This window comes from Mchenga conophoros, linkage group LG7, assembly GCF_057382185.1.
Source record: "Mchenga conophoros isolate Kocher_MC1m ecotype Shallow Benthic linkage group LG7, M_conophoros_male_GT1.1, whole genome shotgun sequence".
NCBI lineage: Eukaryota > Metazoa > Chordata > Actinopteri > Cichliformes > Cichlidae > Mchenga > Mchenga conophoros.
Genome location: NC_140532.1, coordinates 28,489,589 through 28,557,829, shown reverse-complemented (window position 1 = coordinate 28,557,829; position 68,241 = coordinate 28,489,589). Strand labels below are relative to the sequence as shown.

The 68,241-nt window shown below is 44.8% G+C and overlaps 3 protein-coding genes, 1 long non-coding RNA gene and 1 pseudogene across 7 annotated transcripts in view; 4 read left to right on the top strand and 1 right to left on the bottom strand.

The window, feature by feature from the left end:
• Positions 1-25,705: 25,705 nt before the first annotated feature.
• On the top strand, positions 25,706-28,730 carry LOC146570323 (E3 SUMO-protein ligase KIAA1586-like; annotated as a pseudogene).
• An 8,292-nt stretch (positions 28,731-37,022) lies between these two features.
• actr1b (actin related protein 1B) lies at positions 37,023-43,379 on the bottom strand. Its single transcript, XM_085283306.1, has 11 exons — positions 43,174-43,379; positions 41,498-41,562; positions 41,334-41,409; positions 40,534-40,659; positions 40,310-40,434; positions 38,838-39,054; positions 38,680-38,772; positions 38,424-38,598; positions 38,289-38,350; positions 37,947-37,987; positions 37,023-37,856 (listed from the first exon to the last, which is right to left on the bottom strand). Exons 1-11 carry the CDS (start codon positions 43,219-43,221, stop codon positions 37,754-37,756), a joined length of 1,131 nt encoding a protein of 376 aa, XP_085139432.1. The 5' UTR covers positions 43,222-43,379; the 3' UTR covers positions 37,023-37,753.
• A 481-nt stretch (positions 43,380-43,860) lies between these two features.
• LOC146570321 (E3 ubiquitin-protein ligase MARCHF5-like) lies at positions 43,861-48,329 on the top strand. Of its 2 annotated transcripts, none has more exons than XM_085283304.1 (7): positions 43,861-43,961; positions 45,974-46,043; positions 46,450-46,649; positions 46,835-46,965; positions 47,033-47,204; positions 47,617-47,783; positions 47,899-48,329. In XM_085283304.1, exons 2-7 carry the CDS (start codon positions 46,006-46,008, stop codon positions 48,040-48,042), a joined length of 852 nt encoding a protein of 283 aa, XP_085139430.1. In that variant the 5' UTR covers positions 43,861-43,961; positions 45,974-46,005; the 3' UTR covers positions 48,043-48,329. The 2 variants fall into 2 exon arrangements, with proteins under 2 accessions (XP_085139430.1, XP_085139431.1); XM_085283305.1 differs by lacking the exon at positions 43,861-43,961 and adding an exon at positions 45,670-45,732.
• Positions 48,330-48,785: 456 nt separating this feature from the next.
• LOC146570320 (BTB/POZ domain-containing protein KCTD9-like) lies at positions 48,786-55,826 on the top strand. 3 transcript variants are annotated; one of them, XM_085283302.1, is made up of 12 exons: positions 48,792-49,287; positions 49,419-49,540; positions 49,846-49,889; positions 51,063-51,156; positions 51,528-51,586; positions 51,656-51,784; positions 51,858-51,925; positions 52,012-52,107; positions 52,376-52,525; positions 52,857-52,962; positions 53,065-53,198; positions 54,695-55,826. In XM_085283302.1, exons 1-12 carry the CDS (start codon positions 49,240-49,242, stop codon positions 54,809-54,811), a joined length of 1,167 nt encoding a protein of 388 aa, XP_085139428.1. In that variant the 5' UTR covers positions 48,792-49,239; the 3' UTR covers positions 54,812-55,826. The 3 variants fall into 3 exon arrangements, with proteins under 3 accessions (XP_085139426.1, XP_085139427.1, XP_085139428.1); XM_085283300.1 differs by having other exon boundaries at positions 48,786-49,287; positions 52,857-53,198; XM_085283301.1 differs by having other exon boundaries at positions 48,790-49,287; positions 51,528-51,784.
• A 10,588-nt stretch (positions 55,827-66,414) lies between these two features.
• LOC146570319 (uncharacterized) overlaps positions 66,415-68,241 on the top strand; it is a 3,841-nt gene continuing 2,014 nt past the window's right edge. The window contains exons 1-2 of the long non-coding RNA XR_014893199.1: positions 66,415-66,703; positions 67,492-67,594. This is a non-coding gene — a long non-coding RNA (uncharacterized LOC146570319). The remainder of the gene's footprint in view (positions 66,704-67,491; positions 67,595-68,241) is intronic.

Sequence of the window (68,241 nt, the reverse complement as noted above, 5' to 3'; positions counted from 1 at the left end):
GCTTTGCACGGATGGTGGAGTCAGGAGCATCTCTGAGCTCTGCAGTCTGTGAGTGCTCCCACTGAGAGCTTCAGATTAATGAAAGAGAAGAAGAATAGGACCTCCCACTGATGTCTGTGTGAAGATCAGGAGGAATTTCTCTGTGAAAATAAAAAGGATGTTTTTCTGCAGAGAGCACAGAGAGAAAACCAGGCTCCACCTCCACGAGGGGAGAAAGACTCTAAACTGATGGAGCATTGCACAGAGAGTGTCAGAGAGCAGGAGAAATGCAGGACAGGTAAGGGTTAGGGTTAGACACACAGATCGTCCAGCACGCTAACAGGTGCAGAGACTGAGCAACTGTATGAGAACCCTGCTTCACAGGCTAAATATCCAGTCATTTGTGTTGCTACTCATCTCTCTGATATGGTTTTGCATAATCCCCCCACCCCCATTGTTTCCTGTCTTTGTTTCCCTCGCCTGCCCTCAATGGATTGCAGGTGTTAAACGAAGTGGCGGTGGATTTCCCACCTGAGTCCTGGCCTAGAGGCAGCAGCTGTCCAGTACATTCATTAAATACAAAGAATAAGAAGCACAGTGGCTAACGCATGTTGGCATTTCCGGCGACTGCAGGTACACCATCAGTGTTTTCATAAAAAGCCTGTTATTCTTGGCTCATGTAAACCCAAATCAGGTACCAGCGTGAGAAACTCGACTCACAGCGACACCAGACAGGACTGCTGCTTGGCTTCGCTCTGACTGGCTCAGAGGCCTTTACTGTTATAAAGAGTTTGAAAGTCTCTGGAAAAAAACGAGCAGGGGTCAGAGTGTTCCTCCGCTTCTCCAGGGCACTAATGAGTCGTTGTTTGACTTCTGACCTTCAGCATCAATCAGCATCCAAATCTTGAACCAAAAACAAGGACAGAGTCCAAACTGTGCACCACAATTACTTTCACATTGCTCAGCCTGCCCTTCTTCTTGTTCCTCCACCCTAAATCTTTCCTCTGCTGAGAGGAACGATTCATTTTTCTTCTGTCCACACCATTTTGACTGGATATCATCCATCAGCTCCATGAAAGCTGCCCTTTTTTCTGTGGTGTTGCTCAGTAATCCAAACTGAAGTTCAGTCAAACTCAGACTTCTGTGCTTGAGGGTCCTTAAACTTCCCTGTGGTCACATCCACCCTACTTCACCTCCTCCCCCTCTGTTTTGCACCTGAAAGCTCTTCAGACATGTGATCGGGGCCCGGAGCAGTGGTTCTGTGGTCCATTCTGTGATATTCTCATGCCAGAACACACACGTTCTGGTGAATTGTTTAAAGGACAGCACTTCATTTTAAAGGAGTGGTAGGAAAATCAAACTGAGTCATCAAAGATTCATCACAGCTATGACAAACAAAGCAGTAAGTAATGTGAGGTGTGTGATAATTAAACTGGAGCCAAGCGGCCAGGGGTCTGCAGTGAGCTGGGATCTGTGTGGCTGTTGGAATGATGTCAGCTGGGCAGTGAGTTCAGGACACTTACGCTGAACTGGGGGAGGAACAAGGGTTAAAAACACTCTGATGTGCATCAGAAAGCAGAGTGATTGCACCAGGTCGGTGGGCCGGCTCACAGTTGTTAAAGTCCCGCTGCCCTCACAAGTTTGTTAAAGCTGCTGATTGTGATGCACAGGAGGGAAATCAGCCTACCGCCTTCTGACATGAGGAGGAAATAGCATTTACTTTCTCTGAAGGGGCAGGACTTATGTCTGTACATGGAGGGGAGCTGATGAAACAGCCTCGTCTGGACTCCACATTGTTAATTATTTACCTCCTGCTGTGGTAATACAGCTGAACTCCCTCCTCCTGTAGTTTCTACTCTACCCTGATGCTTTTCAGAGAATATCTGAGTTCATTCAGCTTGAACCAACCAACCAACAAATCAATCACCCAACCAAACATCCCATCAATCAACCGACCAACGGATCAACTGACCAACCGATTGATCGATCAATCAATCAATCACATTTGGTTGGTTTTGGTTTTTACACACATACAGCTCTGGTGACATCAGGGCCCATGAGTCATGTGTGGAGTAATATCACCTCCACAAACATGTATGTAGAGTCCGGGAGCTGCTGTGACATCACCACAACCTCACCTCAGAGAAGGATGAGCAGAACATGAAGAGGTGGAACTGCTGTGTGAGCTCAGCTTGAAGAAACATGTATATGTGTCCCTGAGATCTCCTGAAGATGAATCCTTCAGTGTTTCACACCAAGCATAGAGTAATTGAGGTTTCAGGTTTGTGAGAGCTCCTCACCCAAAAACTCCCAGCATGAAGAAGCTGTGTGATGACTGCAGGGTGCACACACACCCACACACACACACACACACACACACACACACACACACACACACACATCCACAGAGTGTATCTCACTGACTATATCTCGCCGAAAACCTACCAACTCAGACCTCAGCAGGACCACTGCTGCCTCACACCTCGTGAATGGTTGAAGGTGATAAAAATCCTCTGATCATGGAGGCTCGTCACAGAAACACCTGCTGCAGGTGAAAGAAATCTGCTGCTAACATGAACTTATGAAAGATTTGAATTTAAACAAAACTACAGTCTCATCTGCTACTGTGGTAACGCAGGAAATATGGGAGCGAGCTGCTGGTCATTCTCTGGAAGGAAAGGATTACCTGCACATTCATGCCATTTGTTGTATATCTTATTTGAAAAAACAGCTGTTCTTAAGCACATGGTCCTGCTGACCCACACGCTGCCACAACATCTGCATAACATCCTCGTCTAGCTGTGCAGACACTTCCAGCTGCTCACGACTGCCATTCAGGCAGCTTTCCTCTGCACTCAGGCAAGCTAACAGTGCAAAATGTTTTGGATGGAGAAGCAGTGACGAAGGTCTGAGGGAGAAGCAGGAGGAGTTTGGACTTTAGAAAACATCCAGGCAGCATCTGCAGGACAGACAGCTGAGATTTCAACTGCCTGATCATGTGACCTCTACTGAATACACCCATATCTTTGACCACCAGCAGTCTCTCAGGGGTCACATGGTGGTGCTGGAGGTGCTGTGATTGGTCAGTGAGACTGGACAGGTGCGACACAGTCCAGATAAAACGAGAAGTGGTGTTAAAGGTCTGAGAGTCAAGGACAAAAATACCTCAAAGCAGTGAGTGAGCGTCACGTTTAATGTAAGAGCCACAAGTGCAAAATTTATGATGTTATATTCAGTGTTGGGAAGGTTACTTTTAAAATGTATTCCTCTACAGATTACAGAATACAGGGCCCAAAATGTATTTTGCAATGTATTCCATTAAGTTACTCAATGAGAGTAACGTATTCTGAATACTTTGGATTACTAGATATATATTTTCATGCTTTTTACAACTGTAATAACAAATGTACTATTGTTGTGTGATTTATTACTATTACTGAAGGTTACTCGCTATACCAATACCAACTAGATTTTTAAATCTTAATATAAAATGAGTAACAGTAGTATCATGGTCCTGAGTCTGTGGACTCAGTGGTTTTGGTATTATGTCACTAGCAGGGACCACTTCCTTAGTGATGATGGGCAATGAGGGATGAGGAAGTGTGAATAGTGCTGCGGTTTGGGGAAAGCCTTGAAGGGGACTGGCGATGGTGAGTTTATTTTGAAATAGTATATAGGCGTGGGGCTGCCCGATTGACTGGTTTTGCTTCGTTTGAGGATGAAAATGAGGCAGTCTTTGGAGACTGGGTGGATGTCACTAAAGCACAGGTGAAGAGTCGAATGGAACTTCAAAGATGAGGAGGTGAATTCGGAACAGCGTAAGAAGCCAAAGAAGGCGAGTAGGAACATGGGTTTGAGTGTGCGTGCCAGGAAGTAGTTGCTATACTTCAGCCGGAGGGTAGAAATGCAGCGATGTAGAAGATCTGAAGTTAGGGGTAAGCGGTGTAGGGTCGTGGCAGGTGACTAACGCTGGAAACCTTTGGTGAGTGGTGATATCTGGGATGACGTAATGGTTAAGCATGGTGAACCTGTGAGCAGTTTGATAAAGAAGTTGATGCCACTGAGGGATGGAATGAACGGAACATGTTCCAAACTGTCCAATATGAGGACAATGTGCTTGCTGCAAGGCTATTTATAATCGCTTCTTGGGAGATGCTGATAAGTTCTGCGATGCTGGGGTTTAGGTCTCGAACGTTGTAGCTGAAAATGGAGGAACTGGAGTCGGAGCTGCCTCTGCGTAGGGCGCCAAGGCTATGAATGTCTTCGGCCATAATAGCCCCCAAAGCCGACAGAAGGGGCGGCATCTATGAAGAGCTGAACGCCGTCGGGGTGGGACAGCTGATCGTTGTAGAAGAAGGTGATGCCATTCCAGTTAGTGAGCAGAAGTTGGCAGAAACGCAGTTCGGCCCTGGAAGAGCTATCCAGCATGGCGGAGTTAAGGAGTGACGGTTTGGGTGCAGCGAGTGAAAGCAAGTGAGAGATAAGTTTAAGTGTCCCAACAGGGAGAGCAGCTGTCGTTTGGCGCAAGTGGTGCAAAATGTTTTGGATGGAGAATTGAGCTTTTCGATGGGCAGGGAGGCCTGGAAACGTTCAGTGTCAAGGGTTATCCCGAGGAACTCCAGGGATGTTGAAGGTCCCTCCGTTTTCTCTTCCGACAAAGGGACGCCGAGTTCGGAGAAGACTGCCCTCGGGGTTGATAATCTGTGAGCTGGTGGTGACGTGGGAGGGGGGGATTACTAGGAAGTCATCAAGGAGGTGAACCATCTATTTTTTTCTCTCTTTCTTCTTTTCTCTCTCTTTTATCTCACTCTCTCTTTTCTTTTTCTTTTTTTTGTTCTTCTTCTTTCTTTCTTTCTCTTGTTTTGTTTTGGTTCTTTGACTGCAGGTTTTTGCGAGTGCAAGAAACCGATGGCTGGGCGACGATCCCTCGGTGGAAGCTTTGTGAGAAACCTTTTACTAAGAAGTTGATAAAGTCTGAGTTAGGGTGATTTTTTTTTTTTTCATATAAGGCATCTTCTAGTGCCGGAATGTGGATGGGTGTGGAGGCTGACAGAGCTCGTCATGGCATGGTGGGGTTGTGGGGGCATGCGGGGTGGGAATGGCCGCCGCCGCAAAAGGAGCAGCAGTGAAGATAGCGGCATTGAGACAAGGAACAGCCGGAGTCGTTTAAGTTATTGCAAATGGTACAAATGTATTATTGCTGTGTGATTTATTACTATTACTGAAGGTTACTCGCTATAGCAATACCAACTAGATTTTTAAATCTTAATATAAAATGAGTAACAGTAGTTTCATGGTCCTGAGTCTGTGGACTCAGTGGTTTTGGTTTTCATTATTATTTCACTAGCAGGGACCACTTCCTTAGTGATGATGGGCAATGAGGGATGAGGAAGTGTGAATAGTGCTGCGGTTTGGGGAAGGCCTTGAAGGGGACTGGCGACGGCTCTCGGGCCGGGCAGAACCCCATGTACTAACGGGTTAGGGTGATTTTTTTTTTTTTCATTTAAGGCGTCTTCTAGTGCCGGAATTTGGATGGGTGTGGAGGCTGACAGAGCTCGTCATAGCTTGGTGGGGTTGTGGAGGCAGGCAGGGTGGGAATGGCCACCGCCGCAAAAGGAGCAGCAGTGGTAGATGATACGTAAAAGCTAATTTTGCCAAAGTGCTTAAGATACTTTTTTTAAATGAGCTTTTTTTTCTTCTTCTTAAAGAAATCTACTACCTCATGTGTAATTTTTTATGTCATGTGTCATTTTCATTGCAAATATTAATCACAGTTAAATTAAGAGGGGATGGTAAAAACAGTGAACTTCAGAGCTGTGATGTCATCAAGTACACTGCCATTCCAATTGTAGAACAATCGCGGTGGATTCTCCGGACTCTCGTCTGAACTTACGAAGTCGGGACCTGCGAGAATGGGCTCGCGTACTTGAGCATTGAGAAATGCTCTAACAGTCTGCACTCTAACATCAGCTAACATCAGCTAACAAAGTTAGTTCTGTGGTGAGTAGCCTTCATTAATAGTAATAAAAATCACACAGCAATAGTACATCAAAGATACTGAAGTTTCATCCATCTCATTCTTCTTATGAAGTGGTGTCGGAATTTGGTGTCGGAAGACATGCATTCTTGACTAAGACTGCATTTAATCATCAAAACTGGAAAAGGCATAGAGAGGGAGAGAGCCTAACATATGAAACATGAAATGACCACCGTGTATTCTATTTATTTCATCAAAGTAACTGTATTCTGATTACCACCCATTTAAAAAGTAACTGTAACAGATTACAGTTACTCAGATTTTGTATGTTAAATACTTAACGCCGGTACATGTTTCTCGTTCCTCCCCAACACTGTTTATATTAAAGGTTATGAAAGAACGCAGAGACATCCTAACAGGATTTATAAAAACTGCGAGGACCTGAAGCTCTTTGATCAGTCCAGCCTGTCAGGTGAAGCAGGTGAGTTGCAGGCATGAGAGTTAAATATAGCATGATTCTTGAGGCGGCTGCTGTTGTGATTTGGCACTGTAAAAGTGGGTATAAGTGTATAAGTGAGTGGGTTTGTCCACTCAGACTGTGAACATTAAACTGATCTAAGTTCAGTTTCTAACAGAGCTGAACCGAGTGTTTCAGGCCTGAAAGTTTCATGTGGAGATCTGCTGGACTGATGAAGCTGTGAGGCTCAGGCAAAGGGAGGTTGCCAGGTGGATGGACGGGTGGAGAACAACTAACTGAATGAAACCAGCAGGTTTCCATGAACTGTGCAGTTAGTTAACAGTGAAGCTATGATGCAGCATTGACTCCTGCTCAGGATCAGGAGAATAAAATATGTCTCTGGCTGTTGTGAACTCAGATAGTAAAGTTTTGCAAATGATGGAGGAAACCTCGAAATGGCTGCAAGCATCCTCGTACAGAGCTCACACTGACAAATATTTATGATGCAGACTGCTGAGCTGATTATGAAACTTTTAATGAGGACTGATGGGACAGCTGCACTGAATCAGTCTGCAGATAAAATCGAGCAGCTTTAATAGAAACTTCAGAGATTTTTACCTGTAAACCAATTTCCTGTGCTGCCCTGTGTGCGCCCCAGGACTGCAGTGATCCGATGTAATAATCTCTCATTAGAAAAATAAATAGAAGCCTCCCGACGGCCTTAATCACGTCTACTTTGCTCTGCTGTTCCTCATTCACACTGATAATCAAATCCTTTTTGGTTGTTGTATCTGCTGATCAGTACTGACACTGATGTATGTAATAAATGTGCTCATATAATAAGCTGTTATTTCCTAATGCCACAGCGTGACACTGTGTGTCCCCAGCCTGTGAGTGATGCTCCCGTAGGCCTCCCCAGACCATGTGGTCATTCTGGAGGCAGCTGAGACATTAGAACTGAGGCCTCAGCAGGGTCGTAGAAACCAGCGACTGGTGTGTTTGTCCATGAATGAATGTGCTGTGACCCAAAACTCCAGTCACAGCCTACCACTTCAAAGCAAAGACATTCAGTCTTTAAGGTGGTACAGGTGAGAACTAACCTAAACCAAGAAAATTCCTTGGTGTGATAATACATCACAATATATCCTGGATTCCCCACATTACTTAAATTAAAGTCTCTGCCAATTCTCTACAAGGTTAAGGATTGCATAAATCAAACTTACATTATGCAACAAAAGAGCAATAAAGGATTATAAATAAAACCACTTCAAGAGAACCAACTAATCCACTTTTTATTAAATTGAATATTCTCAATATTCCCCAGGCCTGGCGAGCCTCTCATGGCCGGGCCTAAGTCCATGGCGCCCGACCTAGCACAGCCTGAAAAAGAGACATGGGCCCATCTTCTTGCAGGCCCACCACCCACAGGAGGCGGTGTAGGGAGTCAGGTGCATTGTGTGCCGGGCGGAGGCCAGGAGCGGAGGCCCTGGATGACTGATCCCCAGCTACCAAGATTGGCAATTGGGACATGGAATGTCACCTCTCTTTTGGGGAAGGAGCCTGAGTGAGCGTCTGGTTGAGAGGTACCAGCTAGATATAGTCAGGCTCACCTCAACGCACTTCTTGGGCTCTGGAGCCCTTCTCCTTGAGAGGGGCTGGACTCCCTTGCCCTTGGCGAGAGGCGACGAGAGGGTTTGTATCCTGCGCCTTCAGGTAGGGGTACATGTCCTGACGCGTATGCACTGAGTGGCAGTTCAGAATACTCAGCTTTCTTGGAGTCCCTGGGTGGGGTGCTGGAGGGTGCTCTGGGGACTCTGTTGTGCTACTGGGAGACTTCAATGCAATGACAGTGAGACCTGGAGGGGCGTTACTGGGAGGAATAGCCTCCCAGATCTGAACCCAAGCAGTGTTTTATTGTTGGACTTCTCTGCAAACCACAGTTTGGACATAACAAACACCATGTTCGAACATAAGAGTGTCCATAAGTGCACATGGCACCAGGATGCTCTAGGCCGCAGGTCGATTATCAATTTTGTAATTGTATCATGAGACCTAAGGATATGTTCTGGATGTTCAGGTAAAGAGAGGGACTGAGCTGTCAACTGATCACCACCTGGTGGTGAGTTTGATCAGTGGCAGGAGAGGACGCTGGAAAGACCTGGCGTGCCTAAATGTATACTAAGGGTGCACTGGGAACGCCTGGCAGAGGCCCAAGTCTGTGAGATCTTCAGTGAACACCTCCGGCAGAGCTTCAACAGCATTCCAAGGGAGACTAGGGACTTTGAGTTCAAATGTTCAGCTACTCCATTGCCAAAAACGCTGCACTGAGCTGTGGCCACAAGGTGGTTGGTGCCTGACGTGGTGGTAACCCCTGAGCCAAATGGTGAAAATCAGAGGTGAAGGGAGCCACCAGGCTGAAGGAGTCCTATCGGGCTTGGTTAGCCTGTGGGACCTCAGAGTCAGCTAACAGGTATCAACGGGCCAAGCGAAACATGGCGCAGGCAGTAGCTGAAGCAAAAACTCAGGTGTGGGAGGAGTTCGGAAAGGCCATGGAAAAAGACTTTTGGACTACCTCGAAGAGATTCTGGCAAACCGTCAGGCAACTCAGGAGGTGAAAGCGGTGCTCCACCTGCACTGTACACAGTGCAGGTGGAGCGCTGCTGACTTTGACTAAGAAAATTGTCAGGCGGTGGAAGGAATACTTCAAGGACCTCCTTAATCCCACTAGCACATCTTCCGTGGAGGAAGCAGAGTCTGGGGACAAGAGGGATGACCTCCCACTCTCCGTGGGGGGGAGGTCACTGAGGCAATTAAATAATTTCTTGGTGGCAGAGCCCCTGGGGTGTATGAGGTCTACCGTGAGTTCCTGAAGGCTCTGGATGTTGTAGGGCTGTCCTGGTTGACACACTTCTACAATGTTGCATGGAGATAATAATAATAATAATAATACAGGGAGTGCAGAATTATTAGGCAAATGAGTATTTTGTCCACATCATCTTCTTCATGCATGTTGTCTTACTCCAAGCTGTATAGGCTCGAAAGCCTACTACCAATTAAGCATATTAGGTGATGTGCATCTCTGTAATGAGAAGGGGTGTGGTCTAATGACATCAACACCCTATATCAGGTGTGCATAATTATTAGGCAACGTCCTTTCCTTTGGCAAAATGGGTCAAAAGAAGGACTTGACAGGCTCAGAAAAGTCAAAAATAGTGAGATATCTTGCAGAGGGATGCAGCAGTCTCAAAATTGCAAAGCTTCTGAAGCGTGATCATCGAACAATCAAGCGTTTCATTCAAAATAGTCAACAGGGTCGCAAGAAGCGTGTGGAAAAACCAAGGCGCAAAATAACTGCCCATGAACTGAGAAAAGTCAAGCGTGCAGCTGCCAAGATGCCACTTGACACCAGTTTGGCCATATTTCAGAGCTGCAACATCACTGGAGTGCCCAAAAGCACAAGGTGTGCAATACTCAGAGAAAGTATTGGTAAGAAAGGCTGAAAGACGACCACCACTGAACAAGACACACAAGCTGAAACGTCAAGACTGGGCCAAGAAATATCTCAAGACTGGTTTTTCTAAGGTTTTATGGACTGATGAAATGAGAGTGAGTCTTGATGGGCCAGATGGATGGGCCCGTGGCTGGATTGGTAAAGGGCAGAGAGCTCCAGTCCGACTCAGACGCCAGCAAGGTGGAGGTGGAGTACTGGTTTGGGCTGGTATCATCAAAGATGAGCTTGTGGGGCCTTTTCGAGTTGAGGATGGAGTCAAGCTCAACTCCCAGTCCTACTGCCAGTTTCTGGAAGACACCTTCTTCAAGCAGTGGTACAGGAAGAAGTCTGCATCCTTCAAGAAAAACATGATTTCCATGCAGGACAATGCTCCATCACACGCGTCCAAGTACTCCACAGCGTGGCTGGCAAGAAAGGGTATAAAAGAAGAAAAACTAATGACATGGCCTCCTTGTTCACCTGATCTGAACCCCATTGAGAACCTGTGGTCCATCATCAAATGTGAGATTTACAAGGAGGGAAAACAGTACACCTCTCTGAACAGTGTCTGGGAGGCTGTGGTTGCTGCTGCACGCAATGTTGATGGTGAACAGATCAAAACACTGACAGAATCCATGGATGGCAGGCTTTTGAGTGTCCTTGCAAAGAAAGGTGGCTATATTGGTCGCTGATTTGTTTTTGTTTTGTTTTTGAATGTCAGAAATGTATATTTATGAATGTGGAGATGTTATATTGGTTTCACTGGTAAAAATAAATAATTGAAATGGGTATATATTTGGTTTTTGTTAAGTTGCCTAATAATTATGCACAGTAATAGTCACCTGCACACACAGATATCCCCCTAAAATAGCTAAAACTAAAAACAAACTAAAAACTACTTCCAAAAACATTCAGCTTTGATATTAATGAGTTTTTTGGGTTCATTGAGAACATGGTTGTTGTTCAATAATAAAATTATTCCTCAAAAATACAACTTGCCTAATAATTCTGCATTCCCTGTAATAATAACTTTATTTATAAAGTTTACAAACAAAGTGCTGTACAACTAAAGAGATAAATAAAATAAAAGCGATACATAGCAATACAGGTAAAAGACACAATACAAGTTAAAAATAATAAAAATTTAAAAACTAAAAGCCATAGAATTAAGACATGTAAGATGGGGTGAACAAATGTGTCTTCAGCTTAGTTTTAAAAACCTCCACAGAGCATGCCTGCCTAATATCTTGAGGGAGGGTGTTCCACAGAAACGGGGCACGAAAAGAAAAAGCACGCTCTCCAATTGTCTTTTTTCTGGCTCTAGGAACCTTTAGAAGGCCAGAGTCCTGAGATCGAAGAGCACGGGATGGAACGTAAAGATGTAAAAGGTCGGAGAGGTATGAAGGTGCCAATCCGTTTAAAGCCTTGTAGATGAGCAGCAGGACCTTAAAATCTGCTCGAACCTGACAAGGTAGCCAATGAAGAGAGTTCAGTACAGGGCTAATGTGCTCAAATTTCCCAGTTCTTGTTAAAATGCGAGCAGCTGCATTTTGCACCATCTGTAGACCTCTAAAACCTTTCTTTGGTAGCCCAGAAAGAAGAGCATTACAATAATCAATACGTGAGGACACAAATGCATGGACAAGAACCTCTGCAGTGTCGCTTGACAAACCTTGTCTGATTCTGGCTATGTTCCTCAAATGATAAAAGGCGGTATTTGTTATCTCTTTTACATGAGATTCAAAGGAGAGCACCATGTCGAACCACACGCCCAAGTTTTTTACCTTGTTCCTGCAATTTATGACACTGTCATCAATTTTCAAGATGAAATTTTGGGACAAGTGCTGAAATCAATATTTAGGAGCAAGAAATTATCTGATAACCAGCCCTTAATTGCAGATAGACAAGATTCTAGTTTAAAGACTTCAGCACAATTTTCAATGGTTAAAGGAACATAAAGCTGCAGGTCATCAGCGTAACAATGAAAGGTTACATTAAAAGAACGTAGAAGAAGAGGCAGCAGGTACATAGAAAACAGCAATGGTCCAAGTACAGAGCCCTGAGGGACCCCATGCCTCACTGCACAAGTCTCGGAGAGATCATTTTTAAAACTAACAGGCTGAGACCTCCCAGACAGGTAAGATCTCAGCCATGATAAAACATTTCCTGTAATTCCAATAAAATGTTCAAGCCTATCTAATAAAATGCAGTGATCCACAGTGTCAAACGCAGCACTTAGATCCAGCAGTAATAAAACTGAAGTGCGATCATTGCCTGCATTTACCAGCAGATCATTTACATGTACCACTTTTACTAAAGCTGTTTCTGTGGAGTGATTTGGTCTAAAAGCAGACTGAAATGGTTCGAACAGATTGCTTGTTGACAAATGCTCAGTGAGCTGCTTAAAAACCCCTTTTTCAAAGACTTTAGATAAAAAAGACAGATGTGAGATGGGTCTATAGTTTGCGACCATGTCAACATCCAGTCCAGGCTTTTTCAAGATAGGCACTACCACAGCTGATTTAAAACATTCAGGGAAGACTCCAGTTGTCAATGAAGTATTTAAAAGAAACAGAATGTAGGGTCCTAATGCTGACCACAGTTCCTTTATAGCCCAGGCTGGTAGAGGATCCAAAGAACAGGTTGTACATCGAGCTGCTTTTACAACCTTAGTTAATCCAGACAGAGAAATAACCTTGAAGTCAGAGAACAGTTTATCAACACCAACAGGCAAAGCAGCCGAGTAGTCTAATGAACAGCTTGAGGATGTCATGGCCCTGGGTCATGTGACCCAGTATTCTGAGTTTCTTGGTGTTTTGTTATTCTTTTTAGTCTAGTTTCATTTTGGTTTATCTAGTTACATTCTGCCATGTTTCATGTCCAAGTTTTCTTTGTTTTTCAAGTTCATGTCATGTCTAATCTCCATGTTTTCTGTTTTACTTTGAAAGTCTGTATTCAATGTCAGTGTATTCAGTTTCACTTCTCCTGTCCCGTCATTAGGTTCATGTGTGTCAGCTGTGCTCCCATGTGTGGCCACTTCCCCTAATCATCCTTCATGTGTATTTAGTCTCTGTGTTTCATACAGTCTGTGTTGCGTCGTCTGTGTTCCCACCCTCCGTGGTTCCATGCCCAGTCTTTTGTATCCCCAGCCATAGCCTTACCATAGTTTGTTCCCAGTTTAGGTTCCTGTTTAGTTACTGCTCTTGTGCTGCCCTCATTCTTGTTTGTTTCTTTCATGATCATCAGCCACAATAAAAGGCTCGCTTTTGTTTAAGTTCACTCCCGTATCCTCACTTGTGTTCGCACCTGGGTCCACCACACACATCTCCGCACGGTCTGTCTCCACAAACCGTGACAGTACAACGCGAACCATGTCGGACCCAGTGACACATAGTAGAGACGTAATCCAGGCAGTGGAGTCGTTATGCTGCCAGTGGAGGCAAAGCTCTAGAGAGGAGGAGAGGGAGGAGTTACTTCACTCGTTGCGGGTAAGCGTCAAGGTTTTTCCCTGGTTATGGGAAGCGCTACCCCCTCTGATCTTGCTCCGAGATCAGAGGGGGCTACCTCCGCACCTCCGCACCATCCTCCAACCCCGTCCACGGGAGGCTGCGCGGCCCGGTGTGTGGGCTGCATCACCACAGCCCCGCAGCCGCGCAGCCTCCCCTCCGCCTGCTGTGAGCGTGTGAGTCGGCACGCTGAAGTTCACCACGGCGCCACACTCTTCTGCGCCGGCGCCACCCCTCAGCTCACCGGTTTCCAGTTCACTATCACAGCTCAGTCATTCACCCTCGCCGCCTCGACTGACCTACCCGTCTCCCGCTTCGTATCTGGGACGGATGTGGTCGGAAGACGAGGAGCCGGTCGCCACAGAAATTCAAGTTTCGTCCACGACCACTTCAAAAAGGAAGCGGCGTTCACGTCGCCGTCGCTCATTGCTCGCCCTCCACTGAGCAACACGAGGATGCTGTGGAGGTCATGAATTTCAACCTCGAGGAGCGGCAGCGCGCTGCATGCGCTCAACTGGAGGAAGAGCTCCAGTTGAAGCCATGGGTCGCTCCTAACTATGAAGAGATCTTCCGGGGAACTCGCCTGGCTCTCAGGGGTCCCCTGAGCATCCAGGAACTCTCACCTAACGCTCCATCAGCACCCAGTTCCCCAGCCTCTGCGACGCCGCCTGGCACTCATGAGGCGCCGCTGTCTGGTTCATCGGAAACTACAATCAAGAAGAAACGGCGTTCGCGTCCCCGTCGCGCTGCGCGACGACCGGAGGTGAGTGAATGCAGTCTTTCATCACCAGCCTCCATTGAAACCTTAGAAGATGAACTAGATGCAGAATTACAGATTCAAGGGTCAAAGTTAAAAGAGACACATAGTGTCAAGATGGCTGACTCTAGTACTGTGAATGGTGTGGTTGTTTTGTCTGGCTTCCACGAACAAGGAGTAAGACCCACACAGACGGTAAATTCCAGCACTGGAGAGTTTCTGCCTGTGTTCTTGTCACCGCCACCCGAACAGGAGTTTGACTGTCCAGCCTCTGAGCCGACCGTTTTGTGTTTTTCTTATAGCGAAAATGAAAATACTGTTTCAGTGCTAACTGTAGGCTGAGTAATGCAGTGCTAACCGAGCCACAGCCTAGAGATTTTTTCCCAAAAACAACCATGGACAAACCTAGTAATCTTGCAGGGACCTCTGACGCTACACTTAGATTGAAAGAGACCTCCACAGACCTAAATGCTGATTGTGTGGGGGGAGGGGGGGAGGCGTTTTCTCCTGTGTCCTTTAATGTGCCTGGGGTCCCATCAAAGACTGAGTTACCTGTGGCTAACGCCTCCCTTCCTGCTCTGCTCACCAACGAGCTACTTAAAGTAGGTCCCTGTGCTTTCATAGCAAGTAAGGATTTTTTAGAGGAGGGTCATGACGTAAGGTATAAAAGGACTGAGTGTGAGATGATGTGTGATCATGTTTTGCCTGCTGCTCCTATTTTCAATGAACTTAAAACTGAGAATGCTGATCATGAACTCACGTTGGAACTGAAAGATGACAACATGGATTCAGATCAGGGTAACATGAACTGTGAGATGTCCCAACCTGAATTCTGTTTTCCTCACAATCGTGAGCAGGGTGTTTTTGGACTGTTTACCTCCAGCACTGCCACCTCCAATCAGAAGATTGAGGCTGAGACCAGGGGATACAATTCTACTGTTAATGAACATGTGGTGTCCCCTCACGGAGTTAACTTGACACAATTCTCCTGTGTTTCTGTGAGCACATTAGACAAGGTTTTGAGTTCCAAGGATAATGTTACCACCAGCACACAGCCTGAAATGTCACCTGTCTCAGCTATGGGTGCTAGCACAGCATTATCCGTACCCATTTCACCATACACTCTACATAACACCCTTGAGTTACAGTCCACCTCAAGCGTGGTTCCAAGTCAATGTACCACTTACCGCTATCATGCTGGTCAGTTCTCATGGACCAGATCCATACCTGAATATTTCATGTTTGCCCAGGAGCTTATCCATGAAGGTTTAAGTCATGTTTTTGTGGGTAATATTGTAATCCTTGTTTTCCCTGTGGCTGACCCAGCTTATCTGGGCCATAATGATATGTCATTGATTGAGGCTGAAAGGAGGAATGTAGAAACAGGGCTTTCTGTTTTAGAGCCTATTATGACAGCCAACATGAGTCTTGAAGTGAATGAGCTGGTCTCTGCCTATGGACATCTAACACCTGTTTGCTACTGGACTGATAACTGTAAGATGTCATGTGAACGCAGCCAGCCTCTTGCCACGTCAGCTGGAGGGCCCAAGGAGCCCGTCCAGCCACCACCTGCGGCTGCCTCACGGTCGCCTGGTCCAGCCGCGGCCTCAGCTTCTGCTTCGCCTGGTCCAGCCGCGGCCTCAGCTTCTGCTTCGCCTGGTCCAGCCGCGGCCTCAGCTTCTGCGTCGCCTGGTCCTGCCTCGCCTGGTCATGCCGCTGCAGTGCCACCACCAGCGCCTGCCAAGCTACGTCCGCAACTGGGCCTTCGCCGGCCACTTTCCGGGCCACTGGCTGGACGTCTTCGCCGGCATGGGCGGCCCCCTGACCTCTTTAGCAACCGCCGTGCCCATGGCAGGCCTCCTGAAAGTTGTTGCCGGAATCGCCGCAGTTTTCCACATGGCTGCCCTCCGGACCTCCTCAGCCGCCACCACTTTTTCCGTGGTCGTCCCCCTGAGTTGTTAGATCCTGGACTGTTGCGCCATCGGTCTGTCTCCACAAACCGTGACAGAGGAGGGAGTTACCTGATTTCTAAGTGTTTCAGCCTTGTCTCTGAAAAACATAAGAAAGTCATGAGCTATCAAATTAGAACAGCAGAGCGTTGACTTACTCTCTGTAAGTTGCGACACTGTGTTGAAAAGGAGTTTTGAGTTATGTTTATGACTCATGATGAGATTTGAGAAATAATTTGCTTTCGCTTTCGACATCGCTGATTGAAGAGAAGACAATGAGTCCTTCCAAGCCTGGAGAAATACTTCTAGTCTGGAAGATCTCCAGTGACACTCTGCTTTTCTACAATTTCTTCTCAAGTTCAAGAGCTCCTCATTTAGCCAAGGCATAGGGTTCCTTTTTTGACATTTTAACTTCTTTACGGGAGCAACAGAGTCCAGTAGTTCAAGAAGTGTATTATTAAGATTCGCAGTCAAGGTGTCCACACATAACTCCTGGGTAAAAATAGGGTCCGACACATCAGGTAGATGTAATTTAACTCCAAGCAATGCTTCAGGGCTAATATAACGAGATGATCTGAGGGGCAATCTTCCCCTCTCAGAAGCTGGAGATTTAGGGATTAAAATATCAAATAAAATTGCTGAGTGGTCTAAGATAGGTAAAACACAATTTTCAGTCATTGATACATTCAGCCCGTAGCCCAAGACAAGGTCTAGGGTGTGGTCCTTATGTGTTGGCCCAGAGAGAAATTGTGTGAAGCTTAAGGAATCAATTACATTTAAGAAATCTTTGACCAGGGGTTTATCCTCACAACACAGATGAATATTAAAGTCTCCCACTATAAGAATTCTTTCATAGTGAGCGATAAAACATGTCAAGAAGTCTGAAAATTCCGAAATAAACAAGTCATTATATTTAGGTGGACGATAGATGACTATAATTAGAACGACGGGACAGCTTAAAGTCAGGAGTTGGGACTCAAATGAGGTAAAAAAAAAACAAAAACCACCAGGACTTTGTATCTGTTTGCATTTAAAACAGTCTTTGATGATAGAGGCTACCCCGCCTCCCCTCCCAGACAACCTGGGGGAGCTGAAGAAGCTGGCATTGGAGGGGCAAAGTTCCAGCAAGGGTGCCACTTCACCAGCGTGCAGCCATGTCTCAGTTAGGAACATGACATCCAGCTTGAGTACCAAAAAAGTCCCGAAGAACATGAGTTTTATTTGATACAGATCTTTTGTTTAAGAGAGCTAATTTAACTCTCTGTCCATCTGTGGTAGCAGGCAGTATTTGTAGGTTGTTCATATTTGCTCCACCTCCCCTCGTATCCCGTCGGCATGGCGACTATAGGCATGTTCCAACTATAGAGGGTGTGTTCCAACTCTAGAATCACACTCTTCAGTCTCCCTGGGAAAGTCTATGCCAGGGTGCTGGAAAGGAGAGTCCATCCGTTAGTCGAGCCTCGGATACAGGAGGAACAATGCAGTTTTCATCCTGGTCGTGGAGTAGCTGGACGAGCTCGTCATCCTCTCAAGGATACTTGAGGGTGCATGGGAGTTTGCCCAGCCAGTCTACATGTGTTTTGTGGATCTGGCGAAGGCATTCGACCGTGTCCCTCAGAGTGTCCTGTGGGAGGTGCTTCGGGAGTATGAGGTGTTTGGCCCATTGCTACAGGCCATTCAATCCTTATACAACCTTTGCAAGAGCTTGGTCCGCATCGTGAACAAAAAGTAGGACTCGTTCCTGGTGGGCAATGGGCTCCACCAGGGCTGTCCTTTGTCACTGATTCTGTTCATAATTTTTATGGACAGAATTTCTAGGCGTTGCCATGTGGCCGAAGGCTTTGACCCAGGTGGTCTCAGAATCTCATCTCTGCTTTTCGCGGATGATGTGGTTCTGTTGGCTCATCATGTGATGGCCTCCAGCTCGCAGTGGAACGGTTCACAGCCGAGTGTGAAGCAGTGGGAATGAGAATCAGGACCTCCAAATCTGAGGCCATGGTCCTCAGCCGGAAAAGGGTAGAGTGCCCACTCTGGGTCAGAGACGAGTTCCTGCCCCAAGTGAAGGATTTTAAGTGTCTTGGGGTCTAATTCATGAGTGACGGGAGAAGGGAGCAAGAGATCGACAGAAGGATTGGTGCTGCGGCTGCAGTGATGCGGATGCTGTATGGGTCTGTCGTGGAGAAAAGAGAGCTGAGTGTAACAGCGAAGCTCTCAATTTACCGGTTAATCTACGTACCTATTAATCTACCCTCACCTATGTTCACGAGCTGTGGGTAGTGACTGAAAGAATGAGATCACGGATACAAGCGGCAAAAATGAGCATCTTCTGAAGGGTGGCTGGCCTCTCCCTTAGAGACAGGTTGAGAAGTTCAGTAGGAACAGAAAAAGTGTAAACTTCATCCTACTCCTTTTTGAATATGAAGATTGTGTAGACATAGAGATATTCATGAAACTTGATGTTTTTAAGTTTTTCTTTTCTCTTGTTTTTTCACTTATATTTACAAGTTCGAAATAAATTATTTGGAGATTATGTATCGGAATTTCAGGAGCGGGACCACGCCTCCAAACACGCTCTTTCTGGTTGTCATCTATATAGGTTCCCCCCCAATTCTGCAAACTGTTCATTTTCGTTTACATGTCCCACCCTCCCTCCCTCCTTGTTCTCAATTCTTTAACTTCTTCACTCCTATTTAGTACATGGGGATTTGCCAGGCCCGGGAGCCGTCGCCAGTCCCCTTTGAGGCCTTCCCCAAACCGCAGCTCAACTCATGTCAAAGCATTCACCTTTACCTACTAAAATGTTGTCAAACCTAAAATGAGGACGTGGGCCGAGCTAGTCAATCTATCTATCTGTCTATCTAGTCCCAATCAGAAAACCTCAAACTTCAACCAATAAACAGGACCTAAAGCGTTTTCGGAGGGGCGGACCAATCCCGTCTGACTCCAGAGTGGTCAGTGTCGCAGGTCACCGTCCACCCTCAGAATGATACCTAATGGTTCACAGCCGAATTGGACTCTCAAGTAAATTTCATTGTGATGGATAAACACTCAAAACAGCAGTGATTAATAGTCAGAGATGAAGCAGGTCAGCCTGCACTCCATCGCGGGTCCTGGGTCCTCACCATCTCCTCCTGGGTTGCTATGACAGCCGCATATCAGCTGATGCTAAGAGTGCTGTCTATTACTCAGGCTGATGTTGATGGAGCACATGTTTGTGTTCCTAAACAGGCAGCGATGATTCATCCTGATAACTGACGTGACGCCTCGCCCGGTCTGACCCCAGCCGGCCAGCCAAGAATCCATAACCATTATTTCATGCTTTAACCTCTTCATTCATCAGCCCTCACTCTGACCTTCAGCAGCTAATCATTCAGCACATTCTGCTTCTTGACCTGACCTTGCTTCTCTGTCCCCAATATTGAGGCCAGAAACCCATTCATCAGCCTTCTGATAGAGATGAAGAAAGAGAGACAACGGGAAACAGGAAACAGGAAGCAGAGCTGACCAACATGAGGACAAACAGGAGTTTCGAAAGATAACTCATCTCAGAAACAGAAAGCAGAGGCTCAGATTATCCAAGAATAATCTAGAGATCACAGCAGGAATCAAAAACTCAGCCGACCACCACCACACAATGAAAGCAGTGGAGGAGCAGTGAGGCCAAACAGGAAACACTTTAAACAGAAAGTGTCGTAAACATGAATCCAAAAACCCACAACCATGACACCCGTCTCTCCGTCACTGAGCTTTGGTCTTCCTCTTCAAAAAAACTTTATTAACACAGCAGCTAAGTCCCAGTGTGACTGAGCAGAGATCGTAGCACTCACACACAAACACACACACACTCTCGCACACAAGTTTACAAACTCATGAGCTGATTTGGACCAGAGTAAACCATCTATAGGTGTGAAAACCTCCTGAGTCTCATTCACCCTGTCACCCTTCGACCTCATAGTTGGCTTTTCTGAGTTGCAGCCTTACACCCCTCTCAGCCTTTCGCCTCCTGTTATCCCCCTAAAACCCCACCCCCTTAGAGACTGTTTCAGCTCCCAAACAGACAACAAACAAAACTAAAAATTAGCAAAAAATGACTTAACCTCATAGGACCTGGCATCCACATATGGGGACATCATATTTTGGGTTGTCTAGACCACAATACTAAATTTTGCTCTACATTTTGCTCTACGTTATACTGCCACTGTTCTATTGAAATTTAAAATGAATGTCTAGATATGTGGATATCAGGCCCTGGTAGAGCAAAATTACATTATCCGGTCCCAATCAGCCCAAGTAGCAAAGAGAAATTAAGTATTAAGCAGCATGCACTTCCACTCTTTCACCAGATCGTCTGCCTTACAACGGCAGTAAATCAGCTCTGAATCCCTTGTGTTTTCCCTGAGTTATTTTCATAGTAACTTTGTGCTATGTTTGCAGTAACAGACTTCCTGGCTCATCTTCCACACTCTCTCACCGTGCTCACCTGGTTACCTCCATCGTTACTCCACTCGCTTCTCCCAGCTGCTCGCCAGTGAGGACATCAGCTGCTTTCTACCTGTGCAAAAAGAAGATCACACTCACCTGCCTGCCCTCCTGTTCCGTATCACTGCCCCACTTGGAAGCACGCTCCTCCCTCGACTTGTCGATACCCCAGACCTTGTCTGGCTCCCCCTGCAGTGCTGCTCACCATTGTCACAAGTAAGCCATTCACATATTCCACAGTACAGCCACATCCCATGTCAGACCATTGGCAGATTCATTGGCTTCCTGTTAAATCCAGAATTAAATTTAAAAAATCCTGCTCCTCACATACAAGGTCATGAATAATCAGGCCCCATCTTAACCTAATGACCTTTTGTACCATATCACCCTATTAGAGCACTTCGCTCTCGCTCTGCAGGCCTACTTGTTGTTCCTAGAGTATTTAAAAGTAGAATGGGAGGCAGAGCCTTCAGTTTTCAGGCCCCTCTTCTGTGGAACCAGCTTCCAGTTTGGATTTAGGAGACAGACACTATCTCTACTTTTAAGATTAGGCTTCAAAGTTTCTTTTTTGCTAAACCGTTTAGTTAGGACTGGATCAGTCCATCCATCCATCCATCCATTCGCTTCCGCTTATCCTTTTCAGGGTCGCGGGGGGCGCTGGAGCCTATCCCAGCTGTCATAGGGCGAAAGGCGGGGTACACCCTGGACAGGTCGCCAGTCTGTTTAGTTAGGACTGGATCAGGTGACCCTGAATTCTCCCGTAGTTATGTTGCAATAGGTCTAGGCTGCTGGGGGATTCCCATGATGCATTGGGTATTTCTTCTTCAGTCACCTTTCTCACTCACTATGTGTTAATAGATCTCTCTGCATTGAATCATACTTGTTATTAATCTCTGGCTCTCTTCCACAGTGTCTCTTTGTCCTGTCTTCCGCCCCTCAGCAGATGGCCCCGCCCCTCCCTGAGCCTGGCTCTGCTGGAGTTTTCTTCCTTTTAAAAGAGATTTTTTTCTTTCCCACTGTCGCTAAAGTGCTGGCTCATAGGGGGTCATGTGATTGTTGAGTTTTTCTCTGTATGTATTATTTTAGGGACTTTACCTCACAATATAATTTGTTTGGAAGTGACTGCTGATGTGACCTGGTGCTATATGAATAAACTTGACCCTTGGTTAGCAGCACAAGGGCCGGATCAAAAGGAGACAAGCTTTTCAGAGAAGTCAACACGAGAAGACAGAAAAGGAGACTTCAGGAGGAAATGAAGAGAGAGGGTTAATTTTCAGAAAGGGCAAAGATGACCTAAACATGAAATCAAAAGTAAAAACAGGACAAGCACCAAACTTTCTATGATTCATCCATGGCTCAGAATAAGCTGGGGCTAATTTTGATCTATTATTTATGAATAAGTGTGAACTCTTCTGCTCACACAAAGTTTTTTCTGGGAACAAAAACATGAGAATCTCTGAGCACATGAAAACATGAGGCAGGTATGTCCTCCGTCACACACCTCTGCAGTCTTTGACAGCCACCTGCAGTGACACCCATGCTCACACAAACAGAATGTCATCACCATTACAGAAAATGCCATCACCAATCACTGTTTTCCGCCTCATACTGATCGGCGTGGCGTGGTTCTACACTGATGAATAACTCACAGTTTCTTTCACGCCCTACCCGCAGTCATGGCAACAAAGCTTTGCTTTTTCCTTGAGCTTGATCCCCGCAGACTGCCAGCAAACTGAAACTCTGACATCAAAAATACAAAAAGCGGGCGAGCAACGGGCCATTTGTGATAATGTCAAGGACGGTTTGAAAAGATCCATCACTAATAATGTCAGGGCTCTCCGAAGGTAAAAGCTTGTCTGAGAGAGATAACCATGACTCAGAGAGAAGAGGATGATGGGAGTTTGTGTAACTGCAGTGGTTTCATGGACGGTGGATAGATCCTGTTGACCCAAACAGACAGTTTAATAAACACATCATTGACCAGCTGGCAGGATTAGTATGAAGAAAGGACGGCAGCTCCGAGGGAACTCAAAAGCAACTGTGCAGGAATACGAAAAAATATCTATCTATCAGTCTCTCTCTCTCTCTCTCTCTCTCTCTCTCACTCTCTCCATATATATATACAATTAATATACTGCTGCATGGGCTGGGCTGTAGTTACATTGTGAGGTTTTAAAAACTGAGCTTTAAAATGAATAGTGATAATAAAAACCGAGAGAAGCCGACAGTGATCACTGACTTTTTTAGGGGCCTGTTCAGATTAAATAGAACAAGATACAAACACTTATTAAGGCCCTTTCAGCACATCTCTGAGAAATTGAGGAAAGATCTTTCAAGAATTCTGATGATTTCTAATCATCATAACCTGTTCTGGAGCTGGTAAGGTTTGCAGCATCAGTTACCACGACGATATACCTTGGCAATAAGCATCGTAATTCATAAAACTCAGAATTACCCCTGGAGTTACCCAAACTAGTCACGGCATTCTGAAGCTTTAACGTTTACATAAAAGCATGATTAAAAAAAAAAAAAGATTATGCTTTATGATCGGAACCACATACAGAGAACAGAACATCCTTTTGTTCTTTCTCACAAAAGAAAAGACTGAAAGAAAGGGGCGTGAACTGTAATAGACCTCCATTAGCTGAAATAAAAGCTGCAGGTTCAGTCCAATTGTTCTCCTGACGTCTCGTTCTGACGTTCCTTTACAGAACCAACTGCACTTTTAATTAGCTTCAGTTACGTCAGGCAAACAAAGAAATGTGGCTTTGTGTGGTACATCTGTAGCTGCAGCTTTTCAGCCATTTAATTAATTATTTCCTGAATATAATGACATATTCACAGCAGCTTTTGTCTCTGATGACGTCTTGTTGTGTGGAGAAAAATGAGGCAACTGGAGATTCTTTGAAACGGGTGCTTCACGTTTGGATCAGTGAGACTCACAGGAAGCAGAGAAAAGATCAGGAAAAAGAGTAACGCAGACCTCTGCTCTACTGTTAGTAAGGAGGAAATAAGGACTGGCTGTGTAACTGTACTCAGTGATGGACACAGCCTCAAAATGTGTAAAGGAAATCAGAAATGAGAAGTTTCAAAGAAATGCAAAATGTTGAAGGAAAAGTGCATTTAATGATAAAATATTTCTGAGATTATACTTCTGTGGCTTTTATCACTGCACGAAGGCATCAGACTGAATAAAAGCAGGACACTCTGTTGCTTCATCAAGCTGTGAGAACTCCAAAAACTAGACGGGACTATAAATACACAAAAAAACACACTGTAAATACAAAAAGCAAGGCCTTACTGTTTTACAGCAAGGCTGTAAAACGAAAATAAATAAATACACAGATCAGTATTAAGGGAAGAGGACACAGGTAAGGACAGAAACGTGTTGGGTTTTTTTGTTTCTTGATCCTCATGTGACTTTCCATGCAGCTTTTTGGTCTCCCTTCTGCCTCTCAAGTGGTTCTTTGTCTCACTGACTGCCTGGATACCTCTGTATGTGCCTGGTCTTTTTACACAGGGAACAAAGCAGGAAGTTAGCAGATCAGAGCCGCCACTTTATCCTCTCCTAAACAGTTCAAACCTAAATGTCTAACGTATGAATCAAACAATGCTGGTGGGATTGAAGTACCACTCTGGCTCTTTCTGCCCATGTGGTGAACTGACCGCTGTTATTCGTGCTACTTTAGCCAGTCAAACATGTCTCTGTCACATTAGCTCATTAGTGCTCTGTGAGCTCACTGCTCTTTTCTCCAAAGTGAGAAGCAGAGGAGAGAACAGAGGGAGATGAAAAGATGAGGCTGTTCCCGACACTCAGCCCACACTTCCCAACTTCATCTCACCTTCTCGCCCCCCGCTGTGCACATGCTCAAACTTTACCCACAGCCTCATTAGCCGCTGCGAGGCAGCTCAGATCATAACCGCATCAAAGACATCTCAGGAGGGAAAGCTGTTGCTACGGTAACCCAGAGCATCCACAGTGATTTCAGATCAGCTTAAGTGTGTGTGTGTGTCTGTGTGAGTGTGTGTGTTTGCATCATGTTTACACATCTTTGTGGGGACCAAAAATTGGAATGTTACTATACTTGTGGGGACCAACCGTCACTTATGGGGACAAAGCTCCCATCCCTACAAGTTTGAAGGTATTTTTGAGGTTCAAAATGTGGTTTTAAGGGTTAGGGTTAGGTGTTTTGATGGCTGTGGTTCGGGTAAGTGGCTAAGGAAAAGCTTTATGTCAATTAGATGTCCTCACTAAGATATGAAAACAAGTGTTCATGCGCATGTGTGGTTATGCACATACTGAGCAAACGGAGCTGCAGGTACTGCTGACAGTCAGTGGGTGGGGTCACCTGTATGAAAGCATAGGTGTGGCATCTTCCGTTTTCAGCCTGTTTTCAGCCTGTTTCACAGATTTGATGCGGCAGGTGATCACGGACAGAAATGCGACTTTCACTGATCCAGCCCACAAAGTGAGCAAAACATGGAGAAGGACAGATAATGCCCCCGCTTCGTAACACCTGAACGAGGGAGGTTTTTAGAACTCACCTGTTTGCATCATTAGGGGCATGGCCTCTTTGACTGACAGGTGGAGCGTGTTTGTCCTCCATCAAGAAACATCCTGAGGAGACTCTGTGGGGGTCTGACGCGTGGTGCTGAGCAGAGCAGTGTCTTCAGGGCAGGCTGTAAATATCTCACAGACACAGGAGGCTGATTGCACTGCTCGCTCCATCACCTGCTGACTTCCTGCTGCCTTGTCTCTGCTCCACACGAGGAAGGCAGATATGATCACCTCATCCATAATTCATGCACTCACCTCCACCAGATACACGAGGCAAAACATGAAGCTCCTCGTGTTAGCTGAGACATAATACTGATACTTTTATTGTTTATTGCCAATAATCAGTCGCACCAGGGGTTATTATTGTTACAGTTTTCACACTCATCTTCACTCTGCTTCACTCAGCAGATCATTTCTTTCACATATTCTCACCTTTTATGGGGATATAATCGTAATGCTGTAAAATATTTTACTAGCCTAAATGTTACTCATATTCACTGTTTTTTTATTTTAAATTTTATTACATATAAGAACATGAATCCAGGTCAGACACATGTACTACAGGCCGGACTGTGTTCAGGCTGGGTGTGGGAGCCCTATCACAAGTCGGACCTTCCGCCTTACGTTGATCCTGGATTACTTCTCCTCAGTGTCAAACAAAAAAGGCAGTCAGAAGTTTGAGAGACACAGACCTGCTTATTTTCTATTTGTGGTCAATCGAGACTTTTACAGCTCCGACCTGAGGTAAAACACACCTGAACAAATATCACCAGACTGATGGAGAGAAGGTGCAGTGATGTCACACTGACACCTGCTGGTCATGTTTCAGCTTAAGTGCTTCAGATTCTCCATCAGCATCAGCAGATGTCTGATTGGTTCCTGTCACAGATGCACTCAGCTCAGACCCGAACATCCCGGGCGAATCCGAAGACAGAAAATGAAGACCCACAACTTCTGTTACAAGTTCTCAAAGCTTCCGAAATTGTGACACACTTGGGAGCAGGTGGGCTGACACCGTTTTTTGCTCTTTACTGCACTCTGTATGAAGGAAACAAATAAACATCAGTCCTCACTGATGTATATCCGTGCTGCTCCGAGTCTCTTAATACAGTCAGTAACAGCAGCTCTGGCTCAGGTGGATGGCTGATAGTTCAATGAATCCCAACCAGTGCTTTAAGTGGGCCGGTGCGCGCCGGTACTCAGTACCGCCACTTCTAAATATAGCTCTTGAGAGTACCGCCACCTCTCCATGCGCCCAGAACGTGCTTTTAGCGTACCGGTACTCTCATTTGCACATCTGTTATAATCGTTTGGCTGCGCTGCCGCTTTTCAGAGCGCCCTTCACAAGCACGCTTCCTAATTCGTCCCACCGAGAGCAGAGACTACATTACCCATACACCAATGTGTTTTACAAGTGAAAAGCGCATGCGTCGCTTTTGCCGTTGTCATGTCAACAACTCAACGTGGTCCGGAGAGGGTGTGTAAAACGCGCAAACAGCTGCTCGGTTAAAATACAAAAACAATGAACACTTAATATGCTCTCCTGGCTTCAGACTCTGAGTAGTAAAAGAACAAGGTCAGAATCAGAGGACTCGCTGGCTGACACCCCACCAAGCCAGAATGATATCGCTGCAGGTCAGGCGCAAGCTAATGAAAGCTGCACTAGTGCCGCGGACGACGGCACTTTTTGCGACCACGAGGACGAGAATGACACCATTTCTACCGATGACAACAGCCGCGTTAGCGAGCACGAGTGGCCAGAATGTTGGTCCCAAGCACAAGTCCGGTATTTCTCCACAAATTACAAGTGGCTGATCAGCAGAAATCAAAAGTTGGGTTGTAGTGTGTGTAGTCAAGTTTGTGCTCGCGTGGACATGCAGCAAGGGCAGAGAGTGTCGCAGGAGTGGAGTGGGTGCTTAATCTCGTCTTTTGGAAGGGACAAGGCTGCACAACAAAACTCACTACGAAAGAAAATAAAAGAGCACAGAGACTCAATTTATCACAAGAAAGCAGTTGAAATAAAAGAGAAGGCAACACAAAATACAATGCAAAAACACATTGAAGATATGAGAAAGGCTGACTACGCTTCAACTTCAATGTGTTTAGAGCAGCTTATAAGATTGGCAAGCATGGGCGTCCCTTTACAGACATGCCAATAGATGTCCAGTTGCAAGTCTTAAATGGTGTCAAGATGGGCAGAGTTTTGCACTCTAATAACTCATGTGCAAATATACTGGATCACATTGCAGCTGAAATGAAAAAGAAGGTAGTCAATGACATAGTGATGAATGAAAGAAAATTGTGTGTGCTCATTGATGAATCCACTACAATAAGTGGAAAGTCTGTGCTTGTCGTGTGCCTGCGGTCAGCTATTTCCAGTGAAAATCCAGACACAATATTTTTTGAACTGATTGAGCTGCAGGGGACCACAGCAAAGGACATCACTGAAGCACTGTTAGGATGTCTTCATAATAATGGCTTTGACCCTCACTACCTACAGGAACATTTGTTGGCATTTGCTTGTGATGGAGCCTCAGTGATGCTTGGGAGGAAAGCAGGAGTTGCTGCGCAGCTTTGTTCCAAATTCCCTTACCTGTTTGTCTGGCATTGTTCCAATCACAGACTGGAACTGGCAGTTTGTGATGTTTTGAAGGAGGTAGGAGGAATCAACCACTTTAAAATATTCTTAGATCAGCTTTACTCCCTCTACCATGCATCACCAAAAAACCAAAGGGAGTTAACCGAGAGTGCTCACAATGTTGGACAACGTCTCCTTGTGATAGGCCGTGTTTTATCAGTGCGTTGGGTTGCTTCAAGTGAGAGAACAGTGAAAGTAGTGTCATCCAGGGAAGGACGGACGTTGTTTTGCTGTGCTGTATTTTAATGTGAAGTGTACATATTTATTTTTTATATTGCATGCATTGGTTATATTTTTGTGCAGTGTTTTATTTAGTTTGCATGTTTTAGTTGCCGGCAAATTGTCCTGGAGAGACTCCGCCTTTCCCCCCGTTTTTACTAATTGGACACACCTGAGAGAAAAGAAAAGGTAATTTACAGAGTGCTCAAGGACACATAAGAGGTTTGGAGCCGGTGTTCAACAAAAAATGTAACACGGAGAATGCGAGACAGACAGAGGAAAGACACAGACGATCAGAGAGTAGAGATGATCAGATGGAGCAGACGACCAGCGACTGGGAAGAGAGATTACCAGCGACTGGAAAGGGGAAACGATCAGAGGAAAAAAAGGCAGATGACCAGCGACTAGGGACGCGTAGCGGCAGTCTCTGGTGGCAATAACGACAAGAGCCAGCTCGTGCACTGCGGGAGAACAGAAGCAGTGAGACCGCGGTGCCGATTGCAGTTTGAGGAAGCGGCGGGCGGAGTTGAGAGCTCTGCCCACCCGGGTAAGTCTTTGACTTATCCTTTTTATAAAGTAAACTGCCAAAGGAATAGTGACTGCCGCTCCCTCCCTTTCTTCAGTGCATCAGGACGTGGAATGCGGGGAGGAAGGCGAGGACTCCGCTGGGTTTCCCTCTTTTAATACTACGCTGGACCTCTTAGTTTTCGGTGACTTTTAGGCCGTGGTGGATTCCACTGGACTTTTAATGTTGTGTGTTATTGATTTTTATTGTGTCTTCCCTTGGCCAAGGTTGTTTTAATTCATTTTATATTTTTAACTATTTAAACATAATAAATTATATTTTTAATTCTACAGTTTTGTTTCGTGTGCTTTTCCCTCGGCGGCTCCACTGCTCTGCCCGCTTTGAGGAAGGTTTCCTTCCTTTTAAAAAACACAAATCACCTGTGGAAAGAAGATAAGAGAAAGATAAAACTCAGCCTTTCCGCACCGGTGTCACAGTAGTATGGGAGAACTACCAAGCTCTGCAGGTACACTTTACAAGTGCTGCTGCTGATACCAGCAGGGACTCAAGAGAGAGCAAAATACAAATTAGTTTATAATTTATTTTATGTGCATTTTGTTAAAAAGAAATTTCAATACCTTTTTGCACATTTTATTTATGTTCAGTAGCTCTTTCTAGCTCAAGCAAATCCACAAACTAATAAAATGATTTATTATTTTGTATAAGGTTGTCTGTTGACTGTTGTATATAAAACCCATTCAATAGTTGTTGTTACCTCAGGGGAGGCGGAAAAAAAATAGAGTACCGGCACCTCTTTTGGGCCACTTAAAGCACTGATCCCAACTACACAGGACCTTCCAGGAGAGAACGGGTCTGTGGAGCAGTGACAGCCTTTCCCCAAACTGGCCAAAATCAAATCTAGAGTTTTCCATTCATGGACAAATTTCTGTGGCTCATCTTAAGGACCAACCCTGAGGTGGGTCCTTTAAGTGAGTCAGGGGTTGTTTACTCAACTCTAACAGAAATGTTTTATTTAAAGAAAACATGAAATTCAGGGTAAAAGTCTCAATACCTTCCCTGCACATTGACCAAACCCTGATATGAAAGTGAAAAGTGACCTTTGACCTGGACAACAATGCCAACGTTGAAGCATTGAGGGGGGAGTATGGCGAAGAAGTTTGCATATGTTTGCACCGTTACACCCTGACAGTGCACAGGCAACAGATAAACGAGGGGCAGGACCTCTGTACTCCTAAGTTCTCCTCTGTACCCCATGTGTACACCTCAGTTCTCCTGTGTACTCCTGTGTTCTCCTCTGTTCACCTGTATACTTCTCTGTATTCCTGTCTTCTCTTGTGTACTCCTCTGGCTTTATTTTAAATGCATATGCAATGCATAATGTATTTTTAATGCACAGGTCAGAAAGTTCCAAGATGGACATTTGGAATTACAACTTAACAGAGTCAGGCTAAATTCAAACATTGTAAGTAAGTACCAGTTCCTGAGATGACCCTTCATCCTTTCAGACCTTAAGAAAAAACTGAATGTTTGATTTTCATTCCCTGAGGGGAACAGAGAAGGTCATCAGCTGCTGACATCGTTGTAATGTTTGCATGCCTCAAACATTAATGATGACACCTTCAGTATTTCTCAGTTCCATTCTTTAATTCTCAGGCTTGCAGCGGCAACACAGTCTGCAGCGCTAACTTGTTAATCTACCGTTTTTCGTTGTTTCACTTTTTTTTTTATCCCTTCCTTCCTCCTTATATTCGACCTTTCAAAATAAAAGTTCTGTAAACATCACAATCACCTCCTTTTTTTTTTCTTTAACAAACTTAGGTGCTCAGTGAGGTGAATTATTAATCTGAACCTATGACTACGACACCTAATAAAATTACTGAACGTTCTTATTACTTGAGTTTCTCCACACCTAAACATCACTTAAACAGCACTGTATTTGCACAGATCTCTGACTAAACACTATCAACATTCAACACTATAATACTGGTTACAGTGTTAGATTCAGGAACAACAAACATGTTACACGCAGCATAACCTTTAACTGGTCACTCAGATATTCAAGTCTTAGATCTGATGTAATCAGACAGATGCATAGGTGCGCGCCTGTTTGATCTGACTGGGTATCTGGGCTTGTCTGTTAAGGCGGGGTCGACATGCCGTCCAGGTGGGGCATCTTCAAGTCCATGTCTGATTTTCTTGAAGAATGAGGCATTCCTGACAATTGAGTGTCCATCCCTTGTAGCTGTAATTTCAGAACCCTTAACCTTAGTCACTTTGTAGGGTTTTGCATTGTATGGTGTGGATAATTTGTTGTGCTTGGGTTGGCGATGCAGCACTGTGTCACCCAGACTTAGTGTGTGTGGTCTGGCACGACGAGTTGCATCTGCGATCACCTTCATCTTGATCTTTGCACTATCATCCCATCCTCGTCGCCAATGTAATGTTTGCATGCCTCAAACATTAATGATGACACCTTCAGTATTTCTCAGTTCCATTCTTTAATTCTCAGGCTTGCAGCGGCAACACAGTCTGCAGCGTTAACTTATTAATCTACCGTTTTTCGTTGTTTCCCTTTTTTTAATCCCTTCCTTCCGCCTTACATTCGACCTTTCAAAATAAAAGTTCTGTAAACATCACAATCGTGATTCACTTCACTCTGATGGTCGACTGTATCCAGTGTTGGGGAGTAACGGAATACATGTACCGCCGTTACGTATTTAAAATACAAGATATGAGTAACTGTATTCCGGTGCAGTTACTGTTTAAAAAGATGGTATTTAGAATACAGTTTGTAACTCCCTCCAAGTTGAAAAACGAACACAAGGCGTTCTTGATTTACTGGCATTTATTGCACACGGGCGCCACCAACGATGCCACCAGAGATGCCGTAACGATGCCGTGAGAACTGTACAACAACATAAAATAATCAATTTCCACCGTACATTGTTCTCATAGAGAATAAACAATAAGGTACATCATTAAACAACACAAATGCTTACAATTTACCTTCACAAAATGCTAACATATACACGTGGTTACCATAAACTCGCTCGCTCTATCACAAACAAACATCTTATTTTCTATCACAACATATACAAATTGCATACCTCATTGGCCGCATTAACTTGCAGGGGTTAAATGAAACGCTTCTTGTAGTGTCACTCTTTCCCATAGTCGAACACTCCGTTGCATACGTCTACATGTTTCTACCACCACCAGAGAGAGACGAAAAGCATGCTGCGCTCTACCGAGTGTGGCGTGTAACTGAAAATATTGTCACCCCAAACAACAGACTAAACATTGGTTCCACCCCGGAAACATTCTGTAACCCTTGTAAATGTATTTCCAGCCAACAACATACATTACATCACACACATATATTAACAATAAAGTATTTCACTTATTCATTGTAACTTGAACCATAAAATTGTCTCAAATTGCATAACTGCTGCTGACGGCAGCCACACAGTTACTTTGTTGAAATAAATGGATTACACGGCGGTACTTTCCTGTTTCATTTTGGGTTTTGTTTGACAGCTATGTTCTGTTGTTCCAGGCGGCAGCGTTACGGTTGCCATGGTTACAGGGTGACGCTTGCTCTCTGCGTGTTTCCTGGGTGAGAGAGCGCCTTTTTGTTGTTGTTGTGCTAAGCTAATAGGCAGAATGCTACAAGCATAGCTCTAAAGAATGTAGCATCATGGGCAGTGTAGTCCGTGCTGCAGGGAGAATGGACTGCCATACTTGTTATGTGTCTGTGAGCAAGAGAGGGAGAAAAAGGAAAAGTACGAGATGTCATCGAGCAGAAACGGGAGCTGGAAACATGTAAATATAATAATAACCACTGCAGCCAAGAAGAGTGCCTGACGAGCCCAGCTGTAAGTAAGCTATTAAGACTCGACTGTACACCGTGTTCATGTTTTCCTACAAAAACAATAAGTTCCGTTGGAACCTTTCAACGCCTCTCTCTGTCTCTCGCAAGCAAAGTTGACCCACACAGCAAAGTAAAGCTATTTTTCGGCTACGAGCCCAACACGGAACCCACGGTATTAGCCAGAGGTCCCTTTACTACGGTTCGGAGCCGCGGACTTTCAGTAACAGTAATAAATCACAGCAATAGTACATTCGTTGTAAACAGCATGATAATATATTAAGTAATCGAAAGTATTCAGAATACGTTACTCTCATTGAGTAACGTAACGGAATACGTTACAGAATACATTTTGGGGCATGTATTCCAGAGGTGTGGACTGGAGTCACATGACTTGGACTCGAGTCAGACTCGAGTCATTAATTTTATGACTTTAGACTTGACTTGAAAAAATGTTCTAAGACTTGTGACTTGACTTGGACTTTTACACCAATGACTTGGGACTTGAATTGGACTTGAACCGGTTTACTTGAAAAGACTTGATATTTCACCCCAAATATAAAATTTAACATGCATATTATATAGAGATTGAAAATGTGACGTCATTCAGGGGTTAAACCGCAAAGGATTCTGGGAACTCGTGGCAAGAGGTACTAGCGCACGCAGGCTTTCAATTAAAATCAGTCACACAGCGATAAAAAGAAACACAAAAATGGCAAGAAGCTGTTGTATTATTAACTGCAATAGCCGGTCACATGACAGCCACGGGAAGCCGACGGGTAAAGAGATCGGTTGTTATCGGATTACGTCGCTGAAGAGAAATTGTTCGAGCCATGTTTCCGAAGTAACAAAGACGCGACTGGATTGCAGCCATTCAAAGACCAAATATAACGTCCCAGAACACTCCAGCTCACAGGTTAGTCTGCTCCAAGCATTTACACGAAGGCAAGTCTTCTGTAGTAGTTAATGCTTCATTTTCATAACATAATTGGTGATATAGGTTACAAGCAAGTCTGGCGCTGAACAGAAATTGTCGCGCTATGCTCCTTTGTTTATTGTGCATAAATAGTGAATTGTCCTGACACAATATTGCGTTTCGCTTCTGTTATTATGGTACATTGACAAAAACATATACTTTTATTCACAGGGTAAAACAGTTGTTTTGTATCACTAATTGCCCAGTACGATTACAGCATACAGTATTATTGTCACTGCTACATTTCTGTGATGCTACCAGAAATTATTTCCACTGCTAATTAATTACCATTGAGCTCAAAGGTCCTATTAATAAACGGTTAACGAATGTGTATTTATGAAGACAATTTGTGAGACTGGTAAACTTATGATACGTACGATGGTCTTTCGTTCTACACGGTGCGTTTCAAGGTCCTGCACCCATCCGTCGGTAAACTATACCTGGGCTTGTTGCAGTGACCTGAAGTTACTAAACTTCATGAGTGTGTGCACTCACTCCAAGAACCGTATGATTATAAATATGCATATAAATATGCTACGATGAGATAGCTGACTTCATCTAACTAGCAAATGTTGTCCAGGCTACGTTGGTGATGCAGTTTTTTTTAATATGTATGATATCTTTGTCATGCGATTTTAAAGCCGGTCCTACAACCGCATCCAAGAACAACATGCAGCTTATCTCAGAACTGTCGGTGAAAATTATTCTTGGAGCTAGGTTTAATTGAGCTGCATTTTAAAGAGGTGCAATTTCACAATTTGTGTATATTTTCTAAGTTCACTATTTTGTCATGTGTTGAGAAAAACACAGATTTAAAAATTACATGGTCTAATATTTACATTTAGCATAACTGCAACATGCTTTTTTCGTTTTGTTTTTTTTTAAAGACTCGAAAGGACTTGAAATTCAAAATTTCAGACTTGTGACTTTACTCGGATTTTTACACCAGTGACTTGAGACTCGACTCTGACTTGCCTGACATTACTTGAGACTTGACTTGAGGATAAAGACTTGAGACTTACTTGAGACTTGCAAAACAATGACTTGGTCCCACCTCTGATGTATTCTGTAATCTGTAATGGAATACATTTTAAAAGTAACCTTCCCAACACTGACTGTATCACTGTATAACATGACATGACCAGCTGGCTGTGCATGGGTACAGTCAAAGTTACTTTAAGATGAAATACTTTATGAAAAAAGAATTAAGACTTTATGATGGATTATCAATCGGTACCTTATCATGGTGAATGGGTTTGTGTGTCCCTGGAGTCCCAGGGGCTATGTTGTCAGGGGCTTTTTGTGCCCTGGTAAGGTCTCCCATTGCAAATTGGTCCTGGGAGAGGGACCAGACAAAGAGCAATTCAAAAAACCCCATGAACAGAAGACCAAGGGAACCATTCACCCCGCCCTGAAGCCAGGGCCAGGGAAGGTGCCCGAGGACGATAGTCTGGTGGCTGGGCCTTAATCCATTGAGCCTAGCTGGGCACAGCTCAAAAAAGGGACATGGGTCCACCTTCCTGTAGGCCCATCACCTGAAGGAGGCGTCGTAGGAGTTGGGTGCAACGTGGGCTGGGCAGCAGCCATGGGTGGAGGCCCTGCGGACCAATCCCCAGTTACCGAGACAACCAATGGAATGTCACCTCTCCGGTAGCCTGAGTTAGTGTTTGAAGTTGAGAGATACAGGATAGACATAGTCTGGCTCACCTCAACGCACGCCTTGGGTGCGTTGAGGTGCCCTCTCTGGGTCAGGGACGAGTTCTGCCCCAAATAGAGGAGTATCTCGGGGGTCTTGTGCACGAGTAAGTGGAGAAGGGGGCGGGATTGATGCATTGGTGCTCCGGCTGCAGTATTGCGGATGTTGTACCGGTCCGTTGTGGTGAAGAGAGCCATGCGTGAAAGCGAAATTCTTAATTTACCGATTGGCCTACGTCACTACCCTCATCTATAGTCACAAGCTTTGGGTAGTGACAGAAAGAACAAGATTGCAGATACAAGCACCGGAAATTAGCTTTCTGAAAAGCAGTGGTTCGCAAACTGGGGTACGTGTACCACTGGTGGTACTTGGGCTCCCTCTAGTGGTACGTGGGAAGTCTCCAGATTAAATAATATAGCATGTTCTGGCTGAGGGATTTCAAAAAAATTAAAACGTACAGCTCTGCTATCACTTCCAACATAAATGAAGACAGGAAACTAAACAGCAGTGACGTTCTTAGGGTTACTGAAGTTGGGCTAGCTGGTATATAATGATGTGCTACATGATCGCTAGCGACACACCTATGTTAGCATAACATAAACACAGTGAAGTCGGAGGATGAACGCTAGCTTTTTTCCACTTGATAAAAGTTAACAAGAGGATTCACGATGGTTAGGGACAAATGCAATAGCATGGCAGGATGCTGTAAACGGACTAAACTTCAGTCAGGAGAACAACTGAGATAATCCATCCACAATACGAGGTTAGTCATTAACCCTTTAAAACCGGTCGAAGCGGGGACGCTCCGTTTTGCATAACTATTTTTAAATCCCTGTAGAACCGGAACCATGTAAGCTAGCGCAATAATTTTTTTTGCATATGAAACCGGAAGTGACGTCATTTTCGCGGAAATGTAGTTTTTTACCTTATGAGCCTATACTGGTATTTTTAAAAGTTATGTTTGACTTTATGCTTTTCTGAATAGTTTCTGGGATACTTAGAACTCAAATTGCACTGTTGGAAATTGTTTATTTGATGCATATGCTGTTTTTTTGCAAATCTGCATTATATTTATTTTCGTTTTTCCTGCAGTATATAAAAATTGGTGTATTTCAAAAATGAAACTATGAAGACATTCAAAATAAATTTCCTGTGGTGGGAAACTATTTTATGCAACTTTTTTGTATTTAGTTTTGCGGGATAAGCCTCTTAAATTCCTTCAACTAGAAATATATGTTAAAAAAACAAAAATGGTTTTCAAACTTTTTGTAGTTTATTGCACTTTGTTGCAATTTATTTAATTACTATGCACTTAATGCATACATATTATTAAAAATTGGGCTATAATGGTTGTATTGATATATAGCAACTTGAAATACTCCCAAAAATTGCACTACAGCATGTAAAAATATAATATAAGCTCTGGCGGACTTGGTTCTATGGTAGGTCTTAAAGGGTTAATATACTGCTGCATGGACTGAGCTGTAGTTACATCGTAAGGTTTTAAAAACTGAGCTTTAAAATGATTAGCGGTAATAAAAACCGATCAACATACTTTATGATGAACTACTTTGATTTAAAATCTTTTACATTTATTTATTATTATTAATAATTATTCATGATGAATTACTTTGTAATAAATCACTTAATGAAGACCTGATCGTGGCTTACTTTAATTTACTTTAATTACTATAATGACTTCATTTTTTGATTTAATTTATGATTAAACCCTTTGTGATTGTGTTATCATAGATTACACATAGACAAATGACTATGATAATGAATTTGATGAATTAATAGATTACTTGGAGGTAAATTAATTTACGATAATTTTATGATGAAATATTTCATGAAAAATTAATTTATAATAAATTACCATGATGACGACTTTGTAATTAAATATTTCATGATAAAATAAATTCTAAAGCAAAGAAAAAGAAAACTGAGTGAAGCTTTTCCCAAATTTTGTTTTAATCTGTCAGCTCGGACAAAAAGCCGACATAAAGACATTGCTGAACATTTTCCTCCACACAAACTCGCGATGCCATGTTCACCTAAAAAACATTTCATTGGTAAAGAAGATCATGAGCGGCGACGATAAATGAACCGTGCTGACAGAATACATGTGCAGATCAGATCTATAATACAGTTTAATAGCACAGAGCTTCATGTCAGAGAAGCTACAAACAGACATGAAATCAAATCTGAACATCAGCAAACAAAACATTCAGGTTTATGATGTCATCATGCCTCACAGGCTTCAGTGTGGAGCTCAGAGCATCCACAGCTCCACCCGCAACCTCCAGCACGCCCCACAGCCCTGTGTGTGTGTGCGCACACGTCTGTGTGTGCACATGCAAGTGTGTGTTTGTGTGCGAGTGTGTGTGCATGTGTGTGTGGGTGCGTGTGTGGGTGTGCGTGTCACGTTCAGAGCGTGCTGTCACCACCACCTGACAGCAGGAAGAACATGGAGGGGAGGGGGTCAGAGGAGGTAAATATGGAGACGAGCACACATAAAGGTGTGTGTGTGCAGGTTGAGGAGCAGGAGGTCAACGGTGGGTTAGAAGCAGGTGGATGTAGGTAGGAGGAGGGGGAGGAGGGACCCACTGATGTCAGGGAGCCTCTAGCGTTTGATGGTGGGGGGGGAGCAATGAGGACAGTTCTGAGGGGCTATTGGCCTAGAAGGTCTTCCTGTGGATGGCACGTGCTCTGTCTTCTTCATATTCCCGCTTCGACACCCACATCTTCTTAAAGGTGTCCAACGACGCTAAGATGGAGCCACTGCATCAAGAAGTGAGGTCAGAGGAAGGACCAATCAGAGGGGATAGCCACAAAGACACACAGTGACACACGAGTGAATCAAAGACTTACCCAATCCACGTGGAGTACAGCCTCTCCTGGGGGGCCGAGATCTGCCAAAGAGAAACCAGAGGTCACTGACACCTCCTGCTGAGACCTCCTCACTCACACCTCCTAAATGACATCTCCTCACCGAGTCCTCCTCTCCAAGACTTCTTCACGGTTTACAAAGCATTTTATTTTCTTTGTGAATACATAAATATATTTCTTTTAAATGTATTCATCTCTGCTCTCCTCCTCCTCCCGAGCATTTTCATGAGAAACAGGCTCGGGATGCCCCTGTGCTGCGAGTACTTCAGTGAGCAGGAGAAGGAGGTCAGAGGTTACTGTGGGTGTGTCCCAGTCAGAGCTTACCTTGATCTTTACGTCTTTGGGTGCGAGCTTCTTCACTTCAGTCAGTAACCGTTCGCCGAAGCCTGAGTGAGGACAGTACCGTGTTACTCGCCGCTGCGAACAGGAAGTTTTACGGACTGCAGTGCATGCACTGACCTTTGATGAGCGTGGAGCCGCCACACAGTACGATGGTGGAGAAGAGCGTGCGCCGCAGGTCCATGTCGGACTTCTGGATGGCGTAGGCCAGGACTTCGTGGATGCCTGAGCTCTCGTCTCCGATCAGGTCGGGTCTGAACAGCAGCTCCGGGGCGCGGAACCTGGCGGGGCCGATCTGAAAACGGCGAGATCACATGTCAGGGGAATGGGGAGGAACGCTACACAGGAACGACCAATCAGTAGGAACAGGACTTACATTTAAAGTGCTTCCGTCAGGGAGGACGTACTGAGCCTTCTCGGTCTCTAAGGTCTCGTCCTTCTGAGGGTTCAGGGAGAGGTAGCAGGCTCTCTGCAGGGACATGAGAATATTAGAAACGCTCATAACACCTGACTCACATTTCAGCACCGCCTCACCTCTTTAATGGTGCGAACGACCTCAAACTCGGCCGACGTGTTGAAGTTGTATCCTTCCTTACGCAGCAGCAGTCGCAGGTACCGCGACACATCTCTCCCAGCGATGTCCACACGCATGATAGAGTGTGGGATGGCGAAGCCTTCGTATATGGGCACCACGTGGGTCACGCCGTCGCCCGAGTCCAGCACTACGCCGGTGGTGCGGCCTGTGGCGTACCTGTAGGAAAACAGAGGCCATCACGGTTATGATAGAGACTCAGCAAACGCCTTCTAGCCTGCTCTGATTCTGTCTGGTGAACAGACGCGCAGACGACGCAACATGCATCACACGCACTTTTCTCTAACTTAGAGAGACAATTAAAATGTCATCAACACACAGACACAACAGGATAACCATCAAAACCCCATCAGATCCAGTCATGTTAACATCAGGACGTTTCTCAGCCCAGCAACATGTTAAATTCAGGCTTCACGTGTTTAATAATCGACCGTCTGCATCCTGCACAGACTCTGTTCCGGGGTTGGCACGTTTTTCAGATCTGAACATTTTTGACGAAAATTTGATGAAAATTTGATCTCACAATGCGCACCGTGAAAAAAATCAAACAAACAAACAAAAAAAACCGGAGTGAAGCAATGATGAGCTGGTACTGGCATTTCTGAACAAGAAAGGGAAGAACCAGATTCTGGTTTATATGCAGGCAGCAGCAGGAGGATTTCCTGTTGTGATCCAGGGTCGAAGCTTTGGCCATGTTTCATGACAGTGGGCAGTTTGAGCTCCTTGGCAGAGTTGAGACAACACCTGAGGAGGCAGCAGCAGCTAGTTGTAACGTCAAAATGGATTATTTACGGTTTTGATGTAGCATAGATTCAGTACCAGTGTACACTTTGAGCTACAAGCGTACTTGTTGCCAAATGCAGCGATCCGTTTGGTCAAAACTCTGAAACATCGAGCATGTTCCAAGCTTCTGAGTGTCACACATTCATTCTGTGAAGTTCGACAGCTGCTTTAAGAACAGAAACACTCATGCTGATTTTACTTGCCCAGTGTGTGAAGGCCTTCCATCACAGAGGGGCTCAGATCATAATGTGACCCAAAGTCACATCTGATTGGTTCAAAGCACACAAAGACTCAGTGAGCCGTCACAGATGGCGGTCAGGGTCCTCCCCTTAAATGAGGAACACACACCTACAATCAGAACAGAACCCTGTGTGTGTGTGTGTGTGTGTGTGTGTGTGTGTGTGTGTGTTTGTTTGAGTGAGAGAGAGCTTGCAGTGACTCAGGGTAATTTAGGGCCTATACTGCCACCTTGTGTGGGAGCCATGCAACTGCAGAGAGTCTTCAGTGAGCCCTCATGTGTGTTTAACACCTTTAACTGTTTCTTGAGCAAACATGAGGCTGAGGTTCACGCAGCCCTCAGCTCAATGCTGAGTCAGCAACAGGAGGACACAAACAGGAAGTGAGTTCTTACAGACTGAGCACGGCCTGCATGGAGATGAAGAGTGCCGGCACGTTGAAAGTCTCGAAGAACACTTCAGCCGCCTTCTCCCTGTTCTTGCTCGGGTTCAGAGGAGCCTCTGTGAGCAGCACAGGATGCTGGGAAAGGTTAAAAAAAAACCAAAAAAAAAAAACACAGGGTTAGCGGTGTCGCAACAAGCTCGTGTGTGGAAGTGAGAGAGCCGGAGAGGAGCTCACCTCCTCGGAGAATGTCTGCAGCTGCTCCTTGGAGTAAACGTACTGCCAGATCCGCTCCATGTCATTCCAGTCGGTCACGATGCCATGCTCCATCGGGTACCGCACCGACAGCAGGCCCCTGTGCTCCTGACGGGAGGAGGAGGGGGAGAGTTTATTATTCCCTGAAAATGTGATACAGTCACATGCTTTGATCTGATGGAAAAAAGAGAGCTGCAGATGCTGTGAGAAGGTCATGTGACAATTATCTGGAAAAAACAAAACAAAAAATAAACACACAACCAAAAAAAAAAAACAAACCCTGTATTCAAAACAAGAAACTTTATTGATCCTGCAGGGCAATAACTTCCTGTTCCTCCTCCAGTGAGAGCAGAGCTGCTGGACCTCCTGAAGCTGCTAGAGATGAGCAGCTCAAGCATGGCCACACATCACATCCTTCATCACCTTCAATCGCCATCATAAGGTTACTAAATACATGACATTTACGTGCTCTCACACATTAAACGCCTTTCGGTAAAGATGACACTGCCTCACCAAGGTCTGCAAGCTCAGGTTTGATTGCCTCTGCACCGACCTCAGCAGGAACAATAAAGAGTCGACTTTAAAGAAGGTGTGGCCCATCGAAGCTCCACACAATAACAACAACATCAACAATAATGATAATAAAAATGATAATTATGATAATAATAATTACAATGATGATGATGATGATAATGATAATAATAATAATAACAGCATCATAAGAGGGCAGTGAGTGTCAGCAGGGATGTAGTTTAATCGGCAGTGAGGAGGAGCAGCGGTACCTCGGCCTTGGGCCCGATGAAGAGGTCTCCCTCCAGGGCTCCCGCCATCACGCGCACATGCTTCGGACGCCCGACGCTGCACATGAAACACACAGAGCACTGAGAGAGTGAGCTGCAGGCTTGGTTAAACAGCAACAGAGATCATGGAGTCTCCGTTAACTTACTAGTTGGGGAAGCAGTACTTGGGGATCTGGTCTCCCGCAAAGCCGGCCTTGATGACCCCCGACCCCTGCAAGGAAAAGAAAGATGACGTTTGAGCATCACAGGGTTAAAGAAGCTGAGAGGTCATGAGATGCCGCCCGAGGCTGGAAGCAGTCCCAGCTCCTCTGCTTCAACAGACACTTTGTCCTCCGAGTAAAAAAAAGTTGTTTCTGCTGCACAAAGCTTCAGTTCCTGCTGTGAGTGAGCGAACAGGAAGGAGTGCCAGACGCCAAACCCCGACAACGGCAGCTTAATTATCCCAAAGATCTGAAACCATGTCTCACAAAGAACTCAGAGAAGCTCAGCGGTCTAAAGCTCGATACCAAAACCTTCTCAGTGAAGTAAAACCTGAGTAAAGACAACCAAGTAAAATCTGTGAAACGTACCAACGCTGAAATAAACTGAACTGAAAACTGTTCATTAGACGCACCAACTATCAGCTTCACTGTGATTACTGTTTGAGGCTTGATCTTTGACCTATTGATTTGTGTTTCTGAACTCTTCATCAGCGCACTCTCACAGCCACACATGCACATGAAACCTTATTTTAACTTTTAGATCGCAAATAATCCCTGCAGGTGGAAGCCTTGGGGTGGAGCTCGTCCCACCATTAATCTCACACCCGGTGGAGTTTAGGCACCCCACCTTTGGTTTTGGTTTGAAATACAACAGCTGCCAAAGCATTGCCTTCCTGGTTGCCACCTTTCCGCTTCTTGTAGACAAAATATGCCAATTTCGAGTGAGTCTGAGTAAGTGACTGTAAACTTGCTCTCTTTGTACAACCTGCAGGTCTGTGAGGCTCCTCCTTTCATGACCCCAGGAGGGGGTCCTCCCTAAATTCACAGAATCAGCCCAAGATGAGAAACCTTCAGTCTCTGAACCTGAAACACACTAAACTGAGACTCCTGCTCACAGGTCAGGCAGTCTTTGTAGACAACGCTCAGAGCGCCTCAGCTGGCTTCTTGAGATCATCCAATGAGAAAACAATAGGCTTAAAGAGACAGGAGCTGAAACATCTTTGCTCAGACTGATGGCCTGAGCGGGTGAAGAGGCATGAGTGGAACATACACTGGATTCATTACGTTTAAATCAGACACAGCTCCAGCTGAGAGCTGCACGTCACAGGGCACGTCACTGAGAAATAAAAAAAATATAGTCAGGTTTTAACTTTCATTGACGGAATTAAGGTTAGCTCTATGTGATGATGAAGCTCCTCTCGGTTATTGACAGTGTCACGGCCATGCTAACATGCTAGCAGCCGTCTGCTGTACTACATGTGGGGCTTCGGGGTGACTCCCGCAACCTGTCTGCTGGTTATTTAGCAGCAGAGCCGGGTGGAGGAGTGAGCTGATGCCGCTACAGCACTACGGACAGCTAACACGCCCCGGATCCGGCTCCACTAACCTGCTGCTGCCCGGAGCTAGCAGCGGATCCGGCTAGCGGCTAACAGCTGCAGAAGTGAGCCGGCCAGAGGAGGCGAGCTGGCAGCGTCATAGAGGGAACATAGAGGAAAGAGGAACCCCGCTGCACCTCCAGGAAAGGTGAGCACCGACCTATTAGCTCCGACACAATAGCGGCAGGCTAACGGTTAGCCCGCGGCCTCGGGCTGGGTGTGGATGAATGACATCATCATACTTACATTATCAATCACCACCGGTTGGTTAGCTAAAATGTCATAGGACTCCATGACCGCACGTGCGCTTCAGGTGTGTTTCTATCGATCCGCGTGAGTCTTCGTGCCCGTTTAGTGTTTTAATCATGTAAAAATCAGCGCCGGTTAGCAGCTCCGCTCTACGCCTGTCGACGCTCCTCTGCCGCTGCTGCCGCCCCGTCCACAACAACCACAGCACCGAGGCGGGCTCACGGTGCAGACAGCCAATCAAGCTCCAGAGATCCTGACTGGCATCACGGAGAGCCAATCAGCATGTCTATACGCTGTCAACGAGTGGCAGCGTTTCTGTTGGTCTGCTGGCAGATCACAGTTAACTATCACATTTAACAAATAATGCAATTAAAGCGCTTTACTACACAGAGGTTTTTAGCAGTGTTTTCTAACGATAATATCAGCTAAAAATTATTTTATTTAATCTACATTTACATTTTATTAGTCGGTAAAAAGGATGACAATATATTCACCGAAAGTGACAACATAAAAGATAAACACTTCATGTTGCTCGTAATAAAAAAAACAAGTCCAGTAGTTGCACTAAAAGTCGACAAATGCAGCTTTAAATACGTTTTCCGGGTACCCTCAAGGCATTACCAGTGTCACGGGATCCAGCCAATCAGAAAGCTAGAAAAAAGCCAAAGTGGGCGGGTCCACGGGGCCTGGGGAATGATAAAAACACAGCTGACACTGGGCTCGAGCGGTATGCATTTCTCAGGTGAGTGGAGGGTTTACGGCAGTGGCACGCGCTGTTTTAACAGGTAAGCTTTGTAGAAGTGCTGTATTGTGCCAGCGCGATATGTAGGTTAGTAGCTAGTGTGCTGTTAGCTAAATTATAAAAACTAATGATGGCCAAATGAAGCTTTCCGAAGCACTGAAGCTTGTATTGAAAAACGGTTCATTACTCGAAGCTTTTCAACACAGTCCTCTCCGGTGACATCTGGTGGTGAAAATTTTGAAGAGCAGCTTGAATCTGCAAAATAAAACGGACTGCTCAATTATCACTGCTCACTCAAGAGTGGAGTTCTCTCTGATATTGGGCCACCGTTCCGTTGCTTTGAACATGTAATTGGTTTTGTTTTCTCGATTGGGGGCTGAAAAAAATGTAATGCGTATCTGCGTAATACATTTTGATCAATAAACTTTCCCTATTTAAACATGCACTATGGTGGCCTTTCTTTGCTCATAACTCCTTGATGTTGTTAAATACAATAAGTGAGCAATATATATAATATACATATGAGAATGCACAGCACATTATGGAGTATGCCCCTGCTGTGAAGTCCTGCCTCCATCTACTTGTCGTTTAATCACTGGACAGCTGGACAGGATCATACAAAATATTAGATTAGGCCAATTCCTACACATATTTTTGACCTAGGGGTGGGATTGATTGTGAACTGGAAAGGGAAAATGCTTAGGGAGCTGAGTACGGCTGCATCGTCACTGATTTGTAGAATCATTTTGATTCGATACAGGATCCGATTCAATTTGATTGGAATCTGGAAAGTTTTGCCTCAGTCAGAAATATTACAATTCTGATCATTTAACAGTATATATCCATAATTTCGTATCTATTAAAAGAAAGCTGACACATGTTAGACTTGATTAGAGATGTAAACAGAGAGTTCTGAAACCTGCAGCTGCAGAAGCCAGCGAAAAAAAAAGAGGCAAACAGCGCGGACCCAACGACACACCAAAATCTGATTCTGACGCGTCGGGTCCGCGCTCTGTGTTCACGTTTGTATGCAGAATCCGTAAACCTGCTCCCAGTTACTGTTTTAGCTGTATGGTGTTTGACGACATGTTGTGAGGTTTAACCTGAGATGCTGGCGTTTCAGGCATAATAACGTTAATTTACAAATCGACACGGGATTTTAATGAATCAATATCACTTTATTCAATTTAGCATGGATTGTAATCAGAAAAGCGATAATCAAAACCCACCCCTAATCAAGAACTTGCAAAGTAAAAACATGATCTATGTAAGGTAGCTGCTGGCTGGTTGAGTGCTCACAGACAGCGGAGATGTGATTGAGCATAGGTGTGAGGTTCTGACGGACCTCGGGGTTGGTGGTTCGGATCCCTGTCAGAAATCTGGGCACTCGTTGACCCACATCCTGCCATTAGCTTAGCCGCAGTCCGAGGCTAAGGGGCTTTGCGCTTTTATCTCACCCGCTGTCACTTTTTTAAACATCAGACATTTAATTTGAACGTACTTTCTCCGTGTCCAAATAAACAAAACGCATTCTCCGTGTCGGTACTTTTTTTTTTTTTTTTTTTTTTAAAGTTTCATTGTATTTCATTTTCTAATGTACTCGCTACCACCTCACGCTGGCACGTTTAATATAGATGGATGGACATGGTGGTCTGTTTTTAGACGCAGGTGTGGGTTTTGAACTCTGATTATTTGCAAACGTGTCACGCCCTGACACTGCCGTGTTTTTGGAGTTTGCCTGATCATCAGTTTTTGATTAGAGCGTGTTTTCACTCTGTGCTGCTTCTCTGATGGTTTCTTTGGAAGTGTTAAAGGTTTGTGTTATTGCCTCCCCCCTTGCAGTTTAAAGAAGTTTACTCCAACCGATTACAATTAAGATGTAGGTTAAATGCATGTTAGCAGTTTTCTTGAGTATTTCTGTAGCATTGTCTGTTTCTCTCCTGCGTCATTAAAATGATGCCTAAGTTTAAATCTTTTGACAGTCGCAGCTTTTTCTTTAAACTTTTTTTTTTTAAATTTCCCTTATCTGTTTAACGATGTCACCTTTAACTCCAGACTGAGTGGAGCAGCCTGCTGTGGTTCAGACTATGCCTGGTAACATCATGGCTCTGCAGCCATCTGAGAAGTAAGATTTATCCTCAGAATGAACTTTAATTCCACAAAGCTGAAAGAAGTTAAAATAACTCTTTCACTTTTTTGTGTATGCAGATGTTCCAGTAACTTTCTTTCAGTTGTTGCAATTAAGATGCTGATTGTAATTCTAAATTTTAATACATTTTGTTTTCCTTGAGAATTGTTATGAAGACATTTTTGTAAAATTTTAACTTTTTCTAATTTTATTTTTGTTCTGCTGCTCGGCTCATTTTCAGGCTGAACTCTTTCATGTGTGTGGTGACTCTGGGTAATTTAGGGGCTATACTGCCGTCTTGTGTACAAGTCGTGCAGCTGCAGTGAGGCCTTGTGTGTTTTAACACCTTTTAACTGTTTCATGAGCGAACTTGAAGCTGAGGTTCATTCATGTCTCATTTCAGGCACTGCTGGGTGTGTTTTGCCACAGAGCAGGATGACCCCGGTGCTGAGTGGCTGAGTCCCTGCAGGTGCAGAGGAAGCACTAAGTGGGTGCACCTGACCTGCTTGCAGTACTGGCTGGACACTAGACTGAGAGTGAGCCAGCAGCCAATCAGATGTCAGCTGTGTGAGGTGGCGTACTCTGTCATCTTCCCACAGATGGGTGAGTGTCAACTTATTCAGGGTCATATCATAGGTCCTCAGAGGTGTGGTGGAGCTCTCTACTACCCCTTCAGGCAAAAGGAGAAACTGAACACATGGTGTTTAACAGGTGTAGGAAGGGTGGTGTGTCCTGTCAGTGGAGAATGCGTAGTGGGTTAACGTTGATCCTGGGTTGTGTCTCCTCAGGCCCACTGGTGGACTTTCTGCGAGTGGTGGACAGAACGTTGACAGCCATCGGTCCATATGGGACCCTTGGGTTGCTGGTTGGGACGGCGTACTGGACAGCTCTGAGCTACGGCGCTGTGACTGTCGTGCAGGTACACAGAGGGAACGTCTTGTAAGGGCATCACATTGGCAGAGTCCTCAACACCTCGTGTTCTGCAGGTTATGGGACGGGCAAATGGTATGATGGCTATACGGGGAGCAAGGCCTGTGCTCCTGCTCTCCGGCCTGCCCGCCATCCCTGTACTGCTCATTCTTGGGAAGACCGTCCGCTGGAATGACTGCGTCTTGAAGCTGTGGCAGAAATGCTGCTACGAACCAAAGCTGCCGTCAGGTACATGCACACCCGGAATATGTCGCAGTGCAGATGCATGAGCAGTTTCACTTAAAGTTAAATGTTTTAAGACCTTTTATATTCTTTCAGGTGTGCTGATTAACTCGTGAATGTATATTCTTTATGGTATAAAATTTCCTTGTTATTCACTGGTTATAAATAAAACTGAATTCTAAGTTGTGCCATATTTGCTGCCACGGGACAAATGACCTTGTAAAGTCCGTCAAGGTTTGCTGTAAATGGCATGTGCAGTACTGCAGGCAGTCAGAGGGGGGTGCTGTGCTGATGTTCTTGTCCTAGTTTAGACATCTGTCGCTGCAACGTCAGTGTTACTGTTTGACTCTGCTCGCTATCATGAGGAATTGCTCTGTCAGAGCTTGTTGTTTAAAGGTGAGTCTGCCCCTCCCCACAGATAATCAGCAGTACCTGCCCCCCATTCCCGTGGATGAGCCCAGAGGGAAGCGTCAGTTCCTGACCTCCAGGATGCTTTGTGGCGCACTCATGTTTCCCTCCATTGCTGTTCTAACTGGGCAGCTACTGTTCCCGTCTGTGACCTCTCACCTGCAGCGCGCTTTGCTGGTGAATGTACTCTGACCTCTGATTGGAGAATGATGTGCTCTGTAACACGCTTTGAGATTATTGGTTGGCTAAGAAGCCGGTGGTACTGACTGGTTTACTGGTGTCTGCTCCACAGGGTGGCAGTGCTTACGTGCTGCTCAAAGGTGTGCTGAAGGTGTACTTCACAAAGCAGCTGTTCATCATGCATGCCGGCAGGCGCATCCTCAACTATGGTGACGTTCAGAGAGCAGAGCGCCACAGGGATGGCAGCGGCAATTAGAGGCGGAGATGATGGTGCAGAATTGTTTTTAACTAAATCCTGGAGGAGTTTAAACTGTCTTTACCAGACAGTGTGAACACTGATACTGCGTCTTGCCTCACACTGCTCAAATGATCTGCAATACGACCTCAAGCTGAACTGCTCACACCGTTATGGAACCCAGTGGGTCAGAACTAGACTGTAACTGGACTATGGTGTTTCTGGTGTATTTTAACTAGCTGATTGCTCTGATTGCAGTCTGTCAGCAGCTCCATATGGATTATTTTTAATAAAGCTTTTTCTTTAAATCAGGGATGTCTGTCATCTTTATTCACAGCCTTTGATTTATTATTATTTATACAGGTATAATGAAAACCTCCACTCAGTAATATTACATCACATGCAACTCTAAAGAGCTTGTGTGCTTCAAATTGACCCTTTCAAAACTTTAACGTGACACTTGAAAGCACTGTGTTCGGGGGGGAGGGGGCTCGCAGCCTACCTGAGGGTTGTGGCTGACAACGCCATCCCTCTATGGCCTCAGTGACCCATCTTCTGATTTCACTGAGCTCAGATCTCAAACATGATGGGGAGTAAGCTGCACTCAGGTGGCCTCCAGTCACATTTTTACTGTTGGCATGGAGGCAGCTGACACATGCAGCAGCTGTATGACTGTCATAATGATGTAATGTCAAAGTCAACCAGTTTCCAGCAGCATGCTGAAGAATTAAACTTAGAAGTTCAAACCAGTATCAGCGAAGTGTCTGAGGGGTGTTGCTTCTGCTTTCACTTTTAAATTGTGTAGGTCTGCATTGCTTTTATTTTAATCATTTGATACATTTCTAACTTTGTTTTATTTTTCGTGTTCAGTTATTTGCTTCACTTTTTTCTATTTGATTCTAAATATTGATTCTAAATATAAATTCTGTTACTTTTAATTTGTTAGTTGGATTTTTTTTTTTTTCTTTTTTTTTTTTTTTTTAAATCTTTAAGATAAAATATACTTTAATTGTCCCTCAATCCGTGAGTTTCTTTACGGAAACTCACGGGCCCCGCCCCCTGTTCACTGATTGGCTGTCGGTCTCCAGTCTGGCCCGCTGATTGGCTCGCTGGGTGTCTGAGCGGATTGTGGAAGAGGAAAGGGAGAGCGCTTGTTGCTGTGGCCGAAGGAGCTCCTTTCCCGGGCGGGAGCGGCCGGTTCGACTGAAGCTGTTCGCTATGAGGAGAGTCACGCTGTTCGTTAACGGCACGTGCACGAACGGGAAGGTAAGCTATAACCGTGAGGCGGGAGTCTGTGTGCTGGCGGGGACAAAAATGGCCTGTTCCCGCTCCAGCACGCCCCCGGATCTCTCGGCGGGCGGAAGCGGTAACGGTGCGTTTTGTCCGCGAGCGCGCAGGTGGTGGCCGTGTACGGATCGCTGGAGGACCTGCTGTGTGTGGCCGGCTCCAAGCTGGGCATTCGAGCCTCCAATGTGTACAACGGGAACGGCGGTCTCATCGACGACATCGCGCTGATCAGGTGAGGGGCCTGTGCAGGTGTAACAGTGAATCCACGGAACTGCAGAGGCGTTCAAGGTGTTTCCACCTGTGAGCGGTGAAATGTTCCTGTGGAGGGCAAAAAGTGACGCAAGTGACAATAAAAACCGGGCACATAGATATAATCCCTTTTTAATTTTAGATCATTTTAATGATTCCACACTTTTGTTTATTTATACCTTATTTTTCTATGTTTATTTAATATGCAAGTATATGCCTGCCTTTTTTGTGTGTTTGTTTGTTTTGAGACAGCCCGACCATCACTGTTTCCTATGTTTGTGTGTGCAGAGACGATGATGTGCTCTACGTTTCTGAGGGAGACTCATTTGAAGGTGAGTGTGATGACCTGCAGCCCAGGGGTCAGAGGTGTGCTGCTGGGGTGTTTTTGACTCTGAGCTCAGAGTGTGCAGAAGTTCCTGCACATGCTCTGAACTTGTACACACAAACAAAACAGTGAAGAAGGCGCAGCAGCGCCTCTTCTTTCTCAGGAGACTGAAAAGATTCGGCATGAGCCCCCGCATCCTCAGGACCTTCTATCACTGTGCCATTGAGAGCATCCTCACTGGATGCATCACCACCTGGTATGGCAACAGCACCGCCTACAACTGCAAAGCTCTCCAGCGAGTAGTGCGGTGCTCTGAACGGATAATTGGAGGTGAGCTTCCCTCCCTCCAAGACATCTACAGGAAGCGCTGCCTGAGGAAAGCGGGGAGGATCATCAAGGACTCCAGTCACCCCAGCCATAAACTGTTCAGACTGCTTCCATCAGGAAGGAGGTTCTGCAACATCCGGCCCCGTACCAGCAGACTGAGAGACAGCTTCTTCCACCAGGCCATCAGACTGCTGAACACGTCATAGACACCTCAGCTTCACTACTGGAACTTCAACATTATGCACTCCACACTGTATATAAATGCCACTTGTTTTGCACATATTCAACTCTGTATATTTTATATATTTTATTATTATTATTATTTTTTTTTTTTTTTTTTTTTATTTTTTTTTTTTTTTTATTTTTTTACTATTTAATTTGTAAAAATGTGTATATACACACACACACACACACACACACACACGTAGGAAAATATTTAGTATACACATCCAGAAATGCATACACTATTATATATTGTACATATATTTATTAGTTTCAGGTTGGCCATTCTTGTATTTTGCTCGTTTGTGTTGTTGTGTTTGCACATCTCTGTTGCTTGTGGGGCTCGCACACAAGAATTTCACTCGCATGTGCTGTGCCAGTGTGCCTGCACATGTGATGTGACAATAAAAGTGATTTGATTTGATTTGTTTTGTTTTGGGGTTTTTTTTTTTTTGTTTGTTTGTTGTTGTTTTTTTTTTCTTTTCTACTCTGACATCCAAATGATGTCCCTAATCTGACACATAAGCCCCACCCACCTTTTGTGCAGACTTCCTGTTGGTGTCTGCTGGTAAAAGAGCTGATTGGACTCATGTTTATTGCACTAATGCTACTTGTGCGCTCACCTGTCCAGATCCTCAGGATGACCCCAGAGGCCCTGATAAGGATCAGACTCACACTGATTGGCTGACTCTCAACGTCGGTGGACGCTGCTTTACGACGACGCGGTAAGCATAACCGTCGTCACGGCAGGTTTTACACTGATTTAAATCGGCTGTTTTTGTTTTCGTGATGACCTTAATAATCAGTCTTTAATGAGGCTCAGCTGTCAAAGTCAAAATCTTTAAAAGTGGAGTTGGAGGTGCTGTAATGTGCAGAGTGACATGCTGGGGCCGCTGTTGTTCCACAGCGATGCAGAATATCCAGATTATTCTGTCACTCACCTGAAGGCTGCTGATGGTGATCAGAGGCTGCTGATCAGCTTGTCCTGAGCTTTATTACAAATTTCATGATTTTGTTTCTGTTAAGCTGAACCTCCCTGACGTGGAGGGTTAAAGGTCATTGTTAATCTGTATCTTGTGTGTGTTTGCTTGCTCAGGAGCACTTTAGTCAGTAAGGAGCCGGAGAGTATGCTGGCCCACATGTTCAGAGAGAAAGGTGAGCACAGCTTCACTTCAGCAGGAAGTGGTGCATGTGCAGCGTGCTTTAATCATGCGCACGTTTCAGACGTGTGGGCGAACAAGCGTGACCGCCAGGGCGCATACCTGATCGACCGCAGCCCGGACTACTTCGAGCCCATCCTGAACTACCTGCGGCACGGACAGCTCATCATCAACGAGGGGATCAACCCCCTCGGTACGCCACATAAATTCACAGCGCCCGTTCAGCCCATAGACACAGCCTGCTAACAGTGTTCTTACCTGTGCAGGTGTGCTGGAGGAAGCCCGCTTCTTTGGGATCGAGCAGCTTGCCGAACAGCTGGAGGCCCTTATAAAGGTGGGTGTGCGTGCGTGCGTGCGTGCGTGCGTGCGTGCGTGTGTGCGCGTGCGCGTACTCTGCTGTGATTGGTATTTTGTGTTCAGTCCTCTCAGCCTCCTGACGATCACTCACCTTTGACCCGGAAAGAGTTCATCAGGTTCCTGTTGGCCACGACCACAAAGTCCGAGCTGCGCTGTCAGGTGAGCACTGTGTGTCTGTGTACCTGGTTGTCATGGTAACAACAGCATTAGCTGAGATTAACCCCTGGGAACCAAACAGTTCCTCTGTGAATCGGCCATTCTGTGTTTGGTCGAGTTAACACTCCCTACCTGCTGGTTACCCACAGCAGCTACCTGACAGGTGAGGGGGCGTGATCACCTGTGCTCAGATTATCTTGGCTTGGTCAGGCATTTGAAGACACCACAGGTAACTTGAGTAACAGTGGGCGCTCTGTGGGTTTTGTTTCAGGGTCTGAACTTCACCGGTGCCGACCTTTCTCGTCTGGATTTGCGTTACATTAACTTTAAGATGGCCAACCTGAGAGGAGCCAACCTGACCCACGCTAACCTGAGCGGGGCCAACCTGGAGCGAGCCGACCTGTCCGCGGCCTGCCTTGACGTGAGTCGCCGCCCACCATCACCTAATTGTCGTGTACAATAACTCTGAGCCCTCAAAGTTTCAACAGCCCAGGAGATCTCCACAGCTCTGTTAGAAACTGAACCCAGATCAGTTTAATTTTCACAATCTGATGATTCAACCTGGTGTCTGAGCACCTGGGTGATCATCTGTCACAGTCTGAATGACCTGCAGCACTTTGACACTTGTTTCTGATCACTCTTCTGGGTTCAGATCGGCAGGTGGGACAGGTGTCTGCTGTATCTGGCTTTGATTCCTCTGTCAGAATCGTGTGTGTGTGTGTGTGTGTGTGTGTGTGTGTGTGTGTGTGTAGGGCGCCAACCTGCAGGGCGTGAAGATGCTGTGCACCAACGCTGAAGGAGCGTCGTTGCGAGGCTGCAACTTTGAGGATCCTGCAGGAGTCAAGGCCAACCTGGAGGGTGAAGCAGCCAATCACAAACCATCTATAGATAAACGCACAGACACTGGTTGTCGTGGAGAGAGAGAGAGAGATTTATATTTTTGTGTGTGTGTTGGGTCAGGGGCCAACCTGAAAGGTGTGGACATGGAGGGAAGTCAGATGACGGGCATCAACCTGAGAGTCGCCACGCTAAAGAATGCCAAATTGAAGAACTGTAACCTGCGGGGGGCGACTCTGGCTGGGACTGACCTCGAGGTCCGTACAGACATGCACACGCACACTCACACGTGAGGCTGGAGTTCAAAACAGATCTGACCTGTGTGTCCTGTTCACATTGATGAGCTTGATAAATGTCTCGCTTCCTAAACACATCACACTGTGCAAGTGCCTGTGCCACGCTGAATCAGATGTATTTTCTGTGCGGGAAGACTGACTGAGCCATGGACTCGTGCTCGGTCCAAATGCTAAAGATGTGATTTAATCTGACCTGTAACATTAAAAAGCTGATGACGCAGCTTCAGTCAGACATGATCACTTCCATTCTCTTCTAATGATCCCACTGAGGGTTACGGGGGGCAGCCTATCCCAGCTGTCTTGGAGAGAGAGGCGGGGTATGCCCTGGACAGGTTGCCAGTCTAACACAGAGACAGACAACCATTCACATCTATGGGCAATTTATAATCACCAGTTAAATAGAGCTGGGCGATATAAGGTTTTTTCATATCACGATATGTTTTTTTCATTTCAGGCGATAACGATATCTATCACGATATCAGCCAAATAACTATATTTGTAAGATTTAAATGTACCGTTGCTCACGAGTATTGTTTTGATTTAAATATTTATTTCCCATAATAAGTTCAACAGGGTAGATGTACTTAAGGAACATGAGACTTTTTCAGATAAATAAAGGCAAATATTGCAAACTACACAAAAGGCAGCCGCTAAAGCGTTTAAGTTTCAAAATAGAACAAACGAAACAGACTAAATTGTCAATTCCACTTAGAAACAAAATATTAATTCTAAAAATAAATCTTAGTTTGTTTTACAGAAGAACAGACAAAACTGACTAACTTTTGTCAATATCAAATAAACTGAGAACTAAAAGGAAATTCTCAATCTCTCCTTGTTGTATAGCTGAGCTTTTCAAACAGTTTTAACAGTTACTTTAGTCTGACAAAAGCCGAATGACGAATTAGCGCTTCCAGTCAGAGATTGAGCATGCACCGGTTTATTGTATTTCCAGACTTGCTTTTGGCACAATTTACAGTGCACGCTACTGGTTTTTTTTTGTCAGACTTGAAATAGCCGAAATACCTTCACACTATGGAACTTCTATGGCTCTTCCGTTCGACAATCTCTCCGGCCTTGGAACCATCATGTTTTCTCTTCGGTAACCTTCGGTCACGCTCTCGGTTGATTTTTCTCTAGTCAGCACAATCATTTCCTCAGTTACCCGGGCGGCACGGCGGCTGGCTGCTTCCCAAATAAATACACATGTGCGGCTTGGCACTTGTGCTGTACATAACAAGTCACCTAACCCCACTAACTGCACACCGTTGGACTGTGGGAGGAAGCCGGAGTACCTGGAGAGAAGCATGACTAATATAATTTAATTGGCTCCATTTATTCAACTTAAGAAATCTTCAGGAGGTGGAGGAGACACAAATGCATAAAAACTTCAATGAGCTCCAGAAATGCACGGGCTGTCCGTGATGCTTTCAGGTTCATTTTCTCTCTTGTTCCTGCAGAACTGCGACCTGTCCGGCTGCGACCTTCAGGAGGCGAACCTGCGGGGCTCCAACGTGAAGGGTGCCATCTTTGAGGAGATGCTTACGCCTCTACACATGTCTCAGAGCGTGCGGTGAACCCGTTTTCCATAACCATGTACACTCACAGTGCCACACCGACCATTGAATGCCAAACTTTTTTTTTTTGCTCTCGACCCAAAAAAGTGGGTGAGCCACAAAATTAAAACCTGCTGTTCCTACTCTGAAGCTTCTTCACAGGCGGTGGCTCCTCTTCGTTCTGCTTTAACCTCCTTAAACCCAGTTTAGGCTCTTTGTTCTCTTAGCTGCTGCTGAGCAGTTTGATGTTGTTGTGGGAAACTGCTGCCACCAGGGGCGTGCCATGCTTGGCTTACTGTGATGCTTGGGCGAGTGGACCGTGTCAGAAACGTCCACCTGAACACCAGGACCCGTTGGATCCCAGTGAGATGTTCGGTGTTTTGCAGAGGCTTTAATGTTGTGGCTGCTCATAACGTCAGCTTTATTTCAGCATTTTCAGACACGTCTGAAGTTCTGATGCGTGCAGTATTTCTTAATTTTATTTATTTTTTGTAAATGTAACGCAGGTTTGTGGTTGAGGATTGTATATAGTATATTTTAAAGGGGACCTATTCTTTGCATCACTGACAGTTCATAAAAAAAAAAAACCTTCATCACAAACTAGGCCTCAGTGCAGCTCCTGAGCTCTGTGATGTTCCTCAAGGATCTACTCTTGGTCTTATTTTTCATTATACCTGCTTCAAATCAGTGAGCATTTCCCTGTATCATGTAGATGCAAACAGAATTTCATGTCAAAGAGTTTCATGGAAGAAAAATGATGAATGAGAAGTCAATCCTGATCACCCCCTTCAGTGTGGTGCTGGGACCAGCTTTACCTTCCTCATGTCACCTCTGAGCGGCTGATTTCCCCTCGGCGTGGGAGGTGCAGCAGGCTGAAATAAACTGGAATGAGCCTTTAATAAGAAGCAGAAACAGGTGTTGTTGTAATAAAACATAAACGTCAGTGTTTCTGAGATTTTAGTGACTGTCAGGAGTGAGGCAGGGTGTCTCCTCTGCTCTTCATTATGTTTAATAAATCTGTTGTTTCTTAAGTTTATCACCCTCTGTGTGTTTATTGGACCAGAACTGAAATGTCCGAATTGGATGTTTCTATCTGCATGAACCAAATCAGTGATTACAGGTTCCTGTTTTCTTATTTCAGTTTATTCTTATTTTCTTTGGTTTTTCTTTAACTTTGATGTTAGTAGGTTTTTCTCAGAAAGTTTGCACCTTAATGCCGTTGGCAGAGTCTGAAAGCATGGAGGATAAATCTCAGACCTGTCTGATGCTCGTGCCTCATCAGTGTGCCATCTGACATCGATGAGCACATTCAGGATTCACACGTACAAAAAACCCCACACGATTTAAATGACTCTTCATTTTCTCCCTGAATGGATGCAGGATGTAATCTGCTCTGTTTGCTAGCAGTCTGGTGTCTGCAGTAATTATTTTCACATGGCAGACATGGTAAGAGCTGCAGCTGATTTCATTTTTCATTAGGTTGGCTAAGCATTTGACCATTGTTTCAAAGTTCACCTTGAAAAAAGTTCCAAGAAACCACACTGAGTAATATCATGAAAGGACACTGAGAGAGCTGAACAGCACGCCTTATTTCTTTTTTTAAAAATCTGTGTTTTTACAGCTTATAGGAACCAAAGATTTCAGCCAATGTGCTCCTGTCATATGTGTACAGATAATAAAATACACAGGTTAGCATGTAATCAGCGATTAAGTAAACGCTTTAGTTTATACTGAGTCATCTCTCAACTTCACAACAATGTGTTAGTCCTTGGGGTACATCCCTGCTTTAAAACATTTTTTTCAGTGCAACATTATGACTTCACAAAGATTTATATACAACACTAGATTTCCATATTGATATCAACACAAATGATCCATGAAAACTGATGTCAGCAGGCGACCTCAGCATGTTGTAATTAAAACAAAACTAGTATAGCTGTTTTTGGGTGAACCCAGTGGGAAAGGACTTAAGATAAGATGACCTTTATTAGTCCCACAGGTGGGGAATTTGTTTTGTTACAGCAAAAGTGCAAAGTTATGTAGCAGAAATTAGAAAACACTGGAATGCAATAAAATACAATAGAATAAAATACTATATACAATAGAATAAAATAGAATAGAATAATATATACAATAGAATAAAATAGAAATACAAATACTATATACAACGGAGTAGGACAATACAAAAATACAACTTCATCAGAAGAATTGCACATATAGCAGTCTATTGCACATATGTGGGTTTGTTGATCAGCTGCAAAAGTCTTTGTTGTGGAGTTTGACAGCAGTGGGGAGGAAAGACCTGCGAAATCTCTCCGTCCCACACCGTGGGTGCCACAGTCTCCCACTGAAGGAGCTGCTCAGTGCTGTCACAGTCTCTTGCATGGGGTGGGAGATGTTGTCCAAGAGGGATGACAGCTTAACCACCAGCTGTCACTCACCACCTCCACTGGGTCCAGAGGGCATCCCAGAACAGAGCTGGCCCTTCTGATCAGCCTGTTCAGTCTCTTCCTGTCCCCAGCAGAGATGCTGCCGCCCCAGCAGACCACACCATAGAAGATGGCTGAGGCCACCACAGAGTCATAGGTCTTCAGGAGTGGGCCCTCCACTCCAAACAACCTGAGTCTCCACAGCAGGTACAGCCTGCTCTGCCCTTTCCTGTAGAGGGCATCTGAGTTATGAGTCCAGTCCAGTTTGTTGTTCAGATGAACACCAAGGTACCTGTAGCTGTCCACAGCCTCGATGTCCATACCTCGGATGTTCAGTGGTTGCAGTGGAGGATGTTTGTGGAGGGCGGTGAAAGAAGCGAAGCAGCGCTACGGGAGGAAACTAGAGTCACAACTCCAACAGAGTGACTCTAGGAGCCTGTGGCGGGGACTAAGGACAATAACGGACTATAAAGCACCAACAACCGGTATGACGAACGCGGCCGTGACTCTGGCAGACGAGCTGAACACTTTCTATGCTCGCTTCGAGGCTGCAGCTAAGGACTCCAACAATGCTAGTACTAGCGGCGCTAACAGCTGCAGACAGGAAGATACTGCCAGCACCGGAAACGTGCTCGTCATCTCCGAGCATGAAGTAAGGAGAGCCTTCAAGAGAGTGAACACCAGGAAAGCAGCAGGACCAGACGGCATCCCAGGTCGTATCCTAAGAGACTGCGCATACCAGCTAGCTCCTGTGTTCACTGAGATATTCAACATCTCTTTATCTCAGTCGGTGATCCCCACATGCTTCAAAGAGTCCATCATTGTTCCTGTCCCGAAGAAACCCCACCCTGCTTCTCTCAATGACTATCGCCCTGTAGCCCTCACCTCAGTAGTGATGAAGTGCTTTGAACGCCTGGTCAGAGACTTCATCATTTCTTCACTACCAGACACACTGGACCCACTACAGTTCGCTTACCGTCCAAATCGCTCCACAGACGATGCCATCTCTCATCTCCTCCACACATCACTCACTCACTTGGACACTAGAAGGGGGAATTATGTTAAAATGCTCTTCATAGACTACAGCTCTGCATTTAACACCATAATTCCCTCCACACTCACCACCAAGCTGGAGCATCTGGGACTCAGCTCATCTATGTGTCAGTGGATCTCCAACTTCCTAACTGGCAGACCACAGGCAGTAAGGATGGGCGGACATGTCTCAGCCTCCACCACTCTCAGCACTGGAGCCCCCCAGGGGTGTGTTCTGAGCCCCCTGCTGTACTCTCTGTACACATATGACTGTGTGGCCACTACCAGCTCCACCACCACCATCAAGTTTGCTGACGACACCGTCGTGGTGGGCCTGATCTCTGATAACAACGAGACGGCCTACCTGAAGGAGATTAGGAATCTGGAGAACTGGTGCCAGAGGAACAACCTCCTAAACGTCAGTAAGACAAAGGAGCTGATAGTGGACTTCAGCACTAAGCAGGAGAGGAACTACCAGACCCCCGTCATCAACGAGTGCCCAGTGGAGAGAGTGGACAGCTTCAAATACCTCGGAGTTCACATCACGCAGGACCTGTCATGGTCCTGTCACATCAACACCGTGGTGAAAAAGGCCCGTCAGCGTCTCTACCACCTCAGACGCTTGAGAGACTTCCAACTGCCCTCCAAGGTGCTCAGGAACTTTTACTCGTGCACCATAGAGAGCATCCTGACGGGAAACATCTTAACCTGGTTCGGGAACAGCACCATGCAGGACAGACGAGCTCTACAGAGGGTTGTGCGGTCAGCTGAGCGCACCATCCGCTCCGAGCTCCCTGACCTGCACTCAATCTACAGCAGGCGGTGCTGGACCAAGGCCAGGAAGATCGTGAAGGACCTCAGCCATCCCAACAACAGACTGTTCTCTCTGTTGAGGTCAGGAAAGCGATTCCGCTCCCTGAAGACCAACACAGAGAGACTGAGGAGGAGCTTCTTCCCGCAGGCGATACGGTCTCTCAATCACACCACCACACAGTACTGACCCACACATATGGTTCTTACACACACACTGGACTTTCTGGACTTTGTTTTCACTTCATCACTTAAATCACTTTAAGCATATTTGCACTGCACAAGACATAATGTGGATTGCACAACACTGGTCACTATATTCTTCATTTCCAGTTAATACTTGTACAGCTGCTGTTATTGTGTATATATTTATTTATTTATTTATATTTCTTCATACATTCTTATTTAGTTCTATATTGTGTATTTTGTTGTACAGTTATTTTATTTTCAACTTTAATTTATATATTTTATCTTATTCTTTCCCAGTTAAATTTACCCTTCATTCTAAATTGTGTTGTACAGTTATTTCATTTTTTATATTTTATATTTTTTATTCTTATATTTTATTCCTTCCTAGTTAAATTTACACTTTTTAATTTTTCAATATTTATTTCCTATCTTATTTGTCAAGGGAAAATTGTATCTAGTAGTCAGTATAATCTTTTAGTGATAGAAGTTTGCATATGGTAGAATACTGCATGTAATCACTTGTGTGTAGAAGTATATAGTTGGTGGCATATTGAAAGAATGTCTCATCCTAGGAGGTCTGTAACATTCTAGGGTGTTCACCCCCACATCCTAGAAGCATGGGAGAGGTCGTACCTTGTTTTATTGTTTTATGGTAGGATTAACGTAGCTACGTCTGTTCTAGTCTAAGTGTTTTAACTGCTGGACTTCCTCACCGTGTTATCTAGGGTGAACCATCTAGGGTGGGGGAGACTACCCTCTTTGTGACCAAGGATGTACCTTTTGTGCTTTCATGACCGTTTGATCAGCAGGACACACACACACACACACACACACACACACACTGAAGTATAAAATAAAGACAGGGGCAGTTTCTTAGCGCGAGTCTCTCTGTCTGGAGACTGCCCTTGCTAGCAAGAAGTTCTGTGTGTTTCTCTTCTCTGAGTCTTTACTGAAGAAGTGTTTTAAAACATTTTCCTTAACATTATTCATAGCCCTTTCCTTTTTTTTCTTTAAGTCACGAGCAGTTGTCTAAGCATTTCACTGAATATCGTACTGTGTATGACTGTGTACGTGACAAATAAAAAATTTGAATTTGTTTGTGCCTGCGGAAGTCTACCACCAGCTCCTTGGTTTTACTGGCATTGATCTGGAGGTAGTTCAGCTGGCACCAGTCCACAAAGTCGTGAGTCAGTCCTCTGTAGTCCTTGTCGTCCTCATCAGTGATGAGGCTGACTATTGCTGAGTCATCAGAGAACTTCTGCAGGAAGCACTTGGTGGAGTTGTGGGAGAAGTCTGCCGTGTAGATGGTGAAGAGGAACGGAGCCAGAACCGTTCCCTGTGGACTTAATTGGCTGTCAGGTGGCAAAGGAGCAAAGTTTTTAGTAGAGACTCAACAAGCACAAACTTAGAAAATCATCGTATCTGCTAAAAGAAGAACGAGCCAGGAGAGAGCAGCAGTCTGTGGTCTCCACCTGCTGAACCTTTCCCTTGTGCCTCACCAGCCCACACAAGTGTGATTGTAGAAAAAGCCTTTGACAAAGTCAGCTGGTCCTTCCTTTTTTTGCAGCTCTTTGGAAAGTCATTCATCCAAAAAACAAGAAACTCTCCAAACTGAATAGATTAATTTCACTGTATCAGTTTACCCATCTCCAAATATACTCTCAGCAGTCCTCAGAATCAGATTTTTGGACACAGATTTGTAAACATACAATTGTAATCACAAAAAACAAATTTACAACCCTTTCAGTTCAAATCCTCCACAGAACTCATATCACACATCACAGGGTGAATAAAATGGGCTTCTCTGATTCTGATATTTGCACTCAGTGTTCTCAAAACACCACAGACACATATTTCTTGCACTATGGATCTGCTCGCCTGTTTGGCATTTTTGTTGTGAAATTACTCAAACACATACCTCCATGTTTGGCTGCAGAGTCCCATTATCTCCTCATTTGTGTTTACTGAGAAAACCTCAGTCATCCAACCAAAAAAGCTAAACACATACTCACCACTCTAGCCATTGGTGAGAAAATAATACCTATTAATTAGCAAAATAAACAATCCTTTAGCATTAATGATTGGTTGAATCTCCTAATTGAGCTCTGTTGCCTCTGTTATCGAACCATGGTCTCTATTCATTAACTCATTAGATGTAACTGTAGTATCTTGATTTTGCATGAGATTGAATTGGACACAAGTAATTTTCCTTTCTGAGAATATTTTAATCACTGACTGGATTTATAAAAATGTACTAATTACATTATCATCACTGATATTATTGATATAAATGGATTGTTCTGTGTTATTAACTCTTCCATTCTGGAAGGATTTTTCTTCTTGCAGGCAGCGACTGATCTCTTGAGGGGTCCCAGGAGGAGTTAGTAGGGTTTCCTATTGGTTTTGTTCCAATGGAGGCTGTATGGTTGACCGGTACTGGCTAGCCTGTGGGGGTGCTTGGACTAGCAGCTTTAGTGGAGGAGCTGAGAAAGCCTGAGCTCCACGCTGCTGGACCTGAAGATGTGGCCTGTGATGTTTGCAGTGGAAGGAAACGTAAAGCCACCAGGGTCTGTGGGGCCTCCTACTGTGAGAAACACCTCCAACCTCACTATGACTCTCAGACTTTCAAAACACCAAAACTTGTTGAAGCTTCCGTGAAGCAGATCCGCTCTCATCACAATGAGGTGATGAAGATTTTCTATCATGCTGTTTACATTTGTATTTGTGTATCTTATATTAAACAATGAATCAGTGAGATGAAAGACATCTTTGGGTATAGATAACACGAGTCAGGCCTGTGATGGTAACAGAGGTGATTACAGGTTTGAGCTGCAGCGCTCAGGAAGAGCCAAAACTTCATGTTCACCCTTAAAATGTTGGGGCAACTGTCATTCTCAGCAGGTGAAACTCAGTGTTTTGCTCCATGTATGAAGGGAGGGGAGTTACTTTAAACCAGTTTAGTGTGTCTCAGTGTGTCATACCTTCTGAGTTTGTAAGACGTTTGAATGAAATCAAATGTGTTTTTTTTTTTTGAGTAAATTCTTCTTTATAGTTTTGTACTCCTTTAATATCCTGGGAAATGTAAATATGTTTTAAAACAAACTGATGACGTATGATTACTGGACATTTTTAAAAGTGCTGCTGGATGTAAAACCTGGGTTTGCCTGCAGAGGGCAGCATCACCACCCTGAGTGATGATTTACTGTGAGTAAAAGATTTAAAGAGTCACAGGTTGGTGGTGTTCTTGTTGTCCTGCATGAACATGATTATGAGCTGAGCAGCAGTTTGTTGCATCGCGGTTCATTTTTAAGGTTTCAGCAGGTCGTAAAAAACTGTGAATTCAATTTCCTCAGAAGAAGAAAAAGAAATTATGAAAAGTTTATGGAAACAATATTTTTGTGGCCAATTTTCTTTAGGGAAAACCTGAAATTAACTCCACAAATAAACCTGGTGAGATGTATTTGTAGACATTATTTTTCCTGAGTCATCAAAAAAGTTTCTGGTCATCTGGATATTAAGTGGGAGAAATGTTCCATCGTCAATCAAGTGACTTCTTGAGTTTCAGCTGACTGCAGGTTTCCCCAACCTTACAAATTTTACATATTTCACTTTGTAAGGTTTCGCAGATTTCACAGGTTTCCCCGATTCACAGATGGAAACTGACCTCATTGTTCATCAGTGGTGCTAGTTTCAGTCATTATGCAAATGTACTGTTTATAAGGTTGGAACCCTGCAGTCAGCTGAAACTCAAGAAGTCACCTGGATGATTAAGCATGTATCAAGACGATTGTTCCTGAGTAATAAGAGTGCAGCTGTGAGTTTGTAAAAATGCAGGTGTGTACTGTTGCTACAGAAAACCACAGTAACCACACTGAAATCCTTGAAGTTCTTCAACGGGAAGTCTTTCAAACAGCAGCACAATCTGCAGACACCATCACGTCTTCCCTCTGATCTGTTCCCAGTTGTTCCCATCCCGGCCTCAGAGACGCAGGGTTGGCGTGATTGATGACCTCCTTGGATGAGGTTTATTCACTTGAGAATTTGAGTTGTTTCAATTGCTTTCTTCACCTTTTAGTTCGGTGTGATCTGTTTTAAAACAGCTGATGAGTCAATCACTCAGTCCATTCAAACTGTGGACTTTGAAGCTAAAGGCTGGTCACCACTCCAGGCTCGGGTTTAAGTAGGTAATCCTCAGATGGATCTACCACCACCTCGCCTGTCAGTCAGCGGTAGACTTCAGCACTGCTGGTAGATGCTCGTGCCACGATTGTTTGTTTCACCTGTCGTTGTTACTCGTATGTATTCGCAGGTCTCTGATCATAAGTCAGGATTGAACTGCATGGGATGGGGTTTCAGGACTGCTGACGGCTGGTTTCATAGGCCACCAGTTCTGCTCAGCGACGGTTGCTCACAATGGGTGTGGATGGCCTCCTGTACTGCTGTCAGACCTCGTCTTCTCATCCCAGACTTCTTCACAAACTCAACTCAGGGGAAATGTTTAAGATCATTGAGTGAATGTCACTTTTAGTGAGTAATGTAGAAAAAGTCACTGCTTAAAGCTGAGCAAGATAATCTAAGATATTAAAAAAGGTCTCCTGACCCGACCCAGCAGCGTCCTGTTGATGCCTGTTTCAGGATCTGGTTTCTGTCTGTGGTCTGTTCCTGTAAACAGGAGGTCCTCAGAAAGCAGTGTGAGCCCGCTGGAGCCAGAATATGATGATGATGATGGTGGTGGTGGTGGTGGTGAAGGAGGCGTTTCTCAGCGTTGCTGCATCTCCTCATTCTCGTCCAAACATATCGGACAATGTTTAGATGGGGAAATTAGGCTGGTGGTGGAGGAGCTTGATTGGTGGTTTGTGGTTAAGAGACAAGAGCATTGTGTCCAATCAGACTTCAATGCACATGTGTAAACCACAGGTTACAAACAAACACAGTGCTTCCTCTTCCTGTTTGAGTCGTTTTTGAATTAACCATGGAGCTCCGGGTCAGAAGGTTGGAGTGGGTGGAGCCATTAGTGCAGAGAGACTCACAGTGTAAAGGCTGTGGACTGATGTCATGATCTGGATCCATGCGCTCCTGTGGCGATGCAGCAGAGGAAGCTGTGGGTGTTTTCATGGAGACAGAGCTGGTTTCTGTTTGGACGGTCAGCTCTGAGGAGGGGAGAAAATGCTCGGCGTGGGTGGAAGTGTTTGAGTTTGAATGCTGTGAGCACAGCGATGTGCTCCTGACCCGTTTATGTAGGTCCACCGTCTTCATCAGGAAGAGCCGAAAACTTCCTGCCACATGACCGTCAACAACGTCCTGTTTGTGACCTGGATGAGGCTGTGGTTATCACGTGACTGACTGCTCACTGAGCTTTCAGCAGGGCTGGGGTTAAAGACCGACAACATTCACGGCTGCTCGCTGCAGGTGTCGCTCAGGGTCTGCAGATGCTGCACATCTGCCACCTGCCCTCACGCATCACTTCCTTTCTGTGTGATCCTTCAAAACATGATCAATACCAAAGTTCCCCAGCTTGTTATTCTGAGTGATGTCATCTACATCCCCGATTTACATCACTGTGTGTGTGTGTGTGTGTGTGTGTGTGTGTGTGTGTGTGTGTGAGATGACAGCAGCCCACGCAGACATGTGCTCAATATGACGTGAGTCAGTGCCACGTGTGTTACCATGACATCAGTGGAACAACAACATGTCAGAGTGTTCCTTCTTACCTCCTTCTTCTTTGCTGTTTTCATCTGGTTTGCTTCTTTGGTGTCTGTTTTAAACCCGTTTGTTGTAATTTTTGTGGATTTTTGACTGTTTTGTGTCTCTTTGAATCTCTTTGGTCACATTGGCTGGTACATGCCTACAAATCAGATGTGTTTTTAAGACCAAAACAAAGTGAATGTCAACTTCACAAAAGCACTCCAAATCAAGCAGCATATGTTCGTTTACCGCTGCCAAAAGTTCTGAGAGAGGAAACTCCACCTTCAGAAGTCTGTGGACACCTCAGTTATGTGGAGAATCCACAACACTCCTCAGAAATGAGAGAAAATGTTGTTATTAATATGGTGATGTCATACAGACAAAATAATCCACTGGATTCATATTTGTTTTCCAAATCCCAGCAGAGCAGGTGCTTTCCTGCACTGTATATAAAAGATGGACACAACTATCATGATGTCGTTCACTGGATGTGACTACTTTGTGTGGATGGATTTTGTATGTCTAGCATCCTAGACTGTGTGGGAGCATCACACAGACACACCTTCCTGCTAACATAACATGTAACATCCAATCAAACTCAAATTTCACTCACTACTGAAGTGGAGCCTTCTTGGACGGTCTGCTAGTAGAGTAACCTCACAGCAGCCATATTATTGGTCACATGATGTCCAACAGCGCAAACACGGCCCAGGGGTCTAGTTCAGGTGAAGCTAGCTAGCAGCTACATCGACCTGTGTCACCATCCACCTCTCCATCAAACTTTAAGTGTTAATGTGAGTTCTGAAAATGTTATGAAGGAAGGGGAAAATTATCAATAAAGATCGGAACAGTTTGTGTATCAAGCTGTACATATGTTTATTAGTTTTAACATGGGAGTCTATGGGAGTGAACTCACTGCTGCCTCTCCTGGGAACTAGAGGAACTGCAGGGTTTGGCACTAAGCTTTTTACTGCTTCAGTCACTGTCTGCAAGTGTTCAGGTAGGACCCTTCTCCTTAGTTTGGTTGCCGTGATGCCTCAGTGTGGGTGGAGGCTTGTGTCCTTGTCTGTCTGCTGTTTTTTTGTGGGCTTTTCTTTGTTTCTGGTTGGAGCTTTTTTCCTCTTTATGGTTGTTTTCTATCCTCTGTGTTTGTTGGCTGGCTTTCTCTGTTTTGTGTCTTTCATGAAACCTGACTTGAGTTTTCAGCTGAGTTCCTCCCACAAACTTTTTGCTCTGTGCCGATGAACTGAATTATTAAATGTTAATAGCAGATGGAGCTTTTATTGTGTGTGTGTGTGTGTGTGTGTGTGTGTGTGTGTGTGTGTGTGTGTGTGTGTGTGTGTGTGTGTGTGTGTGTGTGGGATGTGGCTTCTGGAACATTTTCTTCAGGCCAAATAAAGCTGCCCATGTAAACTCCACATTCCTGACTCTGCGGTGCGTCTGACTTTCTTTATGGAGGGAGGAGGCTATCTATGTGTGTGTGTGTGTGTGTGTGTGTGTGTGTGTGTGTGTGTGTGTGTGTGTGTGTGAGTGTGTGTGTGTGTGTGTGTGTGTGTGTGTGTGTGTGTGTGTGTGTGTGTGTGTGTCTGTGTTTTTGTGTTTGAGTGTGCGTGAGGTTCACACACTTTGTGCTGACTGCAGTGAAAGGAGGGTCAGGGATAGTTAGACCTTGTCCTCTCTGCAGACTGAACAACTGGAACAACTCTGAAGATCTGGGAAACTACAGCAGCTACATTCACTACTGCGAGTACTGCAGTACAAACCTGAGGTACTTCATCTGCACACCCACAGACAAACCTGCTGTTCACTTTGAATTTAATCTTTCCTGAAGTACTGTCTGATACTTTGATAAAATACACTGCAGTCCTTACAGTACTTAGAATGTACTTGTACTCCTGGGTGTAGCAGTTCCTCAGACGCCTCCCTTCCTGCACTCTGGAGACTTTTGAGACTGAATCTGTTCTTTAAACTAACCTTTAATCAGTCTGAGGACAAGTCTGCAGCCCATGTGACCTCAGGACATGCGCTGAAAGAACCACACACAAAAACACTCACACACACTCAGAGGTGAATTACATGCGATGAGAGCCCACACAGGGAGGATGACACTGAGGCAGCATTATGGTGCGTTATCACGCCGCCCTGCAGGAGCTCTGTGATTACAGAGCAGCCAAAATTACACTCTGACTCTGCTGAACTCCAGAAAACCTGCAGGCAGGTCCAGAGTTTCAGCACACACACTAGCACACTAGCACACATACACACACACACTAACACACTGACACACAGACAATGGCAAATTCTTTTTTCAAATCAGACCTCCACATAAATGTCTCTACAGTGCTTTTATTTTGAAAACCATGGCTTTAACTTGAAGCAAATGCATTACACAAGTCTAAACTAGACCTGCCTTTAATGTACGTGTGTTTTCACCCAACACCTGTGTGCATTGTGTGGCTCACACTGGCTGATGCTCAGTCTGGTGATATTACAGAGCTGCTGCAGTGTCCTGACAGAAGGTTTTACTGAAACTCCATGTTTTTGTTTCCACCTCAGATGATTTTCAACATCTCTGTTATTGCTGGGTTTATGCATATCTGAATAGTCTGCTGGATGGAGATGATGGTACAGAACCTGGATCATAACTGTGCCGGTGAAGGTGAGCCTGAGCCTGAACCTGAGGACGAGATGTACTCTCTGTGCTCATCTGTTGATTAACACTTTTTCATTAATTTTTTTTTAAACGTAACCTTTTATATCCGGTTTTTAAGTGATGACGTGATGAATTCTACTTCTGGGCCCAAACTACCCTGCGTTTAATAAGGCTGTTGTGTATTTATGTTTTAATGCTTTGTATCTTGTTCTATTTAATCTCAACAAGCCCCTAAACCAGTCAGTGATCACTGTCAGCCTCTCACGGTTTTTATTATTATCGCTATTCATTTTAAAGCGCCATTTTTAAAACCTTACGATTTAACTACAGCACAGCCCATGCAGCAATATGTTAATGACTAACCTCGTATTGTGGATAGATTATCTCAGTTGTTCTCCTGGCTGAAGTTTGGTCCGTTTACAGCATCCTGCCATGTGATTGCATTTGTCCCGAACCTTCGGGAACCCTCACGTTAACTTTTATTGAGTGGAAAAAAGTTAGCATTCACCCTCCAGCTTGAGTGTTTATATTATACTAACATAGCTGTGTCACTAGCGATCGTGTAGCACATCATTATATACCAGCTAGCCCAACTTCAGTAACCCTAAGAACATCACTGCTGTTTACTTTCCTGTCTTCATTAGAGTTATCTT

Bases quoted from the DNA above. Each gene is read 5' to 3' on its own strand.
- actr1b (XM_085283306.1), bottom strand. From the start codon at position 43,221: ATGGAGTCCTATGACATTTTAGCTAACCAACCGGTGGTGATTGATAAT. The intron at 40,660-41,333 runs GTACCGCTGCTC...TCCTCCCGTCAG, and splicing joins TCATCGGGCCCAAGGCCGAG to GAGCACAGGGGCCTGCTGTC. The intron at 38,773-38,837 runs GTGAGGCGGTGC...ATGTCCCTGCAG, and splicing joins TCGTTCGCACCATTAAAGAG to AGAGCCTGCTACCTCTCCCT.
- LOC146570321 (XM_085283304.1), top strand. From the start codon at position 46,006: ATGCCTGGTAACATCATGGCTCTGCAGCCATCTGAGAA. The intron at 46,966-47,032 runs GTACACAGAGGG...CGTGTTCTGCAG, and splicing joins GCGCTGTGACTGTCGTGCAG to GTTATGGGACGGGCAAATGG. The intron at 47,784-47,898 runs GTGAATGTACTC...TCTGCTCCACAG, and splicing joins ACCTGCAGCGCGCTTTGCTG to GGTGGCAGTGCTTACGTGCT.
- LOC146570320 (XM_085283300.1), top strand. From the start codon at position 49,240: ATGAGGAGAGTCACGCTGTTCGTTAACGGCACGTGCACGAACGGGAAG. The intron at 49,541-49,845 runs GTGAGGGGCCTG...TTGTGTGTGCAG, and splicing joins GACGACATCGCGCTGATCAG to AGACGATGATGTGCTCTACG. The intron at 51,785-51,857 runs GTACGCCACATA...TTACCTGTGCAG, and splicing joins CGAGGGGATCAACCCCCTCG to GTGTGCTGGAGGAAGCCCGC.